The sequence below is a fragment of the Rosa chinensis genome, chromosome 6 (assembly GCF_002994745.2).
Source record: "Rosa chinensis cultivar Old Blush chromosome 6, RchiOBHm-V2, whole genome shotgun sequence".
Classification (NCBI taxonomy): Eukaryota; Viridiplantae; Streptophyta; class Magnoliopsida; order Rosales; family Rosaceae; genus Rosa; species Rosa chinensis.
In genome coordinates this window covers 3725815-3797196 of record NC_037093.1, presented here as the reverse complement: position 1 = coordinate 3797196, position 71382 = coordinate 3725815, and the positions used below count along the sequence as shown (strand labels likewise).

The following is a 71382-nucleotide window of genomic DNA, read 5'->3' as shown; positions in this document are numbered from 1 at the left end:
AGTGTTTTTATCTACATGTAATTATAATTGTATTATATATTGATAATATGAATGTGATTTACTTTATTTTTGATGGCTGGAACCCAGTGGGAGGCTTGGCCATCATGCATTTTTCAATAATAATTAGAAAAATAAAACCCTCTCGGGGTGGGGGGGACGTAAAACCAAAACTCCGCGAATGAAAATGAACAAGTACAACAAAAACAATAAAAGTACTAAGAATAAGTGTTACTACGATGTTCGATCCATATGGTTCAACTACTTCCATTTATTATCATACAATACTGCTCCAAGTACATGAATTTTGGAAAAGAACGAAGGGATCTTGTAGGATTCCCAAGAAATTCTTCGATTTCTTCCGGAAGCAGATGAATAAGCATTTGCTTCTCATGTTCCGTGAATAGCACCCCATCTTGTTCCATGGAGGTTCCGTGTTGCTTGGGATAATTGTTTGCACCGTATCTCGCAAATGCAATTTAAATCTTCTCATATTTTTAGAGAGGGAAATCAGGTGGCAGATGCGCTTGCTAATGTTGGTTTGTCATCGTCAGGCTTGGTGTGGTGGAATGAGGCTCCTCCTTTTCTTCTGGATCTTTGTCGACGAGACTCACTTAGTCTTCCCAATTTTCGGTTTATTTGAGTTATAGTTTTCTTGTTGCTTTCATCTGTTGATCGACTATGGCATAGCATAGTTTTTCTGTTTTTTGGCTAGGTGTATGGGCATTGTCCTCCCTTCTTCTGTTTGTATCATCCAGCTCTTTTAATAAATCAGGTTGGGAGGCTCTGCTCTCTCTAATCATATTTCAGCCCAAAAAAAAAAAAAAGGAATATCCAGAAAGGCATTTAGGGAATCGGTCTAATTCTATCTCTATTCGTTCCAGGTTTGAAGAAAAGAAGTATCCCAAAAAATCGATCTTTCTTTTAGTTATTGAATCTCTCTTTGATTGATCAATTGTGATATTCTGAATCCTCATTACTAATGGAATCGAAACGATCTCTGGATTGATCAGAGGATCCTTTCAATTGGCTATAATCCGTTACTTGAACAAAACTAGATCTTGTGGAATCATATTGAATATTTGACAATACATTCCGTACCTTGCTAAGCAAAAAGGTACTTTGTTGTATTCAAATTGATTGGAAAAAAAAAAATTCAAAATTTCATATTTTCTCTATCAAAATATGAGTAAAAAACTTCATCGTCAGCGGCATACAAATTTTACAGAAATTTAGAAGAAATTTCGGACAAAATTTCGGTGTGAATTTTTAAATATATTTTGTGAGTGTGGATATTTCAGAAATTAAGAATTTCATGGAAATGTACGGAAATTTTTGAAAAATTTAGGAAAACTCCTGACGGAAATGATATTACATATGAATTTCGTTTCGGTACTTCCAAATTACGCAAATTTCGGTAGCTTTGGAGAAATTTGAACCCTTCAGTTTCAAATTTTGATTTCAGTTTCAATTTTGGAATTTCAAATTTTTAAAAATTTCAGTTAAAAATAAAGAAATCTTAATTGCATTTATAAAATGATATTTTTGAATAAAACCTTTACATACACTATATGCAGGTGTTGTCTTCTGTGTCTTCTGGAATTTTGGTGGCTGGATACATAGAAATTAGTATGGGTCTTGCTCGATCTATCGCTCTGGAAGAATTTTGGTGCTGCTTGCCTAGCGGTGGAGTGGCGGTTGTGCTTCTTCTCGTCGATATATGGTTGCTAGTGGTGGGGTGGTGGCTCAAGTCTAGGCCAACCTATGTTATTGTTTTCTTTGTTTGTGCCTCTGGGCTTCTGTTGTTTGGGTCTCTGTTGTTTGCTCTTATGGAAAGTACTTTACGGGCCTCTTTGTAATTGCCTAAAAAAAAATACTGGAATATTCTCACTTCTTATTGCATTCTCAAGTTCAATTAATGAACTCTGATATATTTGAATAGACACATCTATTCCTAAGTACAGAGCGTTTCTCTCTAAAAGTTAGAGAGAGAAAACAGATCTGAAACCAGTTCCCCTTCCCCTCCTCTCTTACCCATATCTTGATCCTTCAGAATCCAGATTGAAGGCTTAAGGGTTGGGGCGACCCCCTTGTTCGGGATCTGTCCCTATTTCCTTGTTTCACTTCTTGTTTTGTCTAATGTATCTCTTTCAATCCATCCTCTTCAATCTGATTTTTCCGAACCATGAGGCCAAATTCCTTGTGTTCTCTATCCATAACCATCTCTATATCCCCCTCACTTTTGTTCTTGCTTCCCTCTTTACCTGGTTTCTTGACGGTATCATCTCCCTTGGAAAATGGCTGCAAATCTCCTCCTACTTGTTGTGAAATTTTAATTAAAACTCGCAAGCGCAAGAATCGTCGTTAGTACAGTGTGCAAGTACGAGGTTGTTCCAACTGAGGATTGATAATCAATTTAAACCCTAACCTAATTAATCCAAACACAAAAGCACATAAACAATCAAGATAAAGAAGATATGGTTTTAAGGTTTTCGACTAAACAAATAATGTGAAAATTAAAGAAAGAAAGAAAGAAACAAATAATGATAAACCTAGGGTTTTAGAATCAACCGCTAACAATCCTATTTATGTTTCAATGCAATTAACAGATTCTTTTGTTTCTCTAGATGATAATTCCCGTATCTAAGTCCTTCTCAGGTACTCTAGACCATAGTTTTCCTTAAGTGCATGATGCTCTCCCTCTCGGGTAAAGATCTTATATCCTAACTATGCAGTTTATCCTTCTCAGGTATAAATTTAACATGCAAGACTCATTACGCTTTAGAAAACAAGGGAATCAAGCAAACCATTAGTCTTTCTCAAGTAATATGTAATGTAGTTTACCACACTTAATCACAAGAAGCTAATCAAATTATATTGCATCTTTGCTTCAAATTGGTCTTCCAATTACTATATGCAAAGCCCTAAGGTGATCAATCAAAGAACTTAAACATAAAGCATCAATTTAAATAGTGATTAAACATTCATTATAAAGAAACTATAAATCCATCGATAAATCATCAAAATACATAAACAATCATGATAGGGCATCATCCTAACCCTATAAAAGATTTAACAAAATAAAACTACATAAAACATAGGAAAAACATAAGAAGAATGAAAAGGGAAAAGAAGGGGATGATAGGTGAGTCGTCTCCGCTCCTTAGGCATCTACATTATGCTGTCGAGACTCTCTCTCCCTCATGTAAAATTCGTGCTCCCTTATGTAGGGAAGATTTATGCTCATCTTTGGCTTCATGTTTCCTTGTAAAACTTGGGTTTAGATTCCTTTCTTCATTTGGAATGGGAAAACCTTGAAATATCTCTTGGAGAAGTAGGAATAAGTTTATCATTGAATCTTCATCTGAATTAACTTCCTTGAAACATTAGGATTGACGATCTTGTGCAGCGAAACTTGAGTTCTCCACGAATGGTTGTAAATTCCCGAGCAGATTTCCTGTCTGACCTATTTTCACTCAAATAATTATCACTTTCTCCAGATGTATCGAAATTGAGATCCGTAAAATTCTACAGAAAGTAGACATCCGTCGCTTTCCAATGATATAAGGCTCATTGTCTGATTCGATCTGAGTATTTCCCAGTAAGTCGGCGAAGTTGGATGTTCTGCACAGACAGATTCACAGCAGTCTCAGATTGCACATTGCCTTTCAATCCTATTTAGCTCATTTTGGCTTCTTTTCTTCTTTCTATGGAACAAACCTACAGAAACACTAAAAGATGTAAATGAATCATAAATAAGGAGAACTAAACATAAAAACCAAGATTAAGAGGCATAGAAATATAGGATAATATGAGCACATCACTATTCCTTCTCAATTAGAAACTCCCCCCCCCCCCCCCCGGGGCTCTAGGAAGAACACTAGGTTGCTATTTCATTCTGAATCTCAATCTCCTCCGTGGAGTCCTAGACTAGAACCTAGACAACGAGGAGATCATTCCTCGGTTCGGCATCTTGCTGGGAGATCCCCAGTTTGGCTTCATTGGGATACCAGATTTATGTTGGTGCAGGTATTGAGATGGACATTTAGATCTGCTAGCCAGAGACCTTTGGAGCTTCGATTCAAATTCGGAATGAATCATCCTCGTAAAGCTTGGCTGCTACTTCTCACTGTTGTTTATGGCGAGTCTCGATGAAGTTTGGTTTTTGTGTTGGATTGGTGTGTGTGGGTTGGGCTTGTTTGTTGGCCTACTGTTTGGACTCCTGTGTGTTATTTAATGTATTCCAGTGTTATGTTTGATTTTGTAGCTCTTTCTGGAACTTATCCAGTATGCATCCTGTACCCTTCATGGGTTGTTGCCTCTTAATTAATTTTAATGCAACTTTTCTACTTGATCAAAAAAAAAAAAAAAACTCTGACTAGAGACTATGTATTCTAACAAACAAACAATAAAATAAAAATTAGGGCTAATTACTGTTTAGTATCCTGTGTTTTATGCCCAACATCAATTCAGTCCCTCGCCTTTCAATTTCATCAAAAACACCCTTATATTATCAAATCTCGTCAAATAGATCCTTCCGCCAACTACAGCTGTTAACTCGCTGATGTGGCATGCCATCTCAGCAAAAGTGGGGCCCACATAGAAATCAAGTTACCAAAATGACCTGGTATTAAAATAAGTTAATTTCATTCTCCATCGGTACTTATTTCTGCTTCTTCGGTTTCTTCTCTCCTTCCATTCACTCTTAATTAACAAAGTCTCAACAAGATTTTCGGATTCAGTTCTCAATTCGGCAATCCAAGTTATGCAGATATGGACGGTCAATCTCCGGTAAGTTCAAGAAGCTCCCTCGCCAACCGCTGGTGGCTGTGAGCTCCACCGTCTCCGTAATATCCATAAAATAAAACCAACAAACCAACATGAATATCAAACCAAATGGCTCAGTAATATCCATAAAACCCAAAACATCAGCACCCTAACTTTGCATATCCAATTCTACAACTTCAACGATTCCAGAAACATCAAATCATCAACTTCTGCTCACTGTATCATATCATGGTCGGAAATTGATCAAGGAAGACCAAAACCACCACCGTGAACAGTGAACCACGGTGGTTCAGTAACTCCAAAATTCCAATTTCTGCTAAATTCAAGTATATAGTGAGGTAGAGCTCTGCAAGGGAAACAAGTTTGAACCTGAGTTGAAACCAAATGTTGCCGGAAAACATGGAAATTCGCCGGAAAACTCAACTATCTTCTCCTCTTCGATTCTCTCTCCCAAGTTCACAGATGGACAAGAAGGTACCATAGCTTCTTCATCTCGCCAAGACGAAGTTAGCGCCACCGATCTAGCTTGCAGCCGTGGCCGGAGTTGAAAAATATGCCTGAAACCTCGAGAAGCTTTCGGGTTTCGTCCAGCTGTCGTTGCTGCTAGTTCAAAGAAGGGAGGACCGAGCTCCGCTTCACTCCGCCGCGAGGAATCTAACGGCAGCGGTGCAACATAGACTTGGTCCCAGAAATCTGCGAGCTGTCCTCACCGGAGTTGAGTCGTTTCGGAAATTGGGAGGGCGAGGTCGGCGTGGGCGTTTAGGGATTTGAGGATCCGAGGCAGAGCAGATGAGGATGATTTGGATGGCTTTGCAAATGAGGTCGCACAGCAGACTATCGGTGGGGAGCAGCGAAGGTGGGCTGGGCGACCGTCTCCGGGCCTGAGCAGAAACGAAGAAGAAGAGAAGAAAAGAAGGGAGAGAATGGTGAGGGAGTTAGAATAAGACATTAAAGAGCAAGGGTCATTTTGGTAACTTGATTTCTATGTGGGCCCCACTTTTGCTGACATGGCACGCCACATCAACGAGTTAACAGCTGCAGTTGACGGAGGAATGACGGAAGGATCTATTTGACAAGATTTGATAATGCAAGGTTGTTTTTGATGAAATTGAAAGGCAAGGGATTGAATTGATGTTGGCCACAAACCACAGGGTACTAAACAGTAATTAGCCCTAAAAATTAATAGACATGAAACTAAGTAAAACCCAATTATAAAGTTACTATTATGTGACGATAAAATAAAAGGAGGTTGCACATCTTATCAAATCATGTCAAGTTTTTTGAGTAATGCCATGGGGGCGGAACAATATATTCATCACAAGTCAGAATAGGCCATTATATACACTTCCGCTGTTATTTATAGACAGACAAGAAGCTAGTGGTACGTACATATAATCTTACTCATTGTATATTCAAACACGTAGAGAGAGCGGATATCCTCCTTCGGTACTACTCCAGAGATGCTAAAGAGGAAGTGGGTTCATATTTGTGCTTAGGTTCCTAAATACAATGAATTTATTGTAAAAGACAAGCTAAAAACATAGTAACGACCTAGGGCAACAACCCTAGCCCAAAATAGCAGGCCCAAGAAGCATCCAAAGGTATAGTCCAACTCCAGAGCCCATCAAGCTGGTCTGGCCCCAACCCACCATCCTCAACGACATGTCGTACACCACCATCCAAGTGCTCCTGACGACATGTTGTACGCCACAAACCACAGCAGCTGCTTGACCCGCTCTGCCACGACCCATGCCATTTCGATCTACGTCGCCGCGATTTCTCACCTCTTCAGCCCAAACCGCCGCGCCACAGGCTGCCACAGCTCATGCCAAATCACGCCGCCACATCTCACTCACCCTCACGCCGTCTGAAATCCCGCTGGTCTAGATCAGCACACCACGCCGCCGGTTAAGTTGCGGCCAGAAAAAGCCAAACCCAAGCCGTCCGGAAACTATCTGAAGCGCACCACCCATGGATGATCCTCAGGCAGAATTTGAACGAATGCCCGTCCGACAGCAAACCCCAAGGACGGCGAGGCTGAAAGCCAGCGCCGATCAAGGCGCCGCCGGACAAGATCGAATATTGAAGGGAAAAACTAGGCTTGGGCTCGGGTCGGGTAGGGCCCGGATTTTGCCAGAACCGAGACCGAGCCAGAAATAATCGGTCCGGGCCAGTTCGGTCTATTTAAGATGTGAGAACCGACAGGAGCCTGACTTGTTATGTTTACTGTCGGGTTTTCGGGCTTTTCGGTCCGAAACCTTAGTGGGTGAGGTTGAAGACGACAGTAGTCCCAAAGCCAAGCCACTGCTTCATCTTCTTCGTTCGAGTAGATCTGTTGGCTGCGGCAGCGAGAGCTTCTCCGGTGACTTTCAACTGCTTTCGGCGATTGCACTCTCAGAAGGGTCGAGTCTCAAAGAGAAAGCAAGCCAAACATTCATCATCATCAGCAGCTCGCAACGGTGCCGAGAATGTCAAATGTGGTGGGCTTTTCAGTGGGTTCATGATGACTTCATCTTCTTCATCCTCTTCGTCTTCCTCGTATTGGGTCCTTGAATTGAAATGAATGGAATAGGAATCAGAATTAGAACTTGAACTTTGGGAAGAAGTTTGTGTTGATGCCATTAAATTTGGGATGAAATGAACTGGGTTTTAGGTTTTCAATTTGAATAATCGGGGATTTGGGAAGAACTAGGGCCTGAGATGGTTTAGAGAGAGAGAGCGAGAGAGAGAGATAGGCTGAGAGCCAGAGATGGTTCAGAGAGAGAGAGCGAGAAAGAGAGAGAGAGGTTTAGAGCAGAGATGGTTCAGAGAGAGAGAGCTCGATCATGTGGCATACTGACATGATAAGCCATATAATAATTAATAAGCCCATTATTTAATAATTAGAGAGTGGGAGACAAAGCAAAAACGGGAGACAAAGTGGGGACAAAGTGTCTGACTGCTTTGGGGTTTTTTTATATATTTAATATATTATAATAACACCCAATAATAGAGGGAAAAGTGGCAAATGATAGGAAAATGGGCTAGTTCGGGCTTTGTTCGGGCTTTCGGTCTCTGCATATTTGAGGCCCGAGATCGAACCGAGAAAATATATTCGGGTCGGGTCTTAGACAGAACCGAGAATTTCAAAGTCAAAACCGAACCGAATCAGGCTTTTTTGCTCATTTCGGGTCTGGTTTTCAGTTTTTCGGGTCTGGACGCCCACCCCTAGGAAAAACCGGACTTTGGGAGTTTTAGGGTTTCTCTCTTGAAAGAAAAAACATAACATGATTCATCAAGGTGCGCTTGAACTACATTTTTTTTTTCCCTAAAAAATATGAGAGGATGAAAATAGATGAATAGTGTTTGTCTATAGGGCCTAACAAGCTAGTGGCTGGTCTTGCTCTAATAGCTGGTCTGTGTTCATAGTTGCTCTAATAGTTGGTCAAGTGGCTGATCGCATATTTGCATTCAATCACTTGCAGAACAAACTGAGTGATTAGTTCTCTTCATTGCCTTTTTAGTGGGGAGGAATAGTGCGGGAATGGCGAAGGTAGCGAAATTCCATGTCTCATAAGTAGCAACACCTATGAGCTAGAGCTTAATTACTATTCCCCGGCCTGCTATGTGCAGCCAAGCTTAATTTTGTTCTAGCTTACGATTAGTTCTTGCCTCTGTTCCCGCTTGCGCTCTTGACCTAACAGGCTAGGTACACTTTCTCTAATAGTTGGTCTGAACTATCTGCCTATGTATGTATAGAGTATCAGATAGATCTTAAGCACTATTCCCTCATATATATGCAGCTACGTACTTAAGCAGTGGCGGAACCAGGATTCAAAACCTGTCTAGGCTAAATAGCAATCAGTTAAATTAGACTAATCTCTCTCTCTCTCTCTCTCTCTCTCTCTCTCTCATATATATATATATATATATATATAATTTGGTACAATGTCGATAGCTCACAGCTCTCTGTACAATGACGATAGCCCATAAGAAACCAAGCAGTATCAGCAGAGCTACGTATTAAGAGTAAGTAATTCATTCCATAATTCAAGAAGCTGTTTTTCCTTTTGAGGATACATGTATAAAAACGTAATGTACTAGCGATCCGCATTTTTAGGATTAGAGAAGCAGAAAAATGAATATAACGAGAATGTTCAGGAACAAGTGAAATACTATAATTTATTTCATTCCAAAGTAATATCAAGCCACCACATTGCCCATCCGCTGGAATACAACAAGCATTACCAAAAGGAAGCTTAGAAACTAGCTTATCTGAAGCATCCGTATCGAGTCTAGTATATATCCATTAAACATAAAACATCAAGAGCAACTAAAGAAGAGAGAAAGGTTACTTGAGGGAGAAAACCTGGCCGTGAACAACCATGACAATTCCAACTTAGGATTGTCATTGTAAACTATTGAAAGAAGAAGGTTCTGCATTGGATTCTTTAACAGAGTCTCTGCCTCGTTTACAAGGACTTATGAAGAAAGATCCAAAATAAGGAGTCACATAATCTTGAATAGAGGTATGTAAATTTATGCTAGAGTTGAATCCGGTAAAACAAGTACACCATAAGCCTAAGCTTGTAATATGCAGATTAACAAAATCAAGAACAAACACTCAATAAAATTAATTGAGCAAAAGTAAAAGACAAAACTGGCCTTCACAAACTCAAAGCTATAATTAAACATTAATTGATAATTATCCAAGCTGAAAGAGAGAGCATAGTGACCAATTGTATAGGTAAGAACTTGAACCCAACTCATCGTCATAAGTAAAACCCAATTGAAGGCAAGGGAGCATCTGCAATCCTCAAAGCGAAAGAGGCACGGAGCCATCAAGGATTAGAAATAACCTCAACCCAAATGGATATCGAAGAGATTCTCTGGACCAGTGCTGTGTCTGATTCCAAAAACCCCAATTTTCCGTTGTTGCCATGCCATATTGTCTTGGTCTCCTCCACGAAAAAACTTATGATCGAGAGATTTATGATTTGGTTCTTCAAATTGATAATCTCTGAGATAGAATTGATTGAAACCCGGCCAAGGATCTTTCCATTTGATCACCAAAGCTACCCCAGAATCCCTAAGTTTGTGGGTTTAAGTTGAGTAGCTCCAGTCTCCGGATATATATATATATATATTTTTTTTCTTTGGGTATGGGCTGAGAGAAAATATACATATACTTAGGGGTTTTTGGGTCAAATTCTTATCTAGGCTGCAGCCCAGACAACCTACCATGTAGTTCCTCCCTTGTACTTAAGCTTTTGGTCTGGCCTATGATTCTATCTTTCAACTTTATACTTCCATTGAATTACCTCTCAAACACCTTCCTAGAAAGCTTGCCAGCTTGTTATTAGATTATGATGAGCACAAAGTGCACATCCTGTGTTCCTGTTATTGAACTTCGTTTTTGCTGTCTATCTCAAAATCTACAACTTAAAAATCAAAAAGTTAACTTCATCTACAGCATATTTACCGTAGAACCACATATGACAATAATGGTCGTCAACAAGTTTTTGTATTACCGGCACAAACACCGGATAGAGGGAATGCGATCGAATGACATGCTCCGGCCGCGTTCTGGCTCTTTTTATTATTAGCTACAGCATGCAGTAGGTTAATTATTCAATTAGTTAATCAGCCTGTAATGATTTGAAGTTGGATTAACGCTACAGCCACCTTCCAAATCTGCTTTTTCTTTTTGATCTTTTCGGATGCGTTTATGCATTACCAAGACTAATAATAGTGGTTAATTAATGAATGCTCTCCTTGCTTGTAGAAGATATTTAAACGTTGATTTCTCTATTTATCTTCATCCATCGATCTAAAGGTTTTAGTTAGGCACTAAAAGTAGTAGCTGTATCATAACTCTTTCTTGCAGCTGGCAGATACTTGATCATGAGTAACATTGCTTATCTCCAAATCTTGCCTTTACTTCGACTAACCTCCACAATAGAATTCTTTACCTGTGCACTTTCTGCTTCTCCTGAAAGTTGGAACCAAAAAATTAACTATGATTATTACAGCCAAAAGAAAAAAAAAAGTCTAAAAGAAACCAAACTTCTGCACAACTCTACAAAAGGAGGGAAAGAATAACCTCTGAAAGACCTCATGGAGTACACAAGGGATGCTTGAATAGCTAAAAGTAGTTATCCTACAAAGGAAAAAAATCTCAGTCATTTTTCTCGCTTTCTTCAACTTTCTGTAACCTTACATATAAAATAAGTTCTGATTTAGAAAGCCTAAGTAAGACCAGCTATAAGTTTAAATAAAGGGCAATGATATAGGGCCTCAATGAGGCCTAAGATTTGTGGCCTCAAATCCTAGGTGTCACGCCATGTAAGCAAATATAAATTTTATTTTTTAATTTCACATAATATATCTTGCCACATCATACTATTGCAACACCAACTCTACCATTTTATACTTCCTTTTAGATGTTAGGGGGTGAATTACTTACAATAATGAATTTAATTAGGTGACGAAAAAAAAGATAAGCTATTAATTATGTCTACAAATTCTTTGACCAATATTTTTCTTAATTTAATAAAATTCTTTCCTATAATTTTTCTTTCCAAATAGTATTAATATATTGAATTAGGTGTCAAGAAATAGGCATTAACTTTTCTTTCCAAACATTGATTAATTTCATCCAAAAAACTAGCATTAATAAATTGATTTTGGAAAATACATATGTCTAAATTAAGAGGTAAGAAAAAATTTCATGTTAGTAGCAGCCATTAATTATCATCTACAATCTAAATATATTGGGAAAAAAAAAAAAACTCAAATATAACATTTAAACCCTAGCTACATAAAGAGAAGAAATGAACAAAAGAATATATATATAATTGTATGAATATGTATTTTTCACACTATATATATTTTCAAAATTTACAAGAATCCAACAAAGGTTGAATTCATATACATGTGTTAAGCAAATCTATTGTGATCGAATGTATGTGCAAATCCATTGACTGAATTACATGAAATTTTTCTATTCTTGATTGGAGAAAAAAATTGTTATTGAAATCTAAGCATGAGTATAATGAAAAGAAAAAATGCAAAAAAAAAAAAAAAACTAAAATATTTTTTAGAAAGCCAAAATAACATAGTCATTAGATTTTAGAATGATAAAATGGTATTTTCTCAAGAGTTACATAGCATGATATGACAAATAGTTAATGTGTGTAGGTAACATGGCATGACACCTAAGATTGAGGCCACAAATCTTAGGTCTCATTGAGGCCACAAATCATTTTCCTTAAATAAAATCACATTAGAGCATCTTTAGCAATATTAGCTATTTTTGAGTCAAATTTTAGCCAAAGTAGCTAAAAAGTCATTTTAGCTAGCTATTTTGGAAATACGTCTGCATCAGTGCTCTCTAGTTTAACTAGTTTTGAATTTATATTATTTTTTAAATGAAGATTAAATGGTTTAAACGTATTTATAAATTACATAAAATAACTAAAAATGAATGTTTTAAATTAGATAGAGCTCATCTCGCTCTTTATATTTAGGAGCGAGATAGTTAAAAGTTACAATGGAGAATCACTTAAGAGCCTGGTGCAGCTGTTAAGATAGATAAAAAGCTAATTAAACATGCTCTTCAAAATGACTAAGGAGCAAAAAAAAAAAGTGCTAAAGATGCTCTTAACCCCCTTTACTAATCCTCAACTAGATTTGTCAAATTAGCTAGTAAATAAGTTGGGTTATCCATCATTAGACATTTCCTAACTTTGCTTGGTCAGCTATTTCTGCCAGGTGAAAAAAGACTAACAATTAATGTGTTCAGAGTTATAATCACGGGTCGTCTTGGGTACCTTGATGTATGCCATACCCTTATTTTTTTTATACTATTAGTAAATTAATATAGTGGAAACCTATTGAACTGGTCAACAGGTTACCGAATTAAATATCAATATGTGTCATTTTTAAAAATAAAATTTACCATATTAACAACACGCTCTTTCTTGATATGTAACATTGTTAAAAATCATGTAAGAAGTATTGTCAAAATAATAAATTACACATAGTTGAACTACAATTACGACTTATGACAACAGTTGTTGTGGTTATTGTAATTGAGTGGTCAAAGATGTAAATATCATATTTGGACAGCTTTTATCAAATTTAGAACCTTGATTATCAAGTGGAGAAGCTCCTTACAATACTGAGTTGTTACATATCTTTTAGTCTAATTTAAATTTTACCATGTTCACAATACAAATGTTGTCGGAATTGTAAAATGGTTGGTAATCTTGTAATGGTATAGTTTTTGAAGTAAAATATTATTACAATCAGAACAAAAGTTACTGCTTAATGATATGGTAAAATATGTAGTCATTGAGTAATTATTCCATTAGTGATAAAAATATAAAGATTTGCCACTTTGACAACAAATTTGTTGTTGCACTTGTTAAATTGTCCATAAATTAGTACATTAGTTTAGGTTGAGTGATTACTATAAATAGGACAAAAGTTACCGCTTTTACATAAATTGTTGTGATTGTGGTCAAATGCGTAGTCATTGTAGTAATCATTTCATTAATGATAAAAACATAAAGATTTACCACTCTGACAATAAATTTGTTGTCATACTTGTTAAATTGTCCATAAATTAGTACATTAGTTTAGGTGGAGTAATTACTATAATTAGAACAAAACTTTTTATTTTTTCATCAATTGTTGGAATTTGTGGTAAATTACGTCGATTAAAAGTAAGTACTAATTCAACGATGGACATTACACAATATATTACTTTCATTATGCAAGGGAGAACTTTATTACACAAATGAGGACGGGTAAAGCTAAGGACATTAACATTTCTCATACATGTTCTATTTTATATAATATTTACCACTCTGAGGACTCATGTAACCACTTTGAGGACACATGTGGTAATTAGAAAAAAAATCCTCATTAAAGTAAATAAGGTCTTCGTTAGAGTAAAGTAGGTTCTCAGTTGAGTAATTAAGTCCTAAAAGTGGTAATTGTAATAGGTTTTCATTAGAGTAAAGTAAATTCTCATTTGAGTAAATAAGTCCTAAAGTAGGTTCTCATTTGACTACATTTAAAACAAATATTATTTATTTTTACACTAATTGTTGTGGTTGTCATAAAATGCATGTAAAAAGAATTATATTTGGTTAAGGAAACTACTAATGATATAATTAATTGGTAATAAAGACTACTTAACTAATACTAATTTTGAGAACTTAGGTGGGAATGTTTGGTTTTTAATAAGGAAACAATGTAATTTTCAATTGTGTAATTGTCCATTAATAACAACCATTAATCAAACATTAATTCACTAATAATAAAATTAATTAGTAATATAGACTATTTAACTAATAGTAATTCGGTGAACCTTGGATAGAAGGTTCTTTTAATTTTTTTTGAAAAAGGAAAAATCATAATTGTGAATTGATAATCAAACATTAATTGGCTTCATTGTTTTCACTATCTTTATTGCTTTCAATTCAATTAGTAGTTTGTGTTAACATTTTTGCTTATTGGAAATGAGTAGCATAATTAGTGCCTGGGGTTAAATTTTGTTAAGTAGTCATTGCTAGTTCTTGATATCATAAACAATTAGTAATTTGTTAACTTATATTGTTTTCACTATCCTTCTTGGAAATGAGTTTTTGTTATTTGTGTTTGAGGTCCTTATACTATGATTGTAGCTAGGCTTAGTTTAGCTTTGTAGACAATGAGTGATTTATGGAGTTTAATTAGCAAAAGTGTTACTTGTTGTGTATGGTTTCAGAGTGATTGAAAGCTTCAACGTTTGGAAATTTGACAAATCAAGCTTTCTCAAAATCAGCTGCTCTTTCTCTTATCTTCTATTGATTCTTTTGAAATTTGATATGCGGCTGCGTGTAATATTGCCGGAGAAAAAAAAATTGCTTCTTCTTGTTCCAACTTAACCCTAAAGGGAGAAAAAAATTAAAAAGGCTAAGGGCTAAGGGCTAAACAAGTTACCAATTTATTAAATATTAAACTATTAGATATATTACTAATCCAATGGTCCAAAATATTTAACAAAATGAGGATATGGCAAACACCAAGGTACCCAAGAATTCTCCTACCACATCCTAATTATCACCAGATATAAGTCATTATAATTAAGAAGATTATTTTCAGAAGATGCTGACAACTAACATTTCTTTGCTTCCCCCTAAAGACATTCCTACAAAATAACCTTCCTTCCTTCTGTTACACATTATCTTTCATCGCTTTTAGATTAAATGTTCTAAAGCACATTTTCCACCGCCCTCCCATGCAATACCTATATATATAGTCCCCTTCTTGTTATCATCTTCATATGTATCATAAAGAAGCCAGAAAGTAACCATGACTATTTGTCACAGAACTGTCATCTTTATAGGGATTCTTACTTTGATATCGACTCAAATTACAAGTGGTTCGGTTGTTTCAACAGGAGACTTCAATAAGGATTTCTTTGTGACATGGTCTCCAAGCCATGTAAATACTTCAGCTGATGGCAAGACTAGGAGTTTGAAGCTCGACCAAGAATCCGGTATGTTCAAAATTTGAAAAAAAAAAAAATGGCCAGTTCTAACATCATTTGATTCATTTCTGATATTTTGTTTTTTATTCAAATGTCATAGGTTCTGGTTTTGCTTCGAATCAGATGTTCTTGTTTGGACAGATTGACATGCAAATTAAGCTAGTACCAGGTCGTTCAGCGGGCACAGTGGTAGCCTATTATGTAAGGAAAACCATTTTGATTTTGTTATGTTGTCATAGTGTCAATTTGGACTGCAGACATTCAAATATGAATCTGGTTAATATTACTCTCTTATGGCAAGGAAAAAATTATACATATGATCAATTCTGATTATCAACGCAGCTGACATCCGATCAACCTAACCGTGATGAGATAGACTTCGAATTCCTTGGCAATGTGGAAGGCAAACCATATATTGTCCAAACAAACATTTTTGCTGATGGATTGGACAACCGTGAAGAGAGGATCAACCTCTGGTTTGATCCAACAAAAGACTTCCACACCTATTCCATATTATGGAACCTTCATCAAATTGTGTAAGTCAACTTCAAAAATTCACTATCTAATCTGGAAAATAAGAACCTTTCTGTTTCAAGAATTTATTACTTCAAAGTGAAGCTTAAAGTCCACGAGCCAAACTGTAAACCCTAACCTTAATTAAATCACGATAATTTGAGTCCTTTCCTAACATTTTTATTAACATTATTGGTCCCTTTTTTTGCTGTTGCTATAGGTTTATGGTGGATTGGGTTCCCATCAGAGTATACAGAAACCATGCAGACAATGGTGTGGGATATCCTAGGTGGCAGCCAATGAGCATCAAAACCAGCCTATGGAACGGCGACAGCTGGGCAACCGGGGGTGGCCGTGACAAAATTGACTGGTCAAAGGGGCCCTTCATATCTTCATTCAGATACCACAAGATTGATGCATGTATTTGGAAAGGAAATGCTAGGTTTTGCAGGGCAGAGAGCCCTACAAATTGGTGGCACCAGAAAAGATACAGCACCTTAACAAATACACAGAGAAGGTTGTTCAAATGGGTTAGGAAGTACCACATGATTTATGACTATTGCCAAGACAAACAGAGGTTCCAAGGAAATCTTCCAAAGGAGTGTTCTCTTCCCAAGTATTGATCATAGAAATAGATGATCCTACACTCTACCTATATATTCCTTTCTTTTTTTTTGTTTTTGTTTCCCCATTTACTTTATTTTTTTTCTCTGGGCTAATTATTCCTTAGTGATTATATAGAGGCTATTGAACAGAGGCAACAATTTAAAAGCTCATTGTATTACTTCAAAGTATTCATATGATCCATACTTGGAAGTAAAGTAATCTTTTAGCTAGCCGCTGTCTTCAAATTTGCAATATACCAAAATGCTTCTTCGCTTTTTGGTTTTAATGGGAGTGCTATTAGGCTTTGGCCTCCTTAATTATTCTTTATAAGGAATCGAGTAAGGATGTTGGAAAGGGCAAATCTTTTGTATCTTTTGCAGATGGAGTTGAGAACTTCAACATTTGTTTGGTATGACATCGATTCACTTTTTATTCGAATCGGTGTCTAAGAAGAAGTTTGTATCATATCGTAAATATGTAAAATTTATTGAATCCATTACGATTAGCCAACTAGCGAAAGTGATTGAGAAAGTAGTCTAAAACTAAAATAGGCCACAGGTCTAACCATTCCCAAGGGCCAAAGGCTTCACGCTTCACATTGAAAAATGGTTTTTGTTATATAAAGCAGACGATAAGGATGCACTCATGTACGGTTTGTAATCAATGTATCATTGTGCAGAAAAACGATTATCTTTGAACTCCTTTACGTGGGGCTTGTTACACGTTGGAATAAAGTTCAATTAGATAGAATGGATATGTTAAGTGCTAACTATGAGGATCACAATTGACTTGATTCTTAGGTCTTGAGTTGTGGTTAATTAGATGATGGGGCAGAATTAAAGTATCCTTACAAAGGAAGTTATGTGTCTCGACAGGTACAACCTAATGATTACACAATGTCAATTTGAGCATTAATACTACTTATTACCGTGTTTCTACAACGATATCTAGAGATTTAGGTAGTGATGGATCTACATGAATGGTTACATTACATGGCTAGCCCAACCCAAAATCCTTTCAATATGTATGTTACATACTATGAGTGCTGACTTCTCATGAAAACAACTTTGGTTCAGTTGGCAAAGTTACCGTGCTATTTCCTCCCTTATAGGCAAATCTTGCATGGTTTTTTTTCCCCCATTTTATTCTCCCTTTTCTTCTTTGGTTACAATATTTTTTATTAGTATTTCTTTGAATATTCTCCAAAAAGCTAGTCATAAAATTCTGAGCAGCATTATCGTCAAAAAAGAAAAAAATTTGGACTAAATTCTGCTTACTACCCTATACTTTTAAGGGTTCATCAGTTTAGTCCATGCACTTATAATTTAATCAGAAAAGTCCTTGCACTCTCCAATTTCATCAAATCGATCCAATCTGTCACCACTCCGTCAATGTTTGGGAACAATTTCCAAACTACCCATCTGCATTCACAACACTAATGCGTCGGCGGGTTGCCTAGCGATGGGTAGTTTGGGAATTTACCCTGTGAGAAGGTCCCGCGTCAGCATTTTAACAGCGAAAATTGACGGAATAGTGACGGATTGGATCGATTAGATGAAATTGGAGAGTGCAAGGACTTTTCTGATTAAATTAGAAGTGTATGAACTAAACTGATGAACCCTTGAAAGTACAAGGTAGTAAGCAGAATTTAATCCAAAACATTTATATACAAGCTTTAGATTAGCCACCACAATTTTACTTCCTAGATCCGCCACTAGGTTTAGCGTGTCACAAACTTTTGTATTCTTAAATCAGGGATACTTTTAGTATAGCTAATTGTACATCCAACCTAATTACAATTTAAAAAAAAATTTATGCTCTTTTCATCTCTTCCCTCTTCTAATTTAGGATTAGAAGTGGCATAGGATCAAGAAAAAATAAATAATACATTTTTTTTAATGATTAAACAAGACAAAAACTATAAACCTCCTCCCAGCTGATCCAAATGGAACGCTGGGGACATAGAAAGGGGAAGACAAAAGAACCAAACAGAAGGAGTGGAACTCTGGTGAGCAAATTCTGCCAATCAATCTGCTACAAAATTTGTCTCTCTGTAGACATGTCTGAAAATAATGGATTGGAAGTTCGCAGTTAACGTATGAATATCATTGACGAGCATCTGAATTTTCCAAGGCACCTGAGCTTTGCTTTGAATGCATTCAATCAACAACTTAGAGTCTCCTTCCATGACAACATTGGGATAATGATGTAAGTGAGCAGTGTGAAGAGCATCTCTTAACGCTGTGGCCTCAGCTACTAAAACATCTGCTATACCAATCTTCCGACTGACTGCAAAAAGAGGATTTCCAGCCTCATTTCTAAACACAAAGCCTGTAGTAGGAATACCATTCCGAACAGAGCCATCAAAATTTAACTTAACCTGATGTGAATTTGGCTGTTGCCATTTAATATGAAAGTATTTGGAGACCTTAGGAAGAGTAGAGGTGGGATTAGCTTTAAGATAATTTGACTTCAAGATAAAAGCTTGAAACGCGCAATGAGTAGGAGAGATAGAAGATTTTTGAAAAATAAGTTTATTTCTACAATGCCAAATAGACCAGGCAGTGATAAGAATCGATGCAAGATTATCATGAGAAGACTTATAAGAACTAATGTGTTGCGGCCAATCAAGAAAAGAGTGATTCCCTGAAAGAGGATGAGGTAAGGAAGTATGGTTCCAAACTTGTCTAGCAAATGTACAGGTCATGAAAAGATGATCAATGGACTTAGATGCAGAGCACAAAACGGACACAAAGGAGAAATATTAGGAATATATTGAGAGAGCTTGTCCCTAGTCTTAAGACCGTTTCTTATGAGGGACCAAGCAAAAACCTTAACTTTTGGGGGAATTCGAAGATGCCAAATCTTATTTAATAAGGTGAGATTAGAATGGGTGGGTAAATCTTGAACTTGTAGCCATGAAGTACTCTTAATTGTGAAAACTTCTGAGGGAGAAGGACCCCAAACAAATCGGTTTGGCAGAGGGGAAATAGGTAATGGAATCGCTGCTATCATTTGGACAATGTCCTGAGGAAGAATATGATTCAAAGCCACAGTATCCCAAGTCATATTATGAATAAAATGATCAACAGTTAGTGACCAATCTAAATGTTGTCAATCTTGTTCAGGAATGATAGAGAATAAAGGGAATGGTAGCACCCAATTAAATGGCCAAAAAAGAATAGATCAACCATCGCCGGCAATCCATCTAATACCTTGGCTTAACAGTGATCTAATAGCTAAAATGTCTTTCCAAGCAAGTGAATCAAAGCTTTTCTTGTGAACAGTAAACAAATGGTTATGCCGAAGATATTTCTTAGAGATAAGTTGTACCCACCAATTATCGGGTTGTGTTAAAATTTTCCACCCAAGTTTAGCTAAAGTAGCTTGATTAAAATGACTAGGTTGACGAACACCCAGACCACCCTTAGATTTAGGAAGACAAAGTTGATCCCAACTAACAAGAGGCTGAGATTTACCCCAAAAGAAAGATCTGAATTCCTTATTTAATCTGTTAGTGAGTCGTTTGGGGCATTTAAAACAAGATAAAATATGATTTGGCATACCTGAGAGATTAGATTTAAGCAAGGTTAACCTACCAGTGCGAGAAAGAGTGTGGGACTTCCATCTTGCAAGTTTCTTCTGAATTTTGACTATAAGATCATTAAAACTAAGTGGATCTTTCCAGCAGACAATGTTCTGCATGCCCAAATATCGACCTATGGTAGACTTATGCTGAATACCAAGACAAGTAACAATGTCACGTTTAATAGAAGCAGAAACATTAGTGGAGAAATAAATAGTAGATTTATGATAATTAACTTGTTGACCAGAAGCTTCAGAAAATAAGGACAAAGTGTCTAAGACATGCTTAGCCGCAGAGTGAGAAGCTTTGGCAAAAATTAGATGATCATCAGCAAACATTAAGTTTGAAATCTTAAAACCATGAGGAGAAATTAAAAGACAAACCTGTGATTTAGATTGGGACGCAAGAAAATTTAACTTTCGAATGAACGGTTTCATAGCAAGAATAAATAAATAAGGAGAGAGATGATCACCTTGTCTAATGCCGCGATTAGGGCGAAACGAACCATATGGCGTACCATTAAGGAGGATAGAAAACGAAACTGTACTTAAGCAGGACTTGATCAGAGTAATCCAGTCCCTGTGAAATCCAAAAGCTTGCAAACAAGCTACTAAATAATCCCAATTACGTAAATCATAAGCTTTCTCAAGATCAATTTTAATAGCCATACTCCCAACTCTACAGTTTTTCTTATTAAAAGAAGAGAATAATTCATGGGCTATCAAAATATTATCATGAATAGATTTGCCAGGGGCAAAGGCTTCTTGATTAGGAGAAATAAAGGACGAAGCCGTTTTATCATTATCTTAGAAATAATCTTATAAGCTACATTACACAAACTAATAGGTCTATAGTGGTTGATTGTTTCTGGATTATTTGTTCTAGGAATGGGAGAGAGGTGTGGGGTTTAAAACAAATAACAAATTACATATAAGTTATTGATGAAAGATGACTTAACAAATACATCATTCAAAGATTGAATTAAACATATAAGGACTAAATCTTACAAATAAGGACAATGTGCTCTCAACTTGCCAAATGTCATGAGTTAATTTACTTTTTTACCCTTAACTACTTTTTTTTACTTTTAATTCTTTTATAAAGATTAAATATTATAAATAAGGACAATCTGCTCTCTACTTGCCACATGTCATGAGTTCATTTATTTTTTTACCCTTAACTGCTTATTTTAACTTCTAATCCCCTTATGTTGTTTTTTTTTTGTATTTTTTTTTCTGAGAATAATCTCTTTATTTTACTTTTTTTTAGAATAATCTATTTATGTTACTTTATTTCTCTCTAAGAATAATCCGTTTATGTTTTTTTTTTTCTTGAGAATAATCCATTTATGTTATTTCACAAAACCTCACTCTCCGACTATTTTCATCTCATCGTCTAATCCTGCTACTGGACTCGTCCAATCCTACTACTACACTCACACTTGTCCAGTTCTGCTACTGCACTCGTCATCGCCTAATCCTGCTACTTTACTCGTCATTGCCTAATCCTGCTACTGCACTCGTCCAATCCCGCTACTGCACTCGCTACACTCATACTCGTCCAGTTCTGCTACTGCACTCATCATCGCCTAATCCTGCTACTGCACTCGTCCAGTTCTGCTACTGCACTTGTACTAGTGTTCTGCTACTGCACTCATCAAATCCTTCTACCGCACTCATACTTGTCCAGTTCTACTACTGCCCTCGTACTTGTGTTCTGCTACTGCACTCGTCCAAAATACATAAAGCCATTTGCTGAGACATAAAATTCTTAGAGGATTTCTTCTTCTCCTACAAAGATGCGTTTGTCATAGACAGGCTTCTCTTAGAAGAACCGCCTTGACTAGCCATCGCCGCCGTTAATCACACAACTCTTTCTGCTTTTGTCTCTCTACTCTTGTGCTTGGAAACTTTTTCCTACGTGCCGGAGCTTTTCTTCTCGCCGGTTTTGTTCTTGTGCCATCACCCTTTTGCACCTACACACAGTAGCCAATTTGAACCATAAACAATGGATATTATATCATTAACATAAACCATAAACTATAAAGTAGCAGACCAATTAAATTTGAACAGTAGCAGATCATATCATTGACAGTTTTATTATTGCTACAACTTGAAACATTGATTAAAAAAAAAAATTAACGTTATCAAAAGCAGTAATGGATACCAAGATAACAAATTGATCAAACCCATTCCATGAAACTTAAAACATAAACTTGGAGATTTATGGCAAGGAACAACGTAGCTGCTACTCCTTGAAATTTCCAGAATCTAAATTGGTATCTAGTTACAACCTGTAGTGTACACTATTAAGTGTCTCGTTTGTCTAATTTTATCCTCCAGGCTTGATAAAGGACTATAAAGGACTCACTGATTTTATATGGTGGATTTGTACGCCACATACAAGTGATACAACAACAAGAGTCGCCATGAAAGCCTAAGTCTTTTGATAATTACGACATGGTTAGATATCAAGAGTAAGTAACATAGCTTGATGATGTCTGCACAATCAATTTCCCAGTCACAAAGAAGTTCATATATCTGCCAACCAGTTAACCAACACCGTTTCTTGTCCAGAGAAGCTAAAAGAAGAGCACATTAGGCTACTAAACACTCATTATGCAACTTCTAGCCCAGTAACACGCTTGAACTAGAAACATGTAGAGTAGAGAACACAGTGTTAAGAACATGGCAGGTACAGAATAAACTGAATGTACTCCTAACTTGACATTAAAGTGACAGCAGAAGCCCTGAACTAGCAATTTGGCTTCTTCGTAATGCAAAAACATTCTCAAAATAACCTATCAATTGCTCAAAACGAAATTCACAGTATGCATATAACCTTGCATGGACAGCTAGACAAATAATGGAATGATGCATATCTATAATGAAATTCAACAAACCTGATCCAAAAAATCAAATTACCTACCATCCTCAAAGCAAAACCATTCAAGCATATTCTAAAGAACTGACAGAAATTAGACAAAAGAACTATAGAAGCCCAAATATGGCTTCGTCAAAACAACATATGAATTATGAACATTAGTCAGAGACTCAAAATTAAACCCCTACTGAAATGAGAACTGAAGTGGCAACCAAGATCATAATCTAGGAATTTGGCTTCCAGCAATATAAAATGCCATCCCCCCTCACTTTGACATTACTGAATCCAATCAAATGTCTGCTGAAAATATATAGACATGAAAGAATGGGGAGCCAAATATCCAGAAAGATTAAAACCAATTTTCCCCAAAGGTTACACCACAATGAGAAGAGCTCTAATAAGAATCACTATGTTTTTTCTGTGTGATTTTCTTTTTCCTTCATTTGCTAAGTAGCAAGAAAGCGACACTAGCACCCATAAATCAACAAAAGTTCAAGAATTGAAACGCAGCAAAATCACCACACAAACAATCACACAAGCATTTTCGCAAACACTTGGTGTGCACATCCCAATAAGTAACCACTCCTACTACTCCAACCTCCTCTCACTCTTTTCCCATGCTAATTTGAATAACATAAACGAAGGCAGCAAATTGGAGTAAAAGCTTACCTTATCGACCTCCACCGAAGCCAAATTCGAGCTGAGCATGGATTTAATCGTAGCTGCTACTGGCCCCGTTCTTGGAGTTTCTGCTACTGCTTTGGCCCTGTCGTTGATGTTTCTGCGACTGCATTTCTGTTTTGCCGTCCTTCCGTTCAGGTTTTCAGTTTTTGGGTATTTGATATATATGGTCAGTGGTAATGCCGTAAATTATGATAAAACTCGAATATTTTAGTCATTTTTCATTAAAATTGGGAATCAGACTCACATCATTTGATTTTTGGGTCTGAACTCATGCCCTTATTTATATAAATCTTCTTTTCAAAAGTAAGTTTTCTGTGTATACATATTTAGTCATGTGCTACTGTGTAATTTTCTAAACAAATAACAAGATAGAGAAGAGAAAGTCTGCTCCGGTTCAGATCCAGCCCAATGTTTTATTATTTAATTAATTAATTTTTTAGTATAAAGATCTGGAGAGTCGTCTTGGCCGCTAAACCCTGGAGAAACCCGTTCTCTAAAACCCTAAATCCTTGAAGAGGAAGATGGGAACTCCAAGTAAAGATCTTCTGCTATTGGAGCACAACAAGTCCTCAATTTCACCGCTGGGTCTCTCTCTCTCTCTCTCTCTCTCTCTCTCTCTCTCTCACTGTGTGTGCTTAATTGGAGCTCTCAATCTCACCAAGCTCACTCTGTTTGTATCTGCCTGCAGAATCCACACTACTTGTTTGTAAAAATGAATCCCAGCCTGCCCAGACAAAGAAGCCCATCATTGCTCCTCCTCCCAAAAGCCAGTGTGAGTTGATTTGCCTCGTTCCCGTTTCAATTTTGAAATTTGGGTTTTTTTTTTTTTGAATTGTTGCTTCAATCCAGTTTTCTGCTTTTCAATTTCTCTGTTCATGCTTTTGGCCATGTTTTCTTGGTTGTCATTGTACTCCGGAAAATCTCTGTTACATCTGAAACCGCTGCATAGAAACAATTACATTGCGTGTGTATTAATGTCTTCCAGTCCCCTAGTTGGATATGATACATAGACTGCAATACTATGTCCTGTCTGTCCACAGGCAAGTCAAGCAGTAGTCCAAACCAGTTCAATAGAATGAACCGTTGCGTGTCGTTGACATAGAGCGGCAAATGATCTTGTTATTGCGTGTCAAGGTCAAACATAATGTACTGTTTTTTTCCTTCTGAAAAAGAACATAACTATAGATAGGTCGTACAGCTCCCACATTCTGTTGAAATTGGACATATGGCAGAATTTTCAGTCGTCTCTCGGCAATTGATGCTAGGCTCCATTATCAGAAGATAGATAATAAGCCAGCATTTAGATTGAGGTTAAGGCTTAAAATTGATGAGGAGCTGCTGGTTATGTCCATCAGAAAGGCCGAGTAGCAAAACCGGACAGTGCATCTCTCCTCTTTCCTCCTAGACTTTGCAAGAAATTAGTGAGGGTTTTTTTTTCTTTTTCTTGAAACTTTATGAAAACCAGAAGAACACACACAGAGGTTAATAATAATAATAAAAATCTTCTAACCTTCAAATACTGAATAGATGTTGAGCATAGGGTCTCCTTTGGTGTTCTCTTTTGTTAGTGAAACTTCCATCTTTCATAGTCCATTGAGTTTCTCTTACAAGCTGGTAAGAGTTTCAGACATGCCCTTGAACAGTTTAATCTGCAGCTTCACAATTATTTTAGGCTTCACTTAAATGCTTGATGGTTATGGTTGGGGAGAGAAGAAGAAAAAAGAGAGAAGAGACGGAGGAGGGGGGGGGGGGGGGGGGGGGGGTTTGTTATTTATCTTTGAACAGTCTCTCCTCTGTTTCTGTTAGCTGAAACTTGTAGGTTGCAGTCTATCATGTTCTTTAGTTGTCTCTGCTATCTGTTGTGTATATTGTGTTAAAATTACTTTGGAAAATGTTGCTCATTTTTTTGCTTAGCTGGCAGTGTTGGGAAAAATGAGGAACTTCTTGGGAGTCATGTCAGAAGCTAATGAAAAATTGCAGCTTGATGCGAAGGTTAGCATATTCAACTTGCAATCAATGCCAGATTCCGTATCTCTGTACAAACATCTCTTTTGAATCACAGCCTGTTTTCTCATTTTCTGAATGTAGGATAATCCAGAAAAATATGACATCGAAGCACTCACCGGAGATGAGTCTCAAGTCGTTAGTGTGGTCTCTCTCTCTCTCTCTCTCACACACACACACACTCACACACTCACACTGACTGTGGTTCCTGGCACACTCCAATTGGCAGGAATGTATGTTAGGTGTTGTTGATCTTCAAACTCCTGAGGCTGTGGCTGCAGCAGAAGCTGCAGTTTCTGGTTATCAGCCTGTGATACCTGTGGAGAATAGCAGTAGTGGAGAGGAATCAGATGATAGTAGCAGTGATGACGAAGAAGAAAGTAGCGATGACAATGAAGATGATGAAAGCAATGAGGATAAGAAAACATCCTCTCCGGACAAAATTAATTCTTTGAGTGAAGAATTTAATAATAAGCGGCCCAAAAAGCGGCCTAAAATTGTTGAGCTTTCATAACATTCTTATGAAAACTAGTTCTCAAGAGTATAGAGTCTATGTACCATTGATTTATTATAGCAATGCGTGATATATGAATGGTTATGGAAGTGTATCATTAGAACATAATTATGGGAAGGTATAATTTCTGAGTAATTCTATGCTATGTTTGTAGAGGAAGTAATTCAAGTGCTATGTTTGTAGGTCTTTGAGATCACTCAAAGCAAAAGTTTGAAAGAGAAGGGAACAAATAATGGCCAAACAAGACAACGCAAAACATGCAAGGATATTTGTATATACCTGGGAACTTGCTGATAGCCTCAATATAGTGCTGCTCATTCAAAAAATACTGATCTATCTTGTTTTATTTGATTATTACGTATGAATGTATACAAGGTAATGAGGTATGCCATGCTCTACAACTATTGCTGGATCTGTTTTTTTCGAACTTATTGCCCGCAACGACTATTGTATAAAATAGTTACAGGAAAGCACAAAAAGCTAGAACACAAACTTCAGGGCATCCAGCAGCTCTTGTTTTATCAATGCATGGAATTGAGGTTTACTTGTATATCGATCAGACATGACCTTCTGTTATTAAGAATAGTTAATGTCATGTATGTATAATCTTCCGATTCTTCCCTCTCAAATAGATGAGATACGGATTATATATGACACATAATACAATTGTTGTGCCTAATATGGATGCTCCCCGATGTAGTTGCCTGGTGGATCATAGCTGCATGTAACAAACCACCACAAATTGCTACATTGAAGCCTAGCGCACCCCAACCTAACAGACTGCCCACACAACTTGAGTATAGTGCAGGCACTGCTTTCCGCCGGTGCAAGCATTGGAAGTGTAGTTGTAGTAAGGCTTTTCCGCCACCCACAAATTAACCGCAGCAGTGGCCGTGAATGAGCCGCTGCCTTTGGCTAAATTTTCGCCGTAAGGCCCTCCTGAGTGGACGAGATTGCAATCCGCGATCCTTGACTTGGTGTAGTTCAGAGCGTAGACAGCAACAGTGCTGTCCCACATGATGTTTGCCACTCCGACTGATGTTTGCCACTCCGACTTGAGGTAGTCTTGTTGTGAATTCTGGGCATAGGAGGGAGGAACCATTGCCAACCCTATCACATAGAGAAGTAAAAGAACCAGAGCCATATTGTGATGATTGATTTCAATCCAAAAAATATGGAGTTATAGGGCATGAAGGTGTGAGATATGTGACATTGTGATCTCTTAGGAGGCTACTTAAAGGACCAAGTACAAACAGTGTAGGACATTATTTATGATCCAAGTATGGGAATAAAGGATCAGAAGAATGTTATAAAACGATAGGTGTTTTACCACTTTAAGCAACTGAGTCATCAGAACTTCCCCCTTGGATCATTGATCACGTTCTTTCTTTTGCTAAAACAAGTAAGTTCAATAGAAAATTAGAAAGAACTAGTGTAATACTTCGAGGTTCATTTTCATTTGAAACTGAAAGAAAAGTAGGTTGTGGTACTTTGCATGACGTGGTTAACACATATTAGAAGAACTAGTTTATAGTTCAAGTGGAAATTAATAATAATCTTAACAAAAAAAAAAAAGAAGGCAGAAACTCTCCTGAGCATAATTTTACTGTACGCCTTCTCTCTTCCAAGTTCCACCTGGTTGCTTGTCATTTAGAGATTGTGTTGATATAAAAAGGAGAGCTAGTGTTCACCCAACATATATTTTGTTGTTCTTCATTCACTCGATCATATACATTATGTGAATTGCATCTTATATTAGTTTCATTCCCAGAGTGTGGCAAACCCCTCTCCTTTAGGATAGAGGGTGAGACTTGTTCCTTACATCGTTTGCCTCCAAGGAGCTAATATCGCCTAATCCCTTATTATTAAAAAAAAAAAAAAAGTTTCATTATTATATTTCACTATTTGTACCTGTATTCTATCTAATCCATTTTTTTGAAGATAGACATATATGATTGTTATTAAATATTGAAGGAAACCAAAAATTGTTAGAAATGATGAAGGAAGACTTGGGGTAGGCACACTGTAAACTTAGGGGTCATCATGGGCCGGGCTAGGGCCGGCCCTACCCTAAATTTTAGGGCTTAGGGTCGGGCCGGGCCGGGCCTAGTCAAAGTCAACAAAATTTAGGGCCGGGTAGGGTCGGGCCAGGGCTTAAATATGCTAACCCTTACCCGCCCGAAAAGCCCGATCCGTTAGGGCCGAAAGGGCCGGGTCGGGCCGGCCCTCAAATAGGGCCAAATAGGGCTGAAATGGGCCAAAAAGGGCCTTATTTTGTTTAACAAAAAAAAAAACATTATTTTTTTCTTCTCAAAATATGGCTTAATGGTATATATTGGTGATATAAGACTCATTGTTTTTTATTGAACATATTTTATATTAATATAATACTTGTAACTTATAACATTTATTAATATTACTTAAGGTGGTTATATTCAATTAACTATTTATATAAATATCCCAATATTAATTGTTGTCTAACAAAGAAAATAGAAATTAAAGAAAACAAAACTTATGAAATCAATTACAAAGAAAGAGATAAATTGCATATTATAGAAAAAAGAGAAACGTAATTAAAAAATAGAAAAAAAAATATGGCTTATTCGGGCGGGGCAAAAATTTCGAAATGGAAATTGATCAATCTGACAATGCTCATGGAGGGTAACAAGCCTAATAAACTAGTTATACTACATTACAAGGCATATAAGGATTATGTGCGATCCAAAAATTTTAAAATGAAAATTGACCAATCTGAAAATTCTTATATGTTTATACAATAGTGATAGGTATTGTGTAAAGAAATTAGGCCGATCCGCCGTGAATAAGGCGTCCAAAGTAGCGGTCAACGCTTTGCACAAGCAAACTTCCCTAAGGGGAGAGGCACCATGCGCGGACAAACGTTGCGGAATTTTGACATCCGTAAGTAGACCCCCTACCCATGAGAGTGTGGGAGCTGAAAGATCGAAAAAAATGAATTGCCAAGGACCGATTAAGAGCATATTTGTTTTATGTTCTATTTAGGGTATTGAGTTGACCGGGTAGATCGAGGTCCAACCGAAGGCGGAAATTGCTGAAATTTCTACCACTAACATATATTCATATGAAAACAACATCCAGCGGTTCATTTTAAAAAATTCCATTTCGTCCCCCATTTTGCTCATGGAGGGTAACAAGCCTAATAAACTAGTTATACTACATTACAAGGCATATAAGGATTATGTGAGATCCAAAAATTTTGAAATGAAAATCGACCAATCTGAAAATTCTCATATGTTTATACAACATTGATAGGTATTGTGTAAAGAAATTAGGCCGATCCGCCGTGAATAAGGCGTCCAACGTAGCGGTCAACGCTTTGCACAAGCAAACTTCCCTAAGGGGAGCGGCACCATGCGCGGACAAACGTTGCGGAATTTTGACATCCATAAATGGACCCCCTATCCATGAGAGTGTGGGAGCTGAAAGATCGAAAAAAGTGAATCGCCAAGGACCGGTTAAGAGCATATTTGTTTTATGTTCTATTAAGGGTATTGAGTTGACCGGGTAGATCGAGATCCAACCGAATGCGGAAATTGTTGAAATTTCTACCACTAACATATATTCATATGAAAACAACATCCAGCGGTTCATTTTAAAAAATTCCATTTCGTCCCCCATTTTGCTCATGGAGGGTAACAAGCCTTATAAACTAGTTATACTACATTACAAGACATATAAGGATTATGTGCAATCCAAAAATTTTGAAATGAAAATCGATCAATCGAAAAATTCTTATATGTTTATACAATAGTGATAGGTATTGTGTAAAGAAATTAGGCCGATCCGCCGTGAATAAGGCACCTAACGGAGCGGTCAACGCTTTGCACAAGCAAACTTCCCTAAGGGGAGCGGCACCATGCGCGGACAAAAGTTGCGGAATTTTGACATCCATAAGTAGACCCCCTACCCATGAGAGTGTGGGAGCTGAAAGATCGAAAAAAGTGAATTGCCAAGGACCGGTTAAGAGCATATTTGTTTTATGTTCTATTTAGGGTATTGAGTTGACCGGGTAGATCGAGGTCCAACCGAATGCGGAAATTGTTGAAATTTCTACTACTAACATATATTCATATGAAAACAACATCCAGCGGTTCATTTTAAAAAATTCCATTTCGTCCCTCATTTTGCTCATGGAGGGTAACAAGCCTAATAAACTAGTTATACTACATTACAAGGCATATAAGGATTATGTGCGATCCAAAAATTTTAAAATGAAAATCGACCAATCTGAAAATTCTTATATGTTTATACAATAGTGATAGGTATTGTGTAAAGAAATTAGGCCGATCCGCCGTGAATAAGGCGTCCAAAGTAGCGGTCAACGCTTTGCACAAGCAAACTTCCCTAAGGGGAGAGGCACCATGCGCGGACAAACGTTGCGGAATTTTGACATCCGTAAGTAGACCCCCTACCCATGAGAGTGTGGGAGCTGAAAGATCGAAAAAAATGAATTGCCAAGGACCGATTAAGAGCATATTTGTTTTATGTTCTATTTAGGGTATTGAGTTGACCGGGTAGATCGAGGTCCAACCGAAGGCGGAAATTGCTGAAATTTCTACCACTAACATATATTCATATGAAAACAACATCCAGCGGTTCATTTTAAAAAATTCCATTTCGTCCCCCATTTTGCTCATGGAGGGTAACAAGCCTAATAAACTAGTTATACTACATTACAAGGCATATAAGGATTATGTGAGATCCAAAAATTTTGAAATGAAAATCGACCAATCTGAAAATTCTCATATGTTTATACAACATTGATAGGTATTGTGTAAAGAAATTAGGCCGATCCGCCGTGAATAAGGCGTCCAACGTAGCGGTCAACGCTTTGCACAAGCAAACTTCCCTAAGGGGAGCGGCACCATGCGCGGACAAACGTTGCGGAATTTTGACATCCATAAATGGACCCCCTATCCATGAGAGTGTGGGAGCTGAAAGATCGAAAAAAGTGAATCGCCAAGGACCGGTTAAGAGCATATTTGTTTTATGTTCTATTAAGGGTATTGAGTTGACCGGGTAGATCGAGATCCAACCGAATGCGAAAATTGTTGAAATTTCTACCACTAACATATATTCATATGAAAACAACATCCAGCGGTTCATTTTAAAAAATTCCATTTCGTCCCCCATTTTGCTCATGGAGGGTAACAAGCCTTATAAACTAGTTATACTACATTACAAGACATATAAGGATTATGTGCAATCCAAAAATTTTGAAATGAAAATCGACCAATCTGAAAATTCTTATATGTTTATACAATAGTGATAGGTATTGTGTAAAGAAATTAGGCCGATCCGCCGTGAATAAGGCGTCCAAAGTAGCGGTCAACGCTTTGCACAAGCAAACTTCCCTAAGGGGAGAGGCACCATGCGCGGACAAACGTTGCGGAATTTTGACATCCGTAAGTAGACCCCCTACCCATGAGAGTGTGGGAGCTGAAAGATCGAAAAAAATGAATTGCCAAGGACCGATTAAGAGCATATTTGTTTTATGTTCTATTTAGGGTATTGAGTTGACCGGGTAGATCGAGGTCCAACCGAAGGCGGAAATTGCTGAAATTTCTACCACTAACATATATTCATATGAAAACAACATCCAGCGGTTCATTTTAAAAAATTCCATTTCGTCCCCCATTTTGCTCATGGAGGGTAACAAGCCTAATAAACTAGTTATACTACATTACAAGGCATATAAGGATTATGTGAGATCCAAAAATTTTGAAATGAAAATCGACCAATCTGAAAATTCTCATATGTTTATACAACATTGATAGGTATTGTGTAAAGAAATTAGGCCGATCCGCCGTGAATAAGGCGTCCAACGTAGCGGTCAACGCTTTGCACAAGCAAACTTCCCTAAGGGGAGCGGCACCATGCGCGGACAAACGTTGCGGAATTTTGACATCCATAAATGGACCCCCTATCCATGAGAGTGTGGGAGCTGAAAGATCGAAAAAAGTGAATCGCCAAGGACCGGTTAAGAGCATATTTGTTTTATGTTCTATTAAGGGTATTGAGTTGACCGGGTAGATCGAGATCCAACCGAATGCGAAAATTGTTGAAATTTCTACCACTAACATATATTCATATGAAAACAACATCCAGCGGTTCATTTTAAAAAATTCCATTTCGTCCCCCATTTTGCTCATGGAGGGTAACAAGCCTTATAAACTAGTTATACTACATTACAAGACATATAAGGATTATGTGCAATCCAAAAATTTTGAAATGAAAATCGATCAATCGAAAAATTCTTATATGTTTATACAATAGTGATAGGTATTGTGTAAAGAAATTAGGCCGATCCGCCGTGAATAAGGCACCTAACGGAGCGGTCAACGCTTTGCACAAGCAAACTTCCCTAAGGGGAGCGGCACCATGCGCGGACAAACGTTGCGGAATTTTGACATCCATAAGTAGACCCCCTACCCATGAGAGTGTGGGAGCTGAAAGATCGAAAAAAGTGAATTGCCAAGGACCGGTTAAGAGCATATTTGTTTTATGTTCTATTTAGGGTATTGAGTTGACCGGGTAGATCGAGGTCCAACCGAATGCGGAAATTGTTGAAATTTCTACCACTAACATATATTCATATGAAAACAACATCCAGCGGTTCATTTTAAAAAATTCCATTTCGTCCCTCATTTTGCTCATGGAGGGTAACAAGCCTAATAAACTAGTTATACTACATTACAAGACATATAAGGATTATGTGCGATCCAAAAATTTTGAAATGAAAATCGTTCAATCTGAAAATTCTTATATGTTTATACAATAGTGATAGGTATTGTGTAAAGAAATTAGGCCAATCCGCCGTGAATAAGGCACCTAATGGAGCGGTCAACGCTTTGCACAAGCAAACTTCCCTAAGGGGAGCGGCACCATGCGCGGACAAACGTTGCGGAATTTTGACATTCATAAGTAGACCCCCTACCCATGAGAGTGTGGGAGCTGAAAGATCGAAAAAAGTGAATTGCCAAGGACTGGTTAAGAACATATTTGTTTTATGTTCTATTTAGGGTATTGAGTTGACCGGGTAGATCGAGGTCCAACCGAATGCGGAAATTGTTGAAATTTCTACCACTAACATATATTCATATGCAAACAACATCCAGCGGTTCATTTTAAAAAATTCCATTTCGTCCCCCATTTTGCTCATTAAGAAGTTAACATTACATTGGTAAAAAGGTTTCAACTCGACCAATTGATTATTTTTAGTTATGTTGATTACTTGATTTATTTCAAAATTGGTATTACATGAATATATTGTCCAATTTGAAATAATAGCTTTGTAATTATTACAGTTAATTAGTTAACAATAATTATTGGTAAATATTAAAATACCCATAAGATTATATTAAAACGGCGGCGTTTTTGCCGAATTAACGGTTAATTCTTTAAAAAAAATTATTTTTTTCTTCTCAAAATATGGCTCAATTTAAAAGACTCATTTCCTAATATGGTAGATTGAAATAATTTTCTACACTTCCATAGTTTTATTACTTTTATACATATAACACATGTAATAGAAAATAACAAAAATAAAATATAAATTTTAGGGCCGGGCTTTATTTGTGTGACCCATACCCTACCCTAAATAAAAAAGGGTCGGGCCGGCCCGCCCTAATGGAAGGGCCGGGCCGGGCTTCGGCCCTACGGGCCGGGCGGGCTTAGGGCCCAAGGGCCATATGATGAGGCCTATTAAACTCTAGTGAGGCTATATCGAGTTTATGCAATTTGTCAAGTTTTCTGCTTTGTTTGTTAAAGACCAAGTATGCTATCCATCCTCAAACAAAAACCTGATTCTAGTCTAATCTAATTAGAAACAGCAGTCAATATAAGTTTTAGTCAAGTCTGCAAGGATGATTTTATTGTTGGAACATATATAATCATCCATAAGACAACCCAACTTCAACCCTATATTTTTATCTTTAAAAGGGCCCATTGATCAGCAATAAAAGGGAATTAAGTAGAAAATCGGCATACAAGACTAAAGCTAGCCATCGATGGAAGCAGTAGAAAAGAATTTGGAATTAACCGAAGCAGCTGATCGATATACTTCTTATTGATACTAGCATATTCTATTCTCCATGAGCTCGGATTGTTCCTCATGAAGTCGATTATTTCCTTTATGATAAGCTACTATTTTTGTAGCCAATGTGTAAAAAATTGTCGTCATTCTAATCATTTAACTAGTAAGGATATCTGCTGTAGTAGTTGCCGGGTGGATCATATAGTTGCAGGTGACATACCTATTTGACACGAAAATCCTGTGTGGTACAAACTGTCTCTTTTGAATGCTCGAGCGTGCCAGCACCGTGGGGTGCAGTCGTCGGGGCGTCCCTTGACCTGACTTCTTGATCAAGCGTTGTGGACGAGGAGAGCACCAACCTCGTCACAAGGATCTTTTCTCTGCTTTCTGAGAAAGCACTTCTTGCCTTAGGGATAAGGGCTTTGGTTGTGATCTCTTTGCGTCACCGAATCGATACTCAACGTTGTAGGTTGAGTAGAGCAATCACTGGGAAGTTTGGAGAAAGCACAGGGTTTACTAAAGCGTGACTTTAGCTTCGCGGGGGTTGCGAGGGCGCTACCCTTGCTTCGCTGGTAGTATCTGTGGCAGTAGCACTAACAGTTGGCTCTTGGAGAGACTAGGACTGGAAGCACGGTTGCCGGGTTTTAATGAGGTTGAAGGTTTGCTCCGGGGAGGCTTGATAATCCGAGGGATTGATTGATTTGAGAGTCGTCCTTGAGTTGTCCTTGAAACCTGCTCGCACTTGGGGAACCGGAAGAACTCAACGAGAAAGCTGCTCGCACTTGGGGAACCGGAATTGGTGCCCGTTGTCATCTCCACACCAATATCCAGAGACCACTGCTTCTCAGGCTCCCAAATCAACATGTCAGACTGGGTCCGGCACAGCGAGATTCCATTCCAGACGACGCTTTCGCCCTCTACGGCCTACCCATCCGTCGACCCATTCTGGTCCTCCAAAGGACCCCTAGAGATTTCAGCAGTTGGGGTGCGCAAAAACATCGAGGAAAAATAGGGTAATGGCCATCCTCGATTAGCGCAGCGGAGCTTTCTTGGTACAGCGAAGCTCGAGTGCGAGATCTGGCTCGCTGGAATGCAGCAGGTATTACCCAAACCATTGATTTATGCTTCCGCCTTCCTCGTGGTGGCAATCGCTCGCCACTCGCTGCCTTCCTTTGCTTTTGGAATACTGCCACCAATACCTTTGATTTCTGTTTTGGCCAAATGAGTATCACATTACTGGATATTCTTACCATTACTGGATTGCCCATCGATGGTGAACCCTATCTACATGGCGAATTCAATTCTGACAACTTCTCATCAACCATGGCCCAAACTGGTCGCGGCGTTCATAGTAGCTCCTATCCGCGGTGGCTGGCCTATTACCTTAAAGAACACAATGTGACTTGTGGCATTGCTTTTCTGGAGTATTGGCTCTACAAGTTCATCTTCTGTATCTCCGCCAATAAGCCCACTGGTCCTTGGACTTTCCTGGCCACAGCCCTCTATAACCGCCGCCGCGTGGGGTTAGGACAACCAATACTGGGCCCCCTCTACCGTACTCTATACCAGGCCACCATGCATCCTTTCGAGACTAGCATTCAAACTTACTTGATTTTTGGATCCTTGATTTCTGGATTCAAACTTACTTTCCATTCTTCAGCCGCGACGATATTTTGCTGCTACCACCGGCTGACGCCCTTCTTGGTCAGTGGCTTTATCGCGAGGAGAGGTACATATCCCCACCCTATTCTGAATGCTTCTCATATTTTTACCTCCTGCACGAAATGCCTTACTGCGACTTAGTACTCAATAGGAGATTCCCCACTCCTCTTGAAAATGGGTTCCTTCCTGGGGCTCCTGATTATAGTGATCGCGCGCGCCTGACTTTTCACCGCGCGATCTCTTGCTCAGACATTAGGCTTGCATCTGATGACCTCAGTTATGAGCTTTACGCTCCCAACCACATCGCTCGCCATTTTGGTCTTATCCAACTAGTGCCATTCCTCCTCTATGATGCTTAGAACTACAACACTTCTTGGCGCAGAATTGGCCCCTTGACTGGGCCTCCGCCAGTACAAAGCATGCTCGTACTGGTTGATCTTCCTGACTGGGCTAATAACATCGACCCCGTGGATGGGACTGCTGAAGATTATGATCAATGGTGGTCAGAAGTTTCCGTCAACTGCTAGGGACAAAGGGATGACGAGCTCTTCGCGACCATTTTTGAAGAGCTGAGATATCCTTATGATGCTGATACCGAGCAACTTGCTCGCTTTCCTGAAGCTGAGGCACGACCTACGCTACCTGAACTGGCTCTGCGACCCGCGCGAGCCTCTCGCCCTGTCCAGGCTGGGATCGTCATTCGTGAGCCTCCTCAAGAGGTAATTGTCTTATATATATTTTTATTACTTTCTGTCTGCTTTTCCCCTTTTACTCACGCTTTGTTGCATCAGGTAAGTGTGCCACCCTCTGGCGGTCGTGTAGTTGATGCTTCTCCGGCCACTAGTCAGGCCGCGAAGAAGAAAGGGATAGCGACAGAGCCTGAAGTTGAAAACTCTTCCTCTGACGATGATGACCCACAAACAGTAATGCTCTTGTCTTCGAATCTCATAATCCTGACATCTTCTTCGAAGCTTATTTTGAAGCTACTTTAATCCTGATAGATTGCTGCCGCTTTAGCCCACAAGAGCAGTCGTGCTGATCCCTGGACTGACCCATGGGCAGAAGATGAACCAGTCGCTGACCGACTGGTAATACTCATCTAAAATGAGCCATGATGTTTTGTTTTGTTAGGTATGATTCTATAACGCTCCTCCTCTACAGGTTCGTTGCAGGTCATCAAGGCAAGTTGGGGAAGGATCCTCTGCTGCTGGCGAAGGTGTGTCTGGTTCTCAAATCCAAGAGCCCAATGGTTCTAATAATCCTCCCTCTCCAGTTGATGCTGCAAAGAATATGCAGTTGGTTCTTGTCCCAATACAGGTTATAGATGACAGCACGCCTGAGGCTGCAGAAAGAATGTCGCTCCCAGACACCTCCCAAGAACAACCAACTGCATCCCTCCTTGTAGGACCTTCAGCGCCTGACTCAATTCCAGCGTTCGGTGAGGTTGCCCAGGAGCCTGTGCAAACAACAATTCTTCGCGAGCCACCTGTTGAAGAGGTACCTTTCTTAACAAAATGTTTTATCATTAACCCTTGGCTTGGTTATTCTGACAATGCCTCCTTCTAGGACCCAAATGCCATTTCAAACGAGGAAGTGGCTGTCATAGCCGGAGAGATAGTGGCCGAGAATCCTGTTGAACCTATCCTCGATGTAGTTGGTTCGGAGCTGCCCCCCATGCCCCCCAAGCCATTGAAGCCAGTGAAGTAGGAGAAAATCCTGAGCCATTGCCAGAGGCAGTACCTGTTGCGGAGCCTCTTGAAGCCCCTCTTGTTGCTGAGCAACCGCCTCCGTCCACTTTAGAACGGCTAGCTTGGGTGCTCGAAGTGACCCCTCCTAGGGTCGTAGATGATGCCCGAGAAGGTCTTCGTCGCCTCCTGGGTCCTGATATTCTGATTCCTGGCGCGCCCGCGAGAGTTTTGGAGTATCTGAGGGTACTTCTCCGCGAGGGGGCTATCACTGAAGACCAATTTCAAGAGGTTGACCAGCTGCTGCAGGATCTCCCCCTAGGGCTCAATGAAAGGGCGGTCACGACTGCGCAGGCCAGGCAGACCGAAACACACTACCAGACTCTTGCTCAACAGACGGACGCTGCACATGATTTCTTGGGTGACCGGGCTAGTCTTATCAGGGATCTGACTCTCGAGAGAAACCACCTGCGAACCCAGATCCAGGATCTTCAAGCCCAATTAACTGATGTTACAGCTAGGCTTGCCCAAGCGGAACCTCAATTGGAACAGCCCCTTGCCGCTTTCGAGATGTTGACCCATGACCTGGCCCAAGCTCGTGCAGCAGCCCAACAGGCCGCACAAGCTGTCGCTGATGCTAGCTTTCGCCTGGATGAACTTTTCCTCCGCTTAACTCATGCAGGCCGGGGATTTTTAGGCCTCTGATATTAGGCCCATTAATTTGTATGAACAATATTACTACCAATAAATTAATTATTTAGCCCACTTTGTTGGCCCAAATTTATTTTATCTCGTAAGCAATTATTTTGTTCAATTTTTGCTTTAACTGCACAAAAACAGTTTCAAAAGATAATCTTGAAAAGGAACGGTTACCTCCTTGGGGACCGCTCTCTCGTCCACGCGTATTCAATTCCTCCTATTTCCGAGATCTCAGCATTGAATTCTATTGATATTCCCATTGATGGCGTTGAAACGTCTTCAACTGCCCATATCCAAGGGGAGGCCACTGAGGCAGGCCTCTATAAATATCAATACCTTGGATAGATGAAAACTTACACCACCATGGCTTACCCAGAAATGACCTTGCAAGCCTTTCTCCTCTTCCTTCTATTTCTCAAATCTTCTCCATACGATCTCGCCCTTAGCCTCTAGATCTTAGGCTTTATGGCTTAATCTCACTGCCTGTGTAGGCCTTATGGCCTAATCTCAGGCAACCTCGTGTCTTTAATTGGTCTATGAAAGCCCAGATGGAACATCCTAGGTTTTGGATAGGTTGAAGAACACGAGGAGCTCCTAATGCGGGGCATCACATGCTGGGGAGTCCCTCTCCTCAGATTTCCCTGTGCGGAGCAAAGTGAAGAAGGGCGGAAGGCCACTTTGAGGTCGACTGTTCTTCTTCTGCGGCCTACCTCCGGGGTCTAATGAACCGACTTCTGTTTTCCCCTGGAGGTAGGTGAGGCAATTGGGTCGCACTCCAGCGCTGATTCCGTCTCCATCCCGGAGGATAACCAACTGGAAGGGTTGCGATGGATTATTTCCTTCCCTCTCCTTCCAGTACAAATGATAGCAGTTGCGACTCAGATCAGAGGAGGGTGAAGAGAGGAAGAGTAAGAGTGAATATCTCATCAACCCTTCTTGCCGCAAGGTCCGGAAATTCATAGAAGACATGAATCCTTATTAGTTATTTCAGCCACTTTCTGGCTTTGTATATCGTTAATGTAACTTTCCCGAACACATTGTCTTGCTTTTGGCCGCAAAGCCACTTATGAATGAAAGGTTAGAAATTTTCTTACTTGCTGAAAACAACAATGATATAATAATAAGGCCTCTGGTATAGACCCTTACACACATTCCTAACACATATTGTCAAGGATATTGAACGAAAATGTACGAAAAATTTGCCAGAAATGGCTAATGCAAAAATAAAATAAAAATAAGATAATGGCCACTATAAAGGCCTATATGTATAGAGTGGTGCCCCCCTAGTGTTCGTAGGTGGAGCGAAGACAGGGACCGAGGCCACAATGAAAAGGCCTAACTACCAGGGATGATGAGGCAAGCCAAGGGACACTATGTTTGCCCCACTGTCCTTGCCACAGAAGAATCTGGGAGATCCTCAAATTCCCAAACGCTGGGGTAGTATTTCTTTAAGAATCTGCCATTGATAGGGTTGCGGTGGAGGTCTCCATCCAAATCTCTGAGGTGGAAAGCCCCACGTTCCAGAATCTGATGAATCACAAAGGGCCCTTCCCAGCGCGGGGTCCATTTACCACGACTGGTCAACTTCTCACCAAATGGAAGGACTGCCTTCCAAATGAGCTCACCCTCCTTGTAACTGTGGCCGCGAGTTCTCTTATCATAGGCGCGAGCGATGCGTTGCTTCTCCATGACTAAGTTATCCAAAGCCTCTAAGTGCTGGCCGCTAAGGTCTTCGTTCTCCTGCCACATGGCCTGGACGTAGTCATCACCAATTAAATGATGTTGATCTTGAAAGCGTAGGGAGTGAACATTGATCTCCAAAGGCAAAACCTCGTCGTGACCAAACATCAGTGCATAGGGCGTTGTGGTAGTAGGAGTTCGCTTTGAAGTGCGATAGGCCCACAACGTTTAATATAATGTCTCGTGCCATTGGCGAGGGTTTTCAACAAGCATCTTCTTCAGTAGGGTGATGATAATCTTGTTACTGGCCTCTGCTTGACCATTAGACTGAGCGTAATACGGTGTGCTGTGGAGAAACTGGATGCCGAAGTCATTGACGAGCTGCTCCACATCACCACCCATAAATGCTGCCCCCCTGTCCGATACTAACACCTCGGGGATGCCGAACCTGTATATAATATTTTGGAAGATGAATTGGCGAATATTTGCTCCAGAGGCTTCCTTTAAAGGTTCAGCTTCGACCCATTTAGTGAAGAAATCTGTAGCGACGATGATGAACTTGTGTTGGAGTGATGAATGGGGATGAATCATGCTAATCAAGTCCAATGCCCAGCCGCGCGCAGGCCAAGGTTTAATAATAGGCTGCATGGGAATATTGGGAATATGCTGAACTAGTCCATGAGCCTGGTAGTCCTGACAACCTTTCGCGAACGGGATACAGTCTTTCAAAATGCTGGGCCACTAATACCCATGTCGCCTGATGAGCCAACGTATCTTTGGACCCGATTGATGGGCTCCACATATGCCGGCATGTGCTTCTCGCATTAGACGTTTCGCATCACGGCCAAACACACACCGGAAGTCTATGCCATCTTCGCCGCGTCGGCGCAGCTCATCGCCTCTGAGGAAGTAATTTAAGGCAAGAAAACGAGTCTTCCTGTCTGCAGTGGCGTCTGGTTGCTTTAGGTAAGCAATCAAAGGGATGTGCCAATCTATATCAATAGGTTCGAGGACCATGATGACTGGATAGTCTGGAGGGTCAGGTCGCGCGAGCCAAGAAGGCAGCGTGCGTCTTTCAACTTTCAAGATTCGCTCACGAACCCTATATTTCAAAGTAATGCCTGTAGCCAATTGAGCAAGTTCGTTGGCCGCAAAGTTGAGTTCGCGAGGAATATATTCCAAATCCACGTCATTGAATTGATCTAGAAGTTCAATGGCGCGGTTCAAATATGGTACAAGCAAGCAGCTCACACACCTATACTTCTCTTGAAGTTGATTTATGACAAGCAAAGAATCACCGCGTACTTGGACATCTCTTACTTCGAGCTCCAGTAACACCTCTAGGCCAATAATGAGGGCCCTCATACTCGGCTTGATTATTGGTGCAGTTAAACTCCAATTGGAAAGAATAAGAAAAACGATCGCCCGCTGGGTTTTCTAGAACAATCCCTGCCCCTGCTAGTGTTTCTGTTCTTGAACCATCAAAAAATAATATCCAGGGTTGAAGGGAGATTGTGGCCTGATACCAAATAGCATATTCTGGAATGCGCGCCAAATCTGGTCTAGTTGTTGTTGTGGTCGCGATCTCTAACTCTTTCACTGTGGGGACATCCAACATAGGGTGATGTGCTAGAAAGTCTGCGATGGCTTGTCCCTTCACTGCTTTCTGTGGAACTACTGTAGCGAGAATTTGGATAATGCCAGTACCCATTTGCCAATACGACCTCGCAGAATAGGTCGTGACAGCATGTACTGAAGACATTTGCCAAAGGATAACATGTAGTGTCGCAACTTGCATGCTAAGAAGTACAATGTAAGACACAACAATCTGTCAATGTCCTACTGAGGTAAAAAATGGCATGCTCGACAGCTTCCTCATCATCCTGGGCGAGTAAGCTGCCAATGGACGCCTCAGCTGCTGAAATATACAGCTTTAATGGAAATCCATCTCTAGGTGGAATGAGTACTGGAGGGCCCGCCAGATAGGCCTTAATTTTGTCAAAAGCTTCTTAGTGTTGAGATTCCCACACAAACTCGTTTTGTCCTTGTCGTCGAAGCAGTGGGGAAAAAGGCTGGATTTTACCTGCAGAGTTAGATATGAAACGCCTCAGGAAGTTTATCTTACCCAGTAATAGTTGTAACTCTTTCTTTGTGTGCGGGGAAGCGGCGTTGATGAATGCGCTTGCCTTATCCTCAGGGACCTCAATACCCCTTTGATGGACAATGAAGCCCAGAAAATCTCCTGCTTGAACTTCGAAAATGCACTTGGCGGGGTTTGTCTTGAGCTTGTGCAGCCGCATTCGCTCGAAGACTCTCCTGAGATCTGTGATGTGATCCCCGCGCTGCTTGGACTTGACAACCACGTCATCAATGTAAACCTCTAAAATCTTCCCCAGGACATCGTGGAAAATCAGGTTCATGGCTCTTTGATACGTCGCCCCAGTATTCTTCAGTCCAAAAGGCATAACCACGTATTCAAAAACGCCCGCGAACCCTAGACAACGGAATGCTGTTTTGTGCCTGTCTTCCTCCACAACCGGAATCTGGTGATACCTAGCAGTTCCGTCCATGAAGGATAACAATTCATGTCTTGCCACTGCGTCTACCAACATATCCGCGACCGGCATGGGGTAGACGTCTTTAGGAGTAGCGACATTAAGGTCTCTGTAGTCCACGCAGACCCTCATCTTACCATTCTTCTTACGAACTAGCACGATATTGGACAGCCACTGATTGTATTTGGCCACCCGAATGATGCCCGATCTATGCATCTTTTCAACTTCTTCTTTGACCAGAACTTGGGTCTCGGAGTTCATTTTTCGCGGCTCTTGATTCACAGGCCTTTTGTCAGGGAGTGTTGGTAGTTGATGACAAACCAAGTCTGGTGACAAGCCGGGCATGTCTTCATATTTCTCCGCGAAGTAGTCTTTGAACTCTAGTAATAAATCAATGAGCCTCAATTTCTCCCTAGGCTCTAAATAAGCGCTGATAGCCACTTCCATAGGTTCAGCTGCTGTTCCAAGATTAACTCTCTCCATAGGATCCCTGACCTTTGGAGGGGTGTCATCCAGCGTTGCTGGGGCCAGCTGAATTTCTTCTGCGTCTTCTGTTTCTTGGTCAGAGAACTCCTCGTTGACAATTTCCAAGGTCGCGACATTATCATAGGCCTCCTTTTCCACCAGGTACGAGGATAGTCTTTCGTACAACAAGTGGAAGGCCTCTATCCCTTCCTCCGGAAGGTCCTAATCCATTAATTGTTTAAGGGTTTGGGCACAGTGTGGCTAGGCCTTTCCAAGCCCTCTTTTGCGAGCGTAAGCCCCCACTGTGCCAATTTAGAGGCCGTCACCCCTGTGGGGCGGCCTTTGTCATCGATGCCACTGACTTGCAATGGAGTAATTGGCTCCAAGTAGTACCTAGCATCTACATAGTTTGCGGAAACTGGGAATGGACGAGGATCCGCTTTAATCACCTCAGCTTGATCTGTTACCCTATTCCACATCAATAGCTCCTGGTGGAGAGTTGAAGGAACAATAGCTCTGGTGAATCCAGTCGCGCCCTAGGATGGCGCTATAGGCTGTGTAACAGTCTGTCACGAAGAATGCATAGACTCCCTCTGCTGGTCCTACCTTGATACGTAGAAACAATAAGCTCAAAGTCTTTGTGACTGTCCCTACGAAGTTCTTCAGCGTGAGAGATGTAGACTGGATCTTCTCGTTCTTGATCCCAAGTAACTGCATGGTTCTTGTGGTGATAACGTTGATAGCTGCCCCTGTATCGACCATGACCTTGCTGACTTTAGTGCCAGCAATCTCCACTGTTATATATAAAGGTCGCATGTGCTGAACCATCGCGGGCATTGGTCTTGTGAAGCTCATAAAGAAACCTTTACCCTCGGCGTCTTCAGTTTCTTGAACCACTGCCTCTGCTAAAGGTGTTGTTGCAGCTGATGTGATTTGCATAGGCTGATCGGTACCTTCTTCATTCTCCACACACTCCTGCGCGGCAATTGGCAAAGCGTATCTCGCGGGAAGTACGTAGACCATATTGCAGGAAGTATCAACAGCCTCAGTTTTGTCTATGTCGTCCTCCAGGTTGATCTTCGGCTCTCCAGCCGGGATGTTAGTGTTGAACTGCTTCGCCAGCCGATCAACCAATGACTCTTCTGTAAGGCCCTTTATCTCACACTGTTCTTGTTCTTGCACCTCAGCCAGCAACAATGGCGAGTTTGACCTTTGTTCCCCTGCAAGTATCTTCTTTGGGGGCGCAACCACCAGACTTTGGACTTTTTTAGGTCTCCACTGTAAAGCTTCTGCAGTGCTGCCCTTGCCCCCCAATCTCTCGAAAGCTGAGGGTTTGGCTTCTGGTTCCTCTCGAAACAACCTGGCCTAACATGTGGCCGCCTAGTTGGCGAGTTGTCTTTCCTAGCTAGCGGAGGTGTCCTCTCTATCGTGATCCTGCAGAAAACACTAGGCTTAGAGGCTCCTGATTCTGAGCGCGCCTATTTTTGAAAGCTGCGGGGAGCCACCAATGGCTTAGCAGCTAACGCCTCCATCTCCTTCTGATATTGCTCAGGAGATTTAACCAGTTGCGACGGCTTGATCAGGCCCTGATCCAGAGCCTCCAAGGCGCGCTTGGCTTCTCCGAACCTGCGCTGCAATTTCCTTTTTCTGGAAGGGCTGATCTCCACTGCTTTCCCCTTTTCTCTGGTATACCATTTGCTTTCCTTGATGGTGGACGTTGAAGCAGGAGGAATGTAAGGTTTGGTCACGACCTCTTTGTGCTTATTCCAAGCTCTTCCTTCTTGTTTTTGATCGGCCACGGCCGCTTTCAATTTCTTGAACAAGTTGGAATCCTTTGGGGATGGTGGTGACTTTACCTTAGCTCTCGCCTCTGGGCTAGAAGGTTGGTAATTTTGTGATGGAGAAGCCCAGTTGATTGGCGGGAGGGAACCAAAACGAAATGTCTGCTCGACTTCTGCTGCGACACTTGGATGCTGCATTCTTCTTTACATCGCGAGCAAAGGACTACTGGTGAGGCTTCGTTGATGGGTTTAGCTTTCTTCTTTATAGGGGTTTCCTCACCTTCATCCCTCTCTTCTCTCCCCTTTGTAGTCAAATCCAGGGTTGGTTTCCTCTGGTTCTTCTTGGGCTAATTCACATCAACCATGTTGATTCCGGTATCCGGAAAAGGGTTCAAGTCTACTAGTGCTGCAGCGGCCATCGAAGTTTCTACCTTCAAACTGCCGTTATTGAGCCATACCTGAATTTGGTACTTTAGCTTCACACAATCAGCTATGTTATGGTTCCACAAGTTGTGGAATTTGCAGTACTTTTTCCCTTTCAGCTGATCCGGTCGAGGGAAAGGGCCTCTGTTTTCACCATCTTCGCGACAATCATCTCATCCAGAATCTCATGTGCCTTATTGGCATCATATGTATATGTCGCGAACTCAGGTTTGGTGAAAGCCACAGACTTGAGCTTGACAGGCTCCTTAGATATCTTTAACTGCTTGAGGGTTGAATTCTTCCTACCTGTCAACTCTAGCACGGAGAAGTCATTCTTCTCTTCTTCAGCTTCATCTTCACTCTGGAAAACCTCTTCCCCTTGATGGTGATAGTAAGGATCATAGGTTAGCTGTAGGTATCCAAGAGCTGCCACTGTGCGGTGTTTCCCGGGCACATATGTTCCTTTGGACGCATTTTTCCTAGCATCAGTCTCTCTAAGGAGATGCTCGAAGCTATCCACCTCTGTGATTAGTTCTCCCATTGACTGGATCATGCTGCCATGTTGCTTCTTTCGTTGGCGCGGTTCCAAACCCTTGATCGCTAGCTTGACCAATTCTTTTTCAGGGAGGATCACACTCAGTTTGGCTTTCTGGATTGAAGATAGGCAACAGCAGGCTCGGTGGGTTGTTGGGACATTTGAGTAAGAGAGGCCAAATCGACCTCGGGCTCAATGGCTCCAAAAGTTTCTCGGAAGTGCTTTTCCATCGTGGGCCAATCTGCCACTATTCCTGGTCGGAGCTTGGAAAACCATCTGAAGGCGGCTCCAGAAAGAGAAGTGCCAAAAATCCTGCACTTGAGGATGTCATCATTCTGGTATTGGCCGCATTACACCCTGAACCTGGCCAGATGAGTTACCGCATTCTCAGTGTCCTCCCCTGAGAAAGTAGAAAATATGATATTCTTACAACTTCTTGGAAAGGGCGCAAGCATTATATGTGGCAGGAAAGGTCCCTCATAGACTCCACCCATTTGGGCCCTAGGGTTGGCTAGCCTGATCATCTCCTCTACCTCTTCACGTCTCACATACTCTAGACTAGGAGGAGGAAGATTCGCCACAGTCTGGCGAGCAACATGCAAGGGTACGATTTGGCCAGCAGTCGCTGTTCGTTCCCTTAGGCGAATGGTCTAGGGATTAGCAGACTGCTGAAGAGTTACCTCTGGTACGGGCGGATCCTTGACCAACGCTGTTATCTTGACGGGGTTGCTTGCCTGGTCAATGCCGTAGTAATTGTCTGGGAGTTCATGGTAGACATTCTCCGCCTCGTCACTGTCGTACTGAGTAAACACTACGGGATCAGCTGGAATACCATCATCGGTCTTCTGGATCTTATCCTTTTGTGAGGCTGATGGCACGGCCTTGCTACCACCAATTACCAAAGCTCTTTCCTTGGTTTTAGTTGATGCGGCAGTAGCCGTTGCCAGAGGTGTGGCCGTACTGCTGCTAGCCTTCTCGCGAGCGTTTGGTGGTATATACTTACCAGAACCAGAGGGCTGACCAAGGAAGCCGAGGATGGCATTAGGATCACCTAGTTCTTTGTTCAATACTTCTTTAGCCTGGTTCAATTCGGCTCTCTGCATGGCGACCTCTGTTGCCAGATTAGAACCATCCTTGCGAAGACTTGCCAAATCTGACGCAGTTTGCTTGGTTTGGCTCGCGATGGCTTTCATAACTTCTTTTTGATGTTGACTCTGCTCATCAGCGATACCTCTGGTATGGGCCCTTACTGCATTCTCCGATCGTGCGATTTGTTGCTTAGTATCCTCAGCACGTTGGGCAATGCGCTGGTCTAGTTCGCGTATAAGATGGTCTGTTTTCGCGGTTTCCCTGTCAAAATCAGCAGCTACCTTCACACGATGGTTCTCGATATTTTCCATGATGATCGCGAGTTTTTCCTCGAAGTCGCTTCCTCTGGGATAGGCTTCGGAATGAAAGCCTCTCTTTCTACACTTTCCGCGGCATAAAAAACCACGGTAGTGTTGATAGGCGCACTTGCCTGGTTAATAATGACACTTTGACCCTCAGTGGTGATCGGGTGATTTTCTCCCTGTTCAGTTGACATGTTGGTTGATTGTGGGGAACGTGAAAACCTTTGAGTCACTTGTTCTTTAGAAAGACCACGACAGTCCGCGTGAAAGTGCGGCCTGTGACTGGAGGTCTTATGCTTTGAGCAGTTAGCGTAAACCTTTTGATAAGGGTTTTCACTTGACTTCCCAATGGTTAAGTTCGCGAAAATCCAAAAGTCCCACCGGGCGTGCCAAAATGTTTGACACGTAAATTCCAGTATGGTACAAACTGTCTCTTTTGAATGCACGAGCGTGCCAGCACCGTGGGGTGCAGTCGTCGGGGCGTTCATTGACCTGACTTCTTGATCAAGCGTTGTGGACGAGGAGAGCACCAACCTCGTCACAAGGCTCTTTTCTCTGCTTTCCAAGAAAGGACTTCTTGCCTTACGGATAAGGGTTTTGGTTGTGATCGCTTTGCGTCACCGAATCGATACTCAACGTTGTAGGTTGAGCAAAGCAATCACTGGGAAGTTTGGAGAAAGCACAGGGTTTGCTAAAGCGTGACTTTAGCTTCGCGGGGGTTGCGAGGGCGCTACCTTGCTTCGCTGGTAGTATCTGTGGCAGTAGCACTAACAGTCTGCTCTTGGAGAGACTAGGACTGGAAGCACGGTCGTAGGGTTTCAACGAGGTTGAAGGTTTCCTCCGGGGAGGCTTGATAATCCGAGGGATTGATTGATTTGAGAGTCGTCCTTGAGTTGTCCTTGAAACCTGGTATTTATACCTAGGGCTTCGACTGTTCCTTGCCATAGAAGGATTATTGATTGCAGTTTCCTATTCAATCTCCGCTACCTAACTCCAATATGGGCTCGTTTTCCTTATGGGTTTCGGAATGGGCGAAGCTGTAACCCAATTCCAAGTAGACTTATTTTTGGGCCGCATGTATCGGCCTGCTATGCTAAATCCACTAAAAGATCTTGCCAAATTACTTTTGGGCTCAAACAATACCACCACCCATTGTTGCTTCATTGGACCCCTGAGTATAGTGCAGACACTGTCCACCAACACAAGAATTGGAAGCGTAGTTGTAGTAGGCTTGTCCACAAGCCACAAGCTCACGGCGTCAGCCCTTGTGAATGAGTCGTTGCCGTATGCCAACTTCTCACCGTAAGACCCATGCCAAAAAATGCACGAGATTGCAGTCTCTGATTCTTGAATTGGCATAGCATTGAGCATAGGCCAAAATAGTGTCATCCCATGTAAAGTTTGGTACACCAACCCGTAAACGAGCTATGTTGTATCGATTTGGTCTTGCGGTGAGTTTTGAGAATGGGAGGGAGAAGTATTGCAAGAAGGGGAGCTATATTAATGAAGTTATTTGGATTATGATCGATCAATTTTGGTAAGTACGTGTTTGTAATAGTGATAGAAGATTTTGTTTTTGTTTTAGTCTGTCATACAGATTACCAAACATTGGCATCCGTGAATCTGATCTCCAAACCTACACTTTTGGTGGCTTCCATTGATCGTTGCATGTTATCAATGTTCTGAGGGTAATTGTTTTGTCGGCTTTGTTTCTCCAGTAGTAGCTAGTGAAATGGTAAAATATGGTATATAGAGTGTACTATGGTAGCTAGCCTGGGTTTGTCGAACCAGAGGTAATTAAGATAAGGAATTTTTTTTTTTTTTTGACTCATTACTCAGAATTATGGATCGCAATGACTAATGTACATATAGAAATATATAGTTGCAGGAAAACATCAGATGAAAGCTAAAGCACAAACTTCTCTCGGTGATTGACTCCAGGGCATCTAGTAGCTCTTATTTATCAATGCATGCATGTGAGGTTTATTTATTTACTTATGTTTTTGGACTTTTGGTAATGGACACAACTTTCATTAAACAAGGAAGAAGATTACTGCGAGAGGGCACTAAATGTCCTGACCAACTAGACCAGAGAGTACTAAAAGTAAAAGAAACAAACAACAACCAAGCCCCTAGACAGCAGCCTTCCCAGATCCAAATTAGCCGGAGATAAGCAACGGTAAGGTAAACGCTCCGAAGAGCAACCGTGATAGTGGTTGTAAACGACAGTGACAGATCGACGGGTTTGACGGAACAAAGGGACATGTTTGGATGATCGATGATCAAGGATCAGCAAGAGAGAAGGGGTTAAGAGATGGGAGAAGAAACCAAAAGAAGGAAAGCAGACAGAGGAAGAAGCATGGCCAGAGTGGAGATGGGAGGCTAGACGGAGCGGACAATAGCTAATGTCATGTATGTATAATCTTTTCTCTCAAATAGATGAGATGTAGATTATACATAACATGCACATACTATAGTTGCATGTTGTCCCTAATATGGGCGCTGCCCGATGTAGTTGCCTGGTGGATAATAGCTGCATGTAACAAACCACCACGAATTCCTGCATTGAAGCCTAGCACACCCCACCCTAACAGACTTTGCCCACACCACTTGAGTATAGTGCCTGCACTGCTTTCCGCCGGTGCAAGCATTGGAGGTGTAGTTGTAGTAAGGCTTCTCCGCCACCCACATATTGGCTGCAGCCGCGGCTGTAAACGAGCCGCTGCCTTTGGCTAAATTCTCTCCGTAAGGCCCTCCTGAGTGGACGAGATTGCAATCCCCTAGCCTCGACTTGGTGTACTTCAGAGCGTAGGCGGCAACAGTGTTGTCCCACCTGATGTTTGCAACTCCAACTCGTGCTCGAGCCACATTGTGTACATTGAGGTAGTCTTGTGGTGAGTCCCGGACATGGGAGGGATCAGGAACCATTACCAACCCTATCACATAGAGAAATAAACGAATCAAAGCCATATTGTGATGACGGATTTCAATACAAAGGTTATGGAGTTATAGGGTATGAAGGTGTGAGGTGTATATCACTATGACTTCTTAGGCGGCTATTTAAAGCCATAAGTCCAAACAGTGTAGCACATTATTTATGATCAAGTATGACATGTTAGGCGGCTATTTAAAGCAATAAGTACAAACAATGTAACCCCTTGATTTATGATCAAGTAGGGGAATAATATGGATAAGACGAATGTTATAAAATGATAGGTATTTTACCACTTTAGGAACATAGCCATCACAAGTTCAGTACTTCCCCTTGGATCAATTTTGTAGGGATTAGAACGATGGCAATTGTGCAAGTAGTGCATTTGATGATCACCTTCTTTCTTTTATAAAATTAAGAACTTCAATCAAGCACATACTATGTAGGTATATATATATATATATATATATATATATATAAGAACTTCAATCAAGCACATACTATGTAGGTATATATATATATATATATATATATATATATATATATATATATATATGCTCGTGGGTACCATCAAATAAAAGAGATAAGCTAACTAAGACTAGATCCTATCGTCAAATAAAGTCAATGACTAAGATTAAGCTAACTTCCCAAAGGTTAGCAGAGCTTCTAATGAACCAAATGATCAAGTCTAATTATAAACAATCAGGTGAACACAATATCTGATGATTGAAAGTGTGAGCAAATTAACTTTAGATGAGAAAGCTTAATTTGCATTATATATAGTACCTTTAATGTACAGGATGAGTAAACTTCTCTATCTATAGCTAGAGAAATATCTTCTTGCTAAATTTTGGGGCAATGAAGAGGTTTATTGCATCTCTCTTATCCCTCTATTGAACAACAACAACAATCAAAAAAAAAAAAAATTTGCTTCATGCTAAATTGATGTTTGTACGACTTGATTCATTGTTTGAAACGTTTTATTATTAATATACTAGAAATCTTTGGCATGCTAGGAGTGTAAAGAAGACATTATTTCAGAGAAATAAGTAATTATTAGTCCTAGAAAGAGAGGGTGTAAAAGCAAAATGAAATAGTTTTTATTTTTTATTTAGAAATTTTGTTGCTACTTACCAACACCTTCTCTGCGGTCCATGTTTGGTGGAGTCTCTTTAGCAGCCCATGTTGGCTTTAATTAGCTTCAATCCCGTGTTAGACCAAATCACCAAATACTATAGTCAAAGACAAAAGCTCGTCCAGTCGCCCCGAATATTCTTGGTACTTAATTACTTATATCAGGAATCTATATATGTTGTACTATTAAGTTATACATCTGAGTACGTTATGATCTATTGGTTAAAACATACTAATAAAATTATATCTAAAGAAAAAAGTATAAAATGGGTAAAGACATTAGTTTTCTTAATAATAATATATATGAAATAATAAAAAGATTGTTAGTGAGCTGTGATTTATTAGTTAGCTTACTATTGAGGTTATGAGTTCACATTTCACTGACGTCAAATGTGTGAGGGGTAGAGTGGGGTGGGGACAAGAAATGCAATATGGATAGATAAGACCAACATGTTCAATATAATTATGAAGGGAATTAAGTGGAATATGGCCTACAAAGAGCCTGGAGTCATCCACCGCAAGTAATTAATCAATTACCCTTACGACGGTAAACCTTCTATCATTCATGAACTTGATTGTTCATGATGTAGTTGATTTATTTCAGTTTGACAATTTAGCTGCTCGGTTTGATTACTCTTATTACATATATGATCTAATAAGCAATGTCAACAAAAACGTCCTCATACCGATCATCTAACTAACAGGGACGCTTGCCGTAGTAGTTGCCGGTGGATCATGGTTGCAGGTGACATACCACCACCCATTGTTGCTGCATTGGACCCTAGCACACCCCAGCCTGATAGAGTAGTGCCAAATCACTTTAGTGCAGACACCGTCCACCAACACAAGAATTGGAGGTGTGGTTGTAGTAAGGCTTCTCCGCAAGCCACAAGTTCACGGCGTCGGCGCTTGTGAATGAGCTGCTGCCATAGCCGTAGGCCAAGTTCTCACCGTAAGGCCCACGGGAATGCACGAGACTGCAGTCCCTGACTCTTGAGTTGGCGTAGCATTGAGCATAGGCCGCAACGGTGTCGTCCCATGTAACATTTGGTACACCAACTTGTAAACGAGCCGCGTTGTGAGCATCGACGTAGTCTTCTTGTGAATTTTGCGCATGGGAGGGTTGAACCAAATGTTACAGCTAGAAAGGAAACCATATTATGAAAATATTTTGCATTATGATCGATTTATGTGACTTGTGTATATTGTGCTGATCTTAGGTGGCTATTTATAGGAACAAGTGAACCAGATTTATATATGATCACTGTTTTCAGGTATGTAGGTTGGGATGAAAAGAATATCAAGTGGTGTATTGATCTTACGACTTCCACGTTCTTTCTTCCTTCTAAGTGAAGTAAGCTTCACATGCAGAAAAATAGAGAAGAAAATGTTAATTCATTCCAGTTTCATTTTTATAAATTCAAGTACGTACGCATTCATGTCGATTTGTATATATTCAGGTATTGCTTTAATGAGAAATGTAGGCTCATAATTTCAGTAGAGGAGCTAGGAAATCTTTGTCCCCAAACAATTATAAAGAGATTAAGAGAAAAGTTACTATTACTTCCTTCTTCCCCAGAAACAGCATCTCATTCTCTTGAATAAAAGGAAAAAGGAAGCATAGTGGTGTTCATTTGGTTATTAGTAACATATAACTATATAAGGAATAATGTGAATAGATTATAAAGGACAATCATATGAAAATGGTTTTTACTTTATCAGTAACTGTGGTAAAAAGGAAAAAAAAAAAAAAAAAAAAACCTCCATTGGGTCCAAATCCAAAGGTGATTGACTAGAGTGTTGACCACAAATAATTATGTAAAAACTTCTCATTCTAAACCATGCGTCTCTAGCTAGCGCTCTCTATTCTAGAGTCAAACAAACTAGCTAAGGGCATCTCCAACAGAATACCTATTTTAAAAAAAAATTGAAATTTAACAAATTTTGGGATAAGTTTTATCTCTAGCAGAATACCTATTTAAAAGCTAAATTTAGCTTTAGCTAAAAACTCTAGCTAAATATAGCTAGAGAGGATAGAGAAAATAACTTCACCTAAAATCCTCAACGTTTCAAAATTTAAATTAACTCAAGAATAGCTATCCTTGATGAAGGACAACTCTCAAATTGGATAGCTATATTTAACTTTTAGCAATTTTTAGCTATGTTTATAACAAACATTGTTGGAGATGCTCTAAGCAGAGCAAATTTATTACATCCGTTTCTAACAAACTCCAACAGGTGTTATAAATAACTGAATCTTGTTATATAGGTTTGATTTGTAGTGACTAGTGATACTTGGACTTCTCTACTAGTCACATGCATGGTGATCAATCGGCCGGTGAGGTTAGGTGACCACTATTGTATATTTGCTTATGGCCTTGCAATTAAATTCCCAGTGCATACCCATAATTTTGTGTGTGTGTGTGTGTTTTTTTTTTTTTTTTTGCTATAGAAGGATTTTTCTTTTATTCAACAAGACAACAGGAAACAAACTAGATTACAGACAAAGGCCCAAAGCAGGGAAAAAAAACAAAAATCAAAGAAGCCCAGCAGGCTTGACAAGCCTCAGCCCAGGTGCAAATTCAGCAGGGAGTGGCGTCGGCGTTGCTGTTTCACCCCGAAATTGAACGTGACACAGAGACGTCACGAAATCTGCCGGAAAAGCTTGGAAGCCAGCCAAATCAATCCCACGCAAGAACACCTGAACAGAACCCATCCAAACAAACACAAGATCTCCACGAACCAAATTTAGTTGAAGGCCCAACGGCAACAGCAGAGCTCTACAAACTAATTTTGTATTCCCAGCCCAAGATCAGTTTGTAGAGCTCCCGTGTTCCTATATACTGCTCTGTTGGTACCAGAAGTAGTGAATCTTTTGGGAGCAACTCCTGGTAATGGGATTTGAGTTTGATAAATATGTGTGGTGTTGAAAATAGATAAATCGAATTGGCCATAACTTGTTAATTAATATAAAAATTAAACTAACTTCTTCTGTTGCTACAAGGGATTGTCTACTCTATTCTTAAACTTGATAGTAGTATCATCTACAAAAGATGGTTACCAATCTATCTGTAGAATCGCTGTAAATCTGTATGTAATTAGGATTTTATTTAATTAGAATATCCTGTAATTATGGAAAGATTGTTTCCTATTAGAGTTAGACTACTCCTTTGTATTTGTATATATATATCCCCATTGTGGGATGAATAGATTTATCGAATTAACCCTGAATTGAAGTATTCTTTCTACTTGGTATCAGAGCCTAGTTCAATCCTTTGAACTTGCGCTGCATCCTTTGAATCCTGAACCCTGAATCTCGAAGAATACCACAAACCGCTGCGTACCACCACCGTTGAAATCAAACCATCCTGAATTTCAAACCACCATCACCCTACCTTTTTTTCCAAAACATTCATATCCATCTTGAAACCCTTGAAAATCCAATCCTGCGAAAATCATGAATTTCTCAATGATGCAATCAGAGAAACAGGCTATGGTGCATTCGGTAACTACCGAATTTTCTGTTATGGCCCACGCAAACAGGGTCCTCCTCCAGGCTTCTCAGGACCTTCACCACACCGTCCTCTAGGTAAACCAAATCCATATGCAAACAAAAGGTGCATTATCTGTGGGGAATTAGGTCATAGCAAGGAGCGGTGCTATGAAGTGATTGGTTACCCTGATTGGTGGGACTTCACCAAGAAACCGCGAAAGAATCTGGGCAAGGCCGCTGTTGCTACTAAAGAGGAAGTTTACCTAGACAATGCCTCCGCTAATGTAGCGTAGTCAGGTATGAAGGGTAAGGTTACTTTTAATAGTACATGGATAATTGATACAGGTGCATCTGACCATATGACCAATGACCCAAGTCTTGTGAAAAACCTTAGACTTTCCCCTCAAGACATTGTCTCTACTGCTGATGGTACTCCAACTCCGGTCACCGGAGAAGGTTCTATTGCTTTATCTGATACCTTAACCCTTGAATCTATCTTAGTTGTTCCATCACTAGCTTATAATCTCCTGTCTGTTGGTCAAGTTATTTTAGCTCTTGCATGTATTGTGACCTTTTATCCGTCTTTCTGTGTGTTTCAGGACATTCTGACTCGACGGATTCTTGGTTATGGTGTTAGAAGGGGGAAATTATACTATCTGGATCTGACAGAGACTGGAAAGAAACAGAAGCATCTTTTGGGACAAGCTAATCAGATCAACGGGGTAGAGAATGCGAAGGAAGCTGTATGGTTATGGCATCGCCGTTTAGGTCATCTATCCTTTCGTTATCTTAAGAAGCTGCAGCCTCAATTGTTTTCAGTTGTTAGTGATTTGGATTTCCACTGTGACATCTGTGAACTGGCCAAGAGTCACCGTATTTCATATTCACCAAATCTTAATAAAAGTCCTGTTCCTTTTATGAAGATTCACTCCGATGTCTGGGGTCCTGCGAAAATTTCTTCTCTTTCTGGAGCTCGGTATTTTGTAACATTTATTGATGATTGCACTCGCATGACATGGGTGTCATTACTGAAGAATAAGAGTGATGTATTTGGAATGTTTACCGAATTTCACAAAATGGTGGCAACTCAGTATCAACAATCCATCTGAGTGTTTCAGTCTGACAATGGTGGAGAGTTTGTGAATGGCCCTATGATTGAGTTTTGCCGGTCACATGGAATTCGTCATCAAACCTCCAATTCTTATACTCCTCAACAGAATGGTTTAGCAGAACGGAAGAACAGGAAATTGATGGAAGTTGTTCGTGCTTCCTTGTTTGGCATGAATGTACCTCGGTCCTATTGGGGCGAAGCAGTGAAATCAGCAGCATATCTTATCAACCGTACTCCTTCCCGGGTGATTGAGTTTCAGAATCCTCATCAGAAGCTTCATACACTTTTGACCATCCCTTCTATGCCTAATTTGGAGCCCCGGGTGTTTGGGTGCACAACTTATGTTCATATTCCCAAGCCTCAACGTAGCAAGCTTGATCCCCGTGCCCGTAAGTGTATATTTGTTGGTTATGCTGACTTCCAGAAGGGTTATCGATGTTATGATCCTCTTACTGGCACTATACATATATCTCTTGATGTCTCATTCCGTGAATCAGAGCCATATTACTCAGGAGGAACTTCTCAGTCTTCCCTTCAGGGGGAGAGAGGTTATGAAGGGAATCCTTGTTCTATTATTGATTTTGATGTCTTTGAAGACTTGGAAGATTTGGAGGAACGATTTGAAGGTAGAAATTCCGAAACAGAAAATGCGACTGCCGAACGCAGTAATGCGACTGCCGAACGGAGTGTTGTGAATTCCGAAACAAGGAATGCGACTGCCGAACAGAGTGTTGTAAATTCAGAAACAGAAAATGCGACTGCCGAACGGAGTGTTGTGAATTTCGAAACAAGGAATGCGAAACAGAAAATGCGACTGCCGAACAGAGTGTTGTGAATTCCGAAACAGAGAATGCAACTGCTGAAACTGCCGAACAGAGCGTTGTGAATTCCGAGACAGAAGAGATGACTTTTCTGGATAATTTGAAACAAAATCAAGACGTATCTGAAGCTCACACACAAGATATTCCCCCTTCTGCCTCACCAACTGAAGATCCCAGTCAGAATGATCCACCTCAGGTAACCCTAAACTTTAATGAGTCTTCTGGGTTAGAAAGTGTCGAACCTAGGAAATCGCAAAGGGTTACCAAGGGAATTCCTAAGAAACAATATGAACCAGATATCAAAGCTAAAGCTAAATACCCTATAGCTAATTTTATGTCTAACCATAGGATTTCTGGGTCACATGCACTTGTTGTTGATCAATTATCTACTGTATCTATTCCTAGTAACGTGCAGGATGCATTGACGAATCCAAAATGGACCAAGGCGATGAATGAAGAATTGGAAGCTCTTCAGAAAAATGCAACATGGGGGCTAGTACCTATGCCGGTTGGAAAGAAGACTGTAGGATGTCGTTGGGTATTTACTGTGAAGCTTAATGCAGATGGAACTATTAATAGATACAAAGCGAGGTTGGTTGCCAAAGGATATACACAACGCTATGGGATTGATTATGAGGAGACTTTTGCACCTGTGGCAAAGATTAATACTGTCCGGATTCTAATCTCACTTGCAGCAAACAAAGATTGGCCCTTGCACCAGTTTGATGTGAAGAATGCGTTTCTTAATGGGAATTTGGAGGAAGAAGTGTACATGGATATGCCCCCAGGTGTTAAGAATTACCCAAGTGATGTTGGCAAGGTGTGTAAATTGAAGAAGTCTTTGTATGGCCTAAAGCAGTCTCCAAGAGCTTGGTTTGGAAGATTTTCAAAGTCCATGAAAGCCTTTGGATATAGACAGAGCAATTCTGACCATACCTTGTTCATCAAGCGCAAGAATGGTAAGATTACAGCTCTTATTGTGTATGTTGATGACATGATTGTTACAGGAGATGATCCGAAGGAGATAAATGAATTGCAAAAGTATTTGTCAAAGGAGTTTGAAATGAAGGATCTGGGACAACTAAAGTATTTTTTGGGTATTGAAGTTGCAAGGTCTAAGAAGGGGATTTCACTTTCACAGAGGAAATATGTTCTTGATTTACTTGCTGAAACGGGGATGCTGGATTGCCGACCCATCGAGACACCCATTGAGATGAATCACGGACTTGCTATCTATTCTGATCAAGTGCCAACTGATAAAGGGAGGTATCAACGTCTTGTAGGAAGGTTGATTTATCTTTCACATACTAGACCTGATATTGCTTATGCTGTGAGTGTTGTTAGTCAATTTATGCATTGTCTTAGTGAAGAGCATATGGATGCAGTCTTTCGTATTTTGAGGTACTTGAAGAGGGCGCCAGGTAAAAGGTTACTGTTTCAGAAAAAAGATGAATTGGAAGTTGTTGGGTACACAGATGCAGATTGGGCTGGTGATAAAACGGACAGACGTTCTACATCTGGGTACTTCACTTTTGTTGGAGGGAACCTTGTCACTTGGCGTAGCAAAAAGCAAAAAGTCGTTGCAAGATCAAGTGCAGAAGCTGAGTTCCGAGGTATGGCACATGGAGTATGTGAAATATTGTGGATTCGTAATGTCTTGAAGGACCTGGGTTACAAGCTTAAAAAGCCTATGGATTTGCATTGTGATAATACAGCTGCCATTGAGATTGCACATAATCCAGTTCAGCATGATAGAACAAAGCATGTGGAGGTTGACCGTCATTTTATTAAAGAAAATCTTGATAGAAAGGTTATTCGCTTTCCATTTGTAAACTCAGAGGAGCAATTAGCTGATGTTCTTACTAAAGGAGTGTCCAGGAAGGTATTTGACAGCTCGGTTGACAAGTTGGGCATGATAGACATCTATGCACCAACTTGAGGGGGAGTGTAGAATCGCTGTAAATCTGTATGTAATTAGGATTTTATTTAATTAGAATATCCTGTAATTATGGAAAGATTGTTTCCTATTAGAGTTAGACTACTCCTTTGTATTTGTATATATATATCCCCATTGTGGGATGAATGGATTTATCGAATTAACCCTGAATTGAAGTATTCTTTCTACTCTATCCATTCCTAAGTAAAGCATTCTATCGACCAATTTTTGTTCCAAAGTTCCAATTAATATTAACTAAAGTTTATCACTTTCCTTTCTTCAAAAGATTTTCGAACAATGATAAAGCGCTAAAATTTAACGCTTCTTTTAAACTTTGGTAATTGAGATCATTGGTGTGTGCATTTCACTGAAACTGCTAAAATGAAGTACCAACAAGCAATTAATCAAACATTCAAAGACAACACTAGTTAAAATGTATTATGATAACCAAGAGGAAAAATTCAACCAATATATACACATAGAACATTCAAGATCTTGTATTTAGTTATGACATACAGTCAAAGATTATAAGCATATAATTTGAGAGAATGATTTTTTTATTTATGTTATTCTCACAAATTGTCCTTCTAAATAGTTATATACAGATACAATCCGTGTACCATAAGACACTACTAGAATTATGTTATTAGACATCGCATGTTTTAAATCGGTCAGACTTGCCCACGATGTAAAAAAGTAATCTAACATCGTTTTACAAAAATACCGATTTAAATGTATATTATTAACATCGGTTCTTAAAATGACTGGTGTTAAAAATTTTGTTCGAAAATTTGCGGGAACCTATTTTTGCAAAAAGCGCTAAGTTTTAAAGTGAAATGAAGAAGCAGGGAAAACTTTCACACTTAGAAAAAAATTGCGCCCGACCCCAAAACTGAAACAGATCGAAAACCCGACCCCAACTCTCGCTCAACTCCTTCATTCTGAGCTCACCCCAAAACAGATCTCCTCCCAAACTCGATCTCCATTCTCAACCCGACCCCAAACTTGACCTCCTCCTCCATTCTCTAGCTCAGACCCGGACCCAGCCTCCTCCGCCTCCGACCCCAACCTTAACCCCCTCCTCCTTTCTCCTTCTTCGTCTCAGAAACAATGAACGCGAAGAACACCCCCACAGAGACCACCGGCGAGTCTCGATTCCTGGGAACCATCTCCGCCTCATCGATTCGAAACCTCCACCCCAGATCCATCTCAACCAAGAACGGAAAATCCTTCTTTAGCCCCAAAATTGCCGCACCAATTGCCCCAAAATTGCTCACCCTCGAAAGCGTTTCGCCGAGCTCGTTGAAGGACAAGGTTTATAGGATCTTCTGCAGGGAAAAGCGTAAGCTCGCCGGTAGAAAGGGTAAGCTTCGTGATCCTTCGCTTTTCTTTTAAGCTTTATCGTGAACTGGATCTTTCGATTTCCGATTTCGGATTTGTTTGGAATCATTCGGTTGTAGAGAAACTGTATTAGAGGGATAGGTAGCTAAGTTTCTTATTTGTGGATCGTACTTGGAGATTTTAGTAGCTGAAATAGTATGCATTCAGATTCTTTTTTCCGATGGATCTACATCTGGTGAATGAAGCTTGGGCTTTGAGTTGTCAGTTCTAATTTCTAAGAAAAGAATAAAATTAGAACAATGGGCACTAACTATTCTGGGGAAGGAAGCACTGGCGGAATCATACAGAAAGTGATGGAAACTATTTTCAAAAGAGTGGAGACAACGAAAGATAACACGGAGTTCTTGATCAGGGTATCGTTTATTGAGGTAAATGTCTATTACTTTTTTTAGCCTGGTGTAAAGTTATGTGGTGTATATTGCTCATGATGAATTTGTGACACTCAGATATTCAAGGAGGAAGTGTTTGACTTGCTTGATCCAAATTCATCAACTCTCTCTAAAAATGAAGGGGCAGCTACTACAAAGCCTATAGCAAGAGTGCCTATTCAAATTAGTTAGAGAAACAGTGAGTGGAGGGATAACACTTGCTGGTGTGACTGAGCTAGAGGTTAGGACGAAGGAAGATATGGGATCATATCTGGTTCGAGGTTCTTTACCTCGTGCTACAGGGAGCACAAACATGAACAGTCAGTCAAGGTGCAATGCCTGTTCTTTTTTCTGTTAAGACTGAAGTATTTAAGTAGATGACTAATTAACAAATATTAGTGATATATGTATGTCTTTAAGTTCAGGGCATATTATATTATTGCACTTTCTGTTTTTGTTTTGCATTTGATTTGTGGAACCAGTATTTGTTATGTAAATAAATTTGTCTATGTATAGATATCCATGCTATATATTTTTATTACTTCTTTATATATGATGGGGGTGGATAGACTTTGTCTAATTGATCATTAATAGGAAGTGTTGCTTTTGGCTTGTGTAATGACATACCTTTTGTTTTCATAATTCATATGTTGAGACATTAATTAACTCAAAAAAGACCATTTGTGTGCTTCTAATTAGCTTCATTGGGAAGGAACTGACATAGTATTTCTATTGCTTTCTCTTTTTCTTCTCACAATGCAGTCGCTCACATGCTATATTTACAATAACCATGGAGCAAAAGAAGATTTCTCACTGTCTGAATGGAGCAAATAATGATGATATCGGTGATGACATACTATGTGCAAAACTCCATTTAGTTGACCTAGCAGGTTCTGAGCGGGCAAAACGAACAGGTGCAGATGGCATGCACTTGAAAGAAGGTAACTATAATGTTTCTTGGATAGAAGCTTTTTCTTGTATAAAGGAACTATACAATGGGATTTGATGGGGCTGTGGCAAGATTAACCCCTTATGTTTTTACAGTGGCTCTAGTAGTCTTTCACTCTCATTGCATTATTGCTCTTAAAAAGTTTGGAAAAACTACCGTTTAATGCATTTACGTTTGGTTTTAAGTAGATACCCCTTATTTTTAAGACTATTTATTGGTCTTGTAACAGGCATTCATATCAACAAGGGTTTACTTGCTCCTCGAACCCGTCTTCCGCCAGTTCTAATTTCTAATATTTTATTTTTCTGTCCTACTAAGTAATAAAGTCTGTTACTTCACTTCACTTCTATTTTGTGTAATGAAGATGGAACCATGTCTAAATGTGAATCCCAACTCAGTTGCTTACATTTCTGACAGTACATGGTGACATGCATATTCTAGACATTGCTGTGGATTTGCCTTCTGTGACTGAAATTTTCAGGTCAAAATATTCAACTACTCTTCTCTGCACTCGATTAAGATGTCAGGTATGGTTTCTGGTTCAACATATGTATCTTTTTTGGAGAAAAGTTGATGGTATTCGAGGCTATATCTGTTAGAAACCCAGAAACATTGAAGCAGTTTAAATAGAGAATTGATGGTAGCAAGTGTCACAAAGTTGATTCCTTTCTTTGTTTTTGTGCTCTTGGCAGATCAACAAATCGGCCTCCGATCACTTTATCTATTCTCTGTTGGTTCTTCTTGCTTGGTCTACTTGGGTCAGTTGATATTTTCATTTGTGATGAAATCCCATGTTGGACATTCAATCAAAGATTGTAGCTTTGGGGTTGGTGGTGGATTGTGTTTGGTGGGTTTGATTTGAAATGTGTTTTTACAGGTGTATAGCTCAGTTGATTGGGTATGCTGGGATTAATTACAGCTCTCCTACTCTTGGCACGGCTATGTCAACCTTATTCCAGCTTTCACTTTTGTACTTGCAGTTATATTCAGGTTTTGCCCTCCTCTTATGTCTTTGGTGTAAAATGTTGTAGCTTGCTTTTCTATTCTATTAGGAAAATTGAGCATACATTGGAAGAAACCTTCATCGAGATTAAGAATCAGGGTTATTTTCTTGTTTTGGAATGTGATCATCACAGTTGTTTTATCTTGTTAATGTGTTTTAGATTAGTTTTATGGAAGATTTGGTTTTAGTGTGTTGTATGCATGACATTTCGGACATTGTAGTATGCTCTTAAATTTTTGTTTAGAAGAACTAGTGTAAATACGAAATAGTTCAGTTATCTTGTTATATTGTAGTATGCTGATGAGCTTTCTCTCATTCCAGATAAGAGTTCTGCAATGCATTTTTGAGTCACTTTCATAGTGCCATCCAATTCTAAATAATTCAATTGGGTGATTTCAGAATGGAAAAAATTGATCGGAGAAGCTGCAGTACCCTAGCTAAAACCTTGGGAACAATAGTTTCAATATCAGGGGCTTTCATTGTGACTCTTTACAAGGGACCCCCACAACTGATGACAGCCTCAGTTGATTTATTGTCTCACAATAAACTTTTCTTGCCACAATCGAATTGGGTCATTGGAGGAATGCTCCTTGGGTTTTATTGTGTGGTGGCTGCAACATTTCTTATCATACAGGTGAAATCTGTAAAAGTTGATACCCTCACGAAACTGTCGAAGTTGAAGAATTATGATTATTTACTATACGTTTTCTGTATTTCAGGCATCAGTATTAAAAAAATACCCAGTAGAGCTCATTATAGTCTGTTACTATTGCTTCTTTGTGGCTATTCAATCTGTAGTGGTGTTGTGGTTTGTGGAAAGAGACTCAAGTGCTTGGGCCTTAAACCCTAAGTTAAGGTTGTTTGCGGTTTTATACTCAGTAAGTAGATAAGCTAAATTGACGACAATATGATGCTCACTTTGAAACTTACTCAAACTCTCAGTGATACTATTGCAGGGAGTTTTTGGCTCAGCGTTCCAGGTTGGTGTTCCAGGTTGGACTTTTTAGTCTTGTTCCGCTTCGCAAGGTAACTACTTGCACTGTGGTTTGTTCAATCTTCCAACAATGTTGGGTGTTTTGTTCTTCTCTGTTGTAGTTGCTGTGTTCCTATTAGTTGCTTGTTAGCTTCCATGGTTTTACTTTTCGCAATGTCTTTTTAGTTTGCGATAGATGTGGCTATTCAATTTATATACCTAAGTAATTATGTTAACCTTTCAGAGGAACTGTTGTCTCTTATTTTGTAAGGCATTGGCCACGCCATTTTTAAGACTCTTAAAGTTTGACATGCCTGTTGGCCACCATGATTGGCATTCGTTGTAGTTGAAAGCATCCTCACTTGTATATGCTTCTGAAATCAGGTTATGGTTATGGATTACAAACTTACATACCCCAGTGGGACTGCCACAACAATGTTGATCAATAGCTTTCACACTAAAAGTGGTGCAGAGATTGCTGGGTAAACTCTATGTCTCAACTTCATGAAATGCCACCACTGAAACTGGTCATTCTTTCCCCTTAAAAAAAAAAAAGATTTAATATCCTAAGCCCTTTCTATATGTTTTCATTCAAATAGAGGCCTGAGTTCAAAATGAATCATTTTTTTTTTTTACTTTTTTTGCACTGAATATATATGTACTCTTTTTATTGCAGGAAGCAAGTGCAATGTCTTGGAAAGTATCTAAGCATGAGTTTAATTTGGAGCTGCTTTAAGTGGTTCTTCAGTGGTATTGGAGATTCATGTGGGTTTGACAACTTTCCTAGCCTTGGATTGACACTTTTTAAGAACACGTAAGTATCTTCTTTTTTTCTTTGTCTGATTCTTTTATTGAGTCTAATTCCCTTCCCTTTTCATCCCCTCCCTTCACCCCTGCAACACCATTTTCACCCCACTTAATTATAAGTTGAGGTAGCTAACACTACTTTGGTGGAGCCACTGGCGGTAGTTGGTGATGAGAAACAAAGGACTTTGTTTATGAATTAGAAGTAAAGCTGTCCGTATTTACATGTTTTGCTATGTGCAGGTTTTATTTCGACTCCAATCCTACTTATGTCAGATGTGGTCTTATTTGCCCTCACATAGTCAACTGCTCAGTACTTCTTGGGGCTATCATATCATGGGGTTTCCTTTGGCCTCTCATATCCCAACATGCTGGGCACTGGTATCCAGCTGACCTTGGTAGCAATGATTTCAAAGGTCTTTATGGATATAAGGTATTGTGGAATCATTTTTGTTGGAGGCAACAAGGTGGTCATTATAGCAATAATCTTGATTATATTTGAGGTTTGGCTCAATCCGTAATGTTTGTTTACAGGTCTTCATAGCTATTGCCCTTATTTTGGGGGATGGTCCATACAATTTGATCAAGATTATAGCCATTACTATCAAGGAAATATGCAATAAAAGTAGTAAACAGAGCAATCTTCCTTTGGTTAAAGAAAAGTTGGGTGAGTATTCATATGATGTCTAATATTCATGGATAATTTATTTGACACCCTTTAGTTCTTCACATTGAATCATATACGGAAGGCATTAGTTCAGTGTTGAACTTTCCACCCCCCACCCCCCCCCCCCCCCCCCCCCCCCCCCTTCTTAGCTTATAGTAGTTATCTAGTAATCTGGATTGAGTTGTGACGTAAGAGCATAACTGGCTTAAACATCACTGTCATTTAATATTGTTGTTGAAATTAGGAATGCTAAAGTAAATTATTTGACTTAAGAGTAGCACTCTATATGTATTTACTGCACAGGCATACTGTGTGGTTTATTCAGCTAGATATAGATAAAGAGAACTTAAATTGAGTTCTGATAGTTGAGCCAAAACTAATTTTAATTTTAGGTCCTGAGTCAAGTTAATTGTTCAAGGCAGCTTTCATTGGTTAAATTATCTGATCAGTATCTTCTGAACTCTACATTTATTGTCTAGTTATTCTTTGTGGGAATGAATATGTTTTCTACTGAAGATTAATAGTTGTTATGTGGTTAGCAGATGGTGAGAGTTCTGAAGTAACCCTGGAACAAAAAAAGAGGGATGAGGTATTTCTCAAGGATAGAATACCTCGAGGTGTGCATTGAAGTGGCTGATTATATACAGAGTTTGGTGTAAGACTTTTGGCTTCCATGATTTTGAGTAAGGCTAGTTTTTGCTTTGAAGCAAAGTTTGGTGTAGAACGTACTTTTGTAGTTGGTTGCTAATATGTTTCTAAGCTAGCCTTTGTAGGTTTTGGGTTTTATTTTGTGAATTATGTTGAATCATGAATTTGGAAAGAAAATTAATGGAAAGCTCCAATTTTTGGGTGACGAGAAATGTATTTCTTTTTCCAGCAACTAGATGAAATCGATGTCCTATGATTATCAATATATCGAATTGTAACTCAAAACCGATGTAATCAAAACTACTGCACATCGATTTCTCGATTTCTAATCATCAAACCGTAATCTATTATGAACATACAAATCACCTACCATGGAGCAAACCGATGTGTGGTCAAAAGGTGAACATCGGTTTTGGAAAGCAAAAAAGATGTCTTCAATGAACTAACACATCAGTTTGAATAAAAATAGCCGACGTACATAATACCATTGAACATCGGTTTACTTAATTGGAAACGATGTTCTGTCTTAAAGGAAACATCATTTCTGAATAAAAAAATGATGTAGAATAAAGATACAGACATCGTTCCTAGGAAAATAATGTGGCAACCTACATGTAAAAATGGCCACGAACAAACAATACTCATGGGAACTGATGTCTACAAGTGTACTGGACATCGCTTCTGGAATAGAAATCGATGCAAATGTTCAAGTAGGTATTATTCGACATATACTTTTTAAGCATAAAATGTGAAAATATGAAGAATTAAACATACCTAACATACAAAAATATGATGATTATAACGATTATACATCGATTTGTTTTTTAGAATCGATGTTGGTTGTTGTCTGGGACATCGGTTAAAAATGCTCTTATACTGATGTCTATACTTTTCTCTACACCCACTAAGACATCGGTCGAAAATTAGTTTAACATCGGTCCAGAACCGATGTCTATGAACAAAATTCTAGTAGTGAGATAAGTAATAATCATAATTAAAGTCTAATTAGCATAGATTAGAGGGTTAGAGCATATACAAGAATATCCTAAATATACAAGGTAAATAGCATGACTCATATACAGGAACATCCTAAATATACAAGGTAAATAGCATGACTCATGCATGCCAACACATAATATCCATAAGAAAGAGTGGTGCTCCTCATAAACTTTGTTGATCTCATCAAGCTCTGGGAGACGTAAGATTGTCCTCAAATATGAAACTGCCATCAGATAAAACAAATAACTTTTGACTTAAATTGACATCTTATCATTTCTCCAATATCTCGTAGTTTTCTCCAATACATCGTCATTTTCTCTAACTCAATTATATATGTTTTTTTTCACTCCAATCAGTAATTACTTATAGATAATAAATTAGACGAGAGAACATAGGATCTGAGAATGTAAGTCTGAGAGGAATAACAATCACAAATAGAACTAAGAGTTCTGAGACTCGTTTGAATTTTAAAATCATGCAATTGATCACTTTAATAGGTATAATATGTTCATACTATATGTGTTCTAACAAAGTGCATGTAACGCGTGTTGCCTTCATGGATTCATTGCATATTAATTGCTCTTAATCCTCTTATGCATATCTCTTCGAGGCATTCGACCAAAGAGAGCGATCATAGACTTTTAGTCAAATGCACATGGTTGTTTTTAGAAAAAACTAATTAAAACATGCTAGCTAGCCTCGTTAGCAGTATGCATTAACTCATAATGCACATATAATTAGTTTACAAATTATAGTCGGTTATTCGATGTTTGCAACAATAGAAAAATTGTATCTTTTCACTTTGTTTATAACATGGTATATTTAGTTCTTAATTCATTTTGTTCATAATAGGGCACACACATATTGCTAACAAAAACTGAAATATTATTAGTAAGGCCTATCTCCACGTGGCGGGGGATTATAAGGCCTATCCCCACTTGGCGGGGGATTATAGTTGCACCCAATCCAAGTACCCCCATTGTTGCACCTTGCTTTGGCACACCCCAGATGAGTCGAGGTGTTCCAAATGACCTGCAAATAATGTCCACATTCGCCACCAACGCAAGAATTCGAGTTGTAATCGTAATTCGGCTTCTCCCCCACCCACATGCTCACAGCATCTAAGCCGAACATCTCACCCCAACTCATGGCAAGGTTTTCACCGTATTTATAACCGGAGTGGACAAGTTGGCAGTCATGAGTGTGTTTTGCAGCATAGTCTTGAGCAAAACGCGCTAGTTCATCATCCCACACCATGGGCCCGTTACCTACCGCCGCTCGAGCAAAGTTGTGGCCGTTCAGGTAGTCTTTGATTGAGTCTTGCGCAAAAATGGAATGGAGCAGGGATAAGGCTACGAGAGAAATCAGGACTGATGAAATCTTGCACAATTCCATATTGATGGTTTGTAGAATTTCTTAGGTCCTGACTAATGGGTCCATGAGATAATTGATGTATATATAGTGAAAAATGTGGACATCTAGCGTAATCATGTATGCCCTAAAGTTGCCAATTAAACTCTGGCCTTTTCATCACCTTAGATATCAATAGAATCGAAACCGAGATTCTGGTCATTAATATGAATCAATTGGGTAAGGATATATTGAAGCCAAAAAGAAACAATGAGATCCAGAGAAACTAAAAGCTAGTTATAGATATGATGGATCCTATGCATAATTAAGAGAAACGAAACCTAGATTCTGTTCATTAATTTGAATCAATTGGGTAAAGATACAGATATATTGTAGCCAAAAATAAACAAAGAGATCCTCAGAAACTAAAAGCTAGATTGGGCCCTGAGACTTAAGATTTGTGACATCAAATCCTATATGTAATGTCATGTAAGTTTTATCTTGTCATATCATAATCTTGCACCACCAACTTTACTTTTTTATATTTCCTTTTAGATTTTTAGGGGGTGAATTAATGACATTAATGAATTTATTTAGGTGACAAAAAAAAATATTGTGTGTTAATAGCTACCATTAATTATGTATTAATTTAAGAAAAATGTCTACAATTCTTTCACCAATATTTTTCTTCATTTGATTAATTTTTTTCTTTCCTAAAATTGGTCTTTCCAAATAGCACTAATATATTAGGTGGCGAGAAATAGGCATTAAATTTTGTTTCCAAATATTAATTAATTTCGTCTAAAAGAAGATTAATAAATTAAATTTGAAAAACATGTAATGTTCAAATTAATTAATTAATGTTAAAGGAAAAACACATTATGTGCATTCTTCAAAGAGAATCAAGGAATCGCAATCACATCACAATCAACATTTACTATCATTATTGTAATTAATGTTAATCGATGTTTCCATTGTAATTCTATCCCTATATAAAGGAGCTATGAAATGAAATGAGTAGACCAATTCCAATTCTCAATTTACTTTTACGTTATCAGCACGCTCAGAGCCAATAGCCAAGAAAAAAATAATTTTCTTGTTTCTGTTCAAGTAAACCCTAATTTGTGTTTGGCCCAAACTCTAGGTTACTTGACCTAGTGGTAATAGGGTTAAATTAGAAGGATCTAGATTCTTATTCAATATACGATTACTTTTCTTGTATGATTGAGATTCTATACATTGTAATCCTTTATATAAAGAAGCCCTTATTATCAATGAGAATACACAACAAATTCCTCTCAATTTCAGTTTCTCTACAACACGTTATTAGCACGAGCCCTAACCCTAGCTTTAGAAACCAAAATCCAGAAATTGATCAAACTCCACCGAATTAGCCTTGCTTGCGCTACTACTGCCCCACAGCCCCCGTGTCGCAACTCAATGCTAACCTTACCAGGTTAGCCTCACTGCCCCTGCAGCGCCCGCAAGCCCTGCTTGCCTTCTGCCCTCGCACGCGCTTGCCTGCCCTTGCGACCACAGTGTCACCGCAACTCGCTCGCGACCCCCCGACCTCTAGACCGCGACACCGGAATATCGCATGCCCGAGACTCTACTATCCTAGCGACCTCCGCGACACCGCGACTCGCCCGCGACTCAGCACTCTCGCGACTCCGCAGTCCCGCAACCCCCGCGACTTCGCACTCTCGCGACTCCGCAGTCCCGCAACCCCCTCGACTCCGCACTCTTGCGACTCTGAAGCCCCGCAACCCCCGCGACTCCTCATTCCTGCTAGTCGCCCTCGACCGCGCGACTACTGCCACTCCGCGACCCCGCCACCGCCATCTCCCTAGAATGCTCGCCTAGGACTGAAGCTCGTCTGCAATCCTTCATCGAGGATCGAGTACGCCCTTCAATCCTAAGAGGTATGTTTTACTATAAGTTCCCATTTTTGAGTTTTTCTTCTTTTCTCGGGGACTTGCAACCTCCCTTCTTCTACCCCCCCCTTTCTTTATCATAGGGGAGACCAAATTAAGCCGAACTGTGGGGGTTCGTGCTCACTCCAAGCTTGGAGCTTGTAGAGTTCTCCAAACTTAGAGAGTTTGTTGAGATAAAACGATTGACCACAAACATCATTGTTTCGATCTAATCCAACCCCTCTTGGAATCGAATTTATTGGAAACGACTACGCTCGGAAATTCCTAATTTCTTGGAAGCGACTATGCTCAGAAATTTTATTTGTTTTCGTGGTAGCCTTTTTCGCTCTGAAACTAACCATAATTTCTTGTTCTCTTTCAGGATGAGTAACCTGAACAAATTAGACTTTGCTCCATTGGGAACAACTGGCTCTGAATATCACAGGTGGGTTCGTGATATCCGCCAGCATCTCAAGGCCGATGGAATCTCATATACGATTCTCAAGCCTAACCAGAACGTGCTAACTGTTGAGCAAGCTCAAGCTTTGGAAGCAAATAGAGCAGCCTTAGAAGTAAATAAGGCGAAATCCATCATCCTAATAACTCGTCATATGGATGGTTCGCTCCAGTACGAGTGTATGAATGAAGAAGACCCCGGAAGGCTATGAGTCTCACTTGAAGATAGATTTGGCAACGTCCGTGACTCCCTACTTCCTGACCTAGAAGTGAGATGGCATTGCCTCCGCTTATGTGATTTCAAGTCATTTCTTGACTACAACTCAGAAGCACTTCGCATTAAATCCTTAATGGAATTATGTGGTAAACAGATCACAAATGCGATTTTGATTGAGAAGACTCTCTCTACTTTCCCCATCTCTGCATTGATGGTTGCTAAGAACTATCGAATCCATGTTACTGCAAGATGAATCACAAGGTTTCATGAGCTCATTGAAGATATGAATGTCACTGAAAAGCATGACAACATCCTTGTGAAGAACTATAATTCGAGATCTGTGGGAACAGAGCATATTCCAGAATCCAATTATAGTCGCGCCCCAAAGAGAAGGCGCCAAGAGCGAAACCCTAATCTTAGGAATACATTTGGATGTTCTGGTCCATATAATCGCTCTACTTGGGAAGGTAATCGCCAAAATAGGCGAACACGGAACCGAAGAGGTAAACGTGGAAAGAGAGAGGGAGGCAACGCCTCTGGCCATGTTGGTGGTGCCACCAACACTAAGAGCCATCTAAATGATGCTTTCAAAGTGCCTCAATCAATGGAGTTTGAGCAAAGAGATGTACGTTCTCGATGTGGAGTGTCTGATCATTGGGCACACATTTGTAGAGCTCGTGAAGAAATTGTCACCGCCAACAAAGCATATTATGAAGCAAGTGCTCACTATATGGAACAAGAAGATCAAGAAGATGATCTAGAGTGAAGGGTTGTAGACTACAAATCTGGCTGGGATCAATAGATCGCCATTTCTGTTTAAGTCTTTATTTTTCCAAGAGATGTAAGAGGCAATTGCCATATATTTTTTGTAGTAATGCCAATGGTTTAGCTTTTCTTCAAAGTAGGCTCACTCAAACTAAGTGTGATGTCTAGGAAGGTTCTGAGATTAGTGGTACTTAAGCGAGCCTTGCTCCACCGACATCTCTCTACTAACCTGGTCACATTTATTTTAGAATTACCGAAAGAAGTTAGACGACTACCATTGTTTTGCATTAGCTATCATTTTGGATTAGATTTTGTTTAGTCAAAGAGACAATGATGTAACTCTGTTGGCTTATGAATAAAATTTCGAGTTTTTTATGACTCCATTTTGATTCTGA

General features: G+C 39.7%; 6 protein-coding genes, 1 long non-coding RNA gene and 1 pseudogene across 7 annotated transcripts; 4 read left to right on the top strand and 4 right to left on the bottom strand.

Annotated features, from left to right (window-relative positions):
- Window positions 1–15096: 15096 nt before the first annotated feature.
- Window positions 15097–16656, top strand: LOC112173652 (probable xyloglucan endotransglucosylase/hydrolase protein 10). The gene is made up of 4 exons (XM_024311336.2): window positions 15097–15316; window positions 15408–15508; window positions 15650–15843; window positions 16041–16656. Exons 1-4 carry the CDS (start codon window positions 15130–15132, stop codon window positions 16441–16443), a joined length of 885 nt encoding a protein of 294 aa, XP_024167104.1. The 5' UTR covers window positions 15097–15129; the 3' UTR covers window positions 16444–16656.
- A 4536-nt stretch (window positions 16657–21192) lies between these two features.
- LOC112174356 lies at window positions 21193–23711 on the bottom strand. Its single transcript, XR_002925986.2, has 2 exons — window positions 23565–23711; window positions 21193–21987 (listed from the first exon to the last, which is right to left on the bottom strand). It is a non-coding gene; the product is annotated as an uncharacterized LOC112174356 (long non-coding RNA).
- A 255-nt stretch (window positions 23712–23966) lies between these two features.
- Window positions 23967–26280, top strand: LOC112172852. Its single transcript, XM_024310347.2, has 5 exons — window positions 23967–24164; window positions 24268–24351; window positions 25501–25571; window positions 25668–25730; window positions 25813–26280. Exons 1-5 carry the CDS (start codon window positions 24101–24103, stop codon window positions 26095–26097), a joined length of 567 nt encoding a protein of 188 aa, XP_024166115.1. The 5' UTR covers window positions 23967–24100; the 3' UTR covers window positions 26098–26280.
- Window positions 26281–26718: 438 nt separating this feature from the next.
- LOC112172853 lies at window positions 26719–27289 on the bottom strand (annotated as a pseudogene).
- Window positions 27290–48891: 21602 nt separating this feature from the next.
- Window positions 48892–50138, bottom strand: LOC112174808 (pathogenesis-related leaf protein 6). The gene has a single exon (XM_024312617.2). It carries the CDS (start codon window positions 50015–50017, stop codon window positions 49538–49540), a length of 480 nt encoding a protein of 159 aa, XP_024168385.1. The 5' UTR covers window positions 50018–50138; the 3' UTR covers window positions 48892–49537.
- A 9383-nt stretch (window positions 50139–59521) lies between these two features.
- On the top strand, window positions 59522–62759 carry LOC121048760. Its single transcript, XM_040509391.1, has 4 exons — window positions 59522–59837; window positions 61610–61719; window positions 62070–62142; window positions 62478–62759. The coding sequence occupies exons 1-3, from the start codon at window positions 59585–59587 to the stop codon at window positions 62103–62105; spliced, it is 399 nt and encodes a 132-aa protein (XP_040365325.1). The 5' UTR covers window positions 59522–59584; the 3' UTR covers window positions 62106–62142; window positions 62478–62759.
- On the top strand, window positions 62106–65492 carry LOC112170601 (probable metal-nicotianamine transporter YSL6; the record flags this gene model as incomplete). The annotated part of the gene is made up of 7 exons (XM_024307946.2): window positions 62106–62182; window positions 63152–63221; window positions 63553–63650; window positions 63845–63982; window positions 64216–64405; window positions 64507–64639; window positions 65179–65492. Coding segments are annotated over 7 exons (795 nt in total), but the record flags the coding sequence as incomplete, so codon positions are not given.
- Window positions 65493–67174: 1682 nt separating this feature from the next.
- Window positions 67175–67696, bottom strand: LOC112170600 (pathogenesis-related protein 1). The gene has a single exon (XM_024307945.2). It carries the CDS (start codon window positions 67679–67681, stop codon window positions 67175–67177), a length of 507 nt encoding a protein of 168 aa, XP_024163713.1. The 5' UTR covers window positions 67682–67696.
- Window positions 67697–71382: the final 3686 nt, after the last annotated feature.

Coding starts and splice junctions, on each gene's coding strand:
- LOC112173652 (XM_024311336.2), top strand. CDS start 15,130: ATGACTATTTGTCACAGAACTGTCATCTTTATAGGGATTCTTACTTTG. Junction 15,509..15,649: donor GCACAGTGGTAGCCTATTAT/GTAAGGAAAACC, acceptor TTATCAACGCAG/CTGACATCCGATCAACCTAA. Junction 15,844..16,040: donor TGGAACCTTCATCAAATTGT/GTAAGTCAACTT, acceptor CTGTTGCTATAG/GTTTATGGTGGATTGGGTTC.
- LOC112172852 (XM_024310347.2), top strand. CDS start 24,101: ATGGGAACTCCAAGTAAAGATCTTCTGCTATTGGAGCACAACAAGTCC. Junction 24,352..25,500: donor TCCTCCTCCCAAAAGCCAGT/GTGAGTTGATTT, acceptor CTTAGCTGGCAG/TGTTGGGAAAAATGAGGAAC. Junction 25,572..25,667: donor AATTGCAGCTTGATGCGAAG/GTTAGCATATTC, acceptor TTCTGAATGTAG/GATAATCCAGAAAAATATGA.
- LOC112174808 (XM_024312617.2), bottom strand. CDS start 50,017: ATGGCTTTGATTCGTTTATTTCTCTATGTGATAGGGTTGGTAATGGTT.
- LOC121048760 (XM_040509391.1), top strand. CDS start 59,585: ATGAACGCGAAGAACACCCCCACAGAGACCACCGGCGAGTCTCGATTC. Junction 59,838..61,609: donor TAAGCTCGCCGGTAGAAAGG/GTAAGCTTCGTG, acceptor CATTTCTGACAG/TACATGGTGACATGCATATT. Junction 61,720..62,069: donor GCACTCGATTAAGATGTCAG/GTATGGTTTCTG, acceptor GTGTTTTTACAG/GTGTATAGCTCAGTTGATTG.
- LOC112170600 (XM_024307945.2), bottom strand. CDS start 67,681: ATGGAATTGTGCAAGATTTCATCAGTCCTGATTTCTCTCGTAGCCTTA.